This window comes from Phragmites australis, chromosome 7 (assembly GCF_958298935.1).
Source record: "Phragmites australis chromosome 7, lpPhrAust1.1, whole genome shotgun sequence".
Lineage (NCBI taxonomy): Eukaryota > Viridiplantae > Streptophyta > Magnoliopsida > Poales > Poaceae > Phragmites > Phragmites australis.
This window is the reverse complement of record NC_084927.1, coordinates 38,381,738-38,448,593: the sequence shown is the minus strand read 5'-3', so window position 1 is coordinate 38,448,593 and position 66,856 is coordinate 38,381,738. Positions and strand designations below refer to the sequence as shown.

Below are 66,856 nucleotides of genomic sequence, written 5' to 3'. Positions count from 1 at the left end.
CCTTGGATACCTGGTTGACCACCAGTTGGGAGTCCCCTTTGACCAGGAGGCGACGAATCCCGAGCCCCACCGCAGCCCGGAGGCCGGCGATGAGACCTTCATATTCCGCCATGTTGTTGGATGCGCGGAACTGCAACTGCACGACGTACCGGAGCTCTTCACCCGTTGGGGAGGTGAGAACCACTCCGGCCCCTGCGCCTTTCAGCGAGAGGGAGCCGTCAAAGTGCATGACCCAGTACCCGGGCACGTCGTGCCCGGGATAGGTAGAGATTTCTTCTGGGATGATGTTGGGGACGGGTGTCCACTCTGCCACGAAGTCGGAGAGCGCCTGGCTTTTGATCGCCTGGCGCCTGACGAAGTGCAGGTCGAATTCCGCCAGCTCCACTGCCCACTTGACAACGCGCCCAGTGCCTTCCCGGTTTCGGAGAATGGGTCCCAGTGGATACGTGGTAACCACCGAGACCTTTTGCGCCTGGAAGTAGTGGCGCAGCTTCCGGGAAGCGACGAGCACGGCATAGAGCAGCTTCTGAGCCTGGAGATATCTTGTCTTGGCTTCCCGGAGGACTTCACTGACGAAGTACACCGGTCGCTGTACCCGGTGGGCCCGGACGGCGGCTCTACCCGGGGGGCTGCTGCATCCCCCAGGCTCGGCGGCACGGTAGGGGCTGGCCGGGCACTCGGGCTCGACTCCCTGATTGGGAGGAGCGGTGTACTCGGGCTCGACCCCTTGCTCAGGGGGAACCGTGAGGATGGGTGAGTGCTCGGGGGCCTCTGGGAGCTGGGACCCAGCACCTGGTCCCAGACACTCGTCGCGCTCCACCACCAGCACCATGCTCACGACCTGAGGAGTGGCCGAAACGTAAAGCAGCAGGGGCTCACCTTCGGAGGGAGCCACCAGCACGGGTGGCGATGTGAAGTACTTCTTTAGATTGCGGAAGGCCTTCTCGGCCTCCGGCGTCCAGTCGAAATGACCGGACTTCTTCAGAAGCTTGAAGAGGGGGAGCCCTCGCTCCCAGAGCTTGGAGATGAAGCGCCCGATGGCTGCCATGCAGCCGGCGAGACGCTGGACCTCCTTGAGTCGAGCCGGGGGTCGCATCTGCTCGATGGCCCGGATCTTCTCTGGATTGACCTCGATTCCTCGGTCAGAAACCAAGAAACCAAGGAGCTTGCCCGTCGGCACCCTGAAGACACACTTCTCCGGGTTAAGCTTGAGGCAGGTAGTGCGGAGACTGTTGAAAGTCTTGGCAAGGTCCTCGAGCAGGGTGGCGCGGTCTCGGGTTTTGACCACGAGATCGTCGATGTAAGCTTCGACGTTGCGGCCAACCTGCGACTCAAGGGTAATACGAATAGCGCGCTGGAAGGAGGATCCAGCGTTGCGCAGGCCAAAAGGCATTGACATATAGCAATAAGTCCCAACCGGAGTGGTAAAAGCAGTTTTTTCCTCGTACCCTACGGCCATGCGAATCTGGTGATACCCAGAGTTTGCATCTAAAAAGCATAAAAGATCGCATCCCGCAGTTGCATATACAATTTGATCAATGCGAGGTAAGGGGAAGGGATCTTTAGGGCAAGCCTTATTCAGGTCGGTGTAGTCCACGCACATACGGAGCTTGCCGTTGGCCTTCGGGACGATGACTAGGTTTGCCAGCCAGTCGGGGTGGAGGACTTCTCGGATAAATCCGGCGTCGAGGAGCTTGCTGACCTGCTCGTGGATAAACTCCTGGCGCTCAGGCGCCTGCTGTCGGACCTTCTGCTTCACCAGGCGGGCGTCCAGACGTACCGCCAAGTGATGCTCGATTACCTCCCTAGGGATCCCGGGCATATTGGACGGTTGCCAGGCAAACACGTCTGCGTTAGCCCGGAGGAAGGTGACGAGCGCGCTTTCCTATTTGCTGCCCAGGTCACCGCCGATCCGGACGACCTGGGTAGCTCCTTCGCCCACCACGACCTCCTTCGTCGGAACAGAGGCGTCGGCGGCGAGTCGGGGTTTGGATGAAGAGGGTCCCGGGCCCCCTGTAGAGCCATCGACCTCGGCCTGTGCTGAAACCAGAGCCATGTATGACTGTTCAGCGCAGGAGACAGCGCCGCCGGAGTCGGCAATCACGGTGATGGGGCCCGCGGGGCCCCGCATCTTAACCGTGAGATATGCGTAGTGCACGGCCATCATGAACTTGGCGAGCGCCGGACGCCCGAGGATGGCGTTTGTCGGTGTATTAGGAACCAGGGGTCCCTAAGTCCCGAGACCGAGCCGATCATCCGCCACGCATCACGATCCCGCGAGGTCCACCCTGCGAGATAAAAAGAAGCTAAGTTCCGGGAGAAGGTGCGCGGGACCGCCGCCTCTGGTTCCCGAGCACCCCAGTTCCCCGATGATCCGCGAAGTTCAAGTACCAGGAAGGAAGTGCTCAGGCGAGAGTGCTCGGGGCTGCACGTGGCAGCCCCCGAGGACTCGGTTCCCCGAAGATTTCCCCCAGTACTAGGGAGAGAGTGCTCGGGGCTGCACGTGGCAGCCCCTGAGGACTCGGTTCCCCGAAGATTTCCCCCCAGTGCTCGGGAGAGAGTGCTCGGGGCTGCACGTGGCAGCCCCCGAGGACTCGGTTCCCTGAAGGTTTCCCCCAGTGTTCGGGAGAGAGTGCTCGGGGCTGCACGTGGCAGCCCCCGAGGACTCTGTTCCCCGAAGGTCTCACCGGAGTGCTCAGGAGAGGGTGCTCGGGGCTGCACGTGGCAGCCCCCGAGGACTCAGTTCCCCGAAGGTTCGAGCAAGATCGTTCGACGACCCAAAGGGTCCCCTCGCCGGGGTGTCAGCCGGTCAAAGACGCGAATGCCGCATTTAATAGGCACGCGCGGCCTGACATCCTGACATCCTGACATTCTCAGCTGCCCACGCCCCAGTGTTAGACCCTGCCATGCTCTGACCGGGGGGCGTGGGTCCATTTAATGCACGGGTCCCGTCCCGTTCCACCCGGGTGCCTCGGGATAACGTTGCCAGAATCGAAGCGCTCCGCCTGCCACCCTGCCACGGCAGAAGGACAAGACAGGGTGGGCGCACCCTCTTTCCCATTCAGGATAAGTCGAGGTCGGCGCACCTATAAAAGAAAAGGATAAAGAATACGTGAAGGGAGGACAGAGACAGAGACGTTCACAGAAAAAAAGCCCGACAACGCACCCGCTCGAACCAGCTCGAGCCAAGCTAGAACACGAGAGTCTCAAGCTCTCTGTAGACAGCTTACTCCTGTAATCAGATACATCCTTGAAGAATTCCCTTCAAGAAAAGATATAGCACTCACACAAGAGTAGGGTGTTACGCCTTCGTGTGGCCCGAACCTGTCTAAAACCCGGTGCACCCATCTTTCTTGCACTAGGACGATCATCTCCCACCGGCCGCTGCATTTATTTTCCGCTCCCATCTATTTCCCAGACAAGCTCATTCAGGATCATCCCCCCGGTCGAATCTTTAAAAAGGGGTCTCTCGGGATCCCTGCGACAGGAGTTCATCCTCCGACAGCTGGCGCGCCAGGTAGGGGGGAATATCCCTGGATTGTTTGTTTCGCTTTTTCTCCCACAGGAAAAGATGGCTGGTGGGCACCGTTTCCAGCGTTCCGGCTCCACTTCCAGTGACGGAGCGCTGCCCGACACCAGAGGGAGCCCAGTCGCTGCTGCGTACCAGCAGCAGCCGCCATCCACATTCGCGGTTTTTCCCGCTCAAGGGGATCAAGGCGCTGGGCCCATCAGGGCCGCCGCCGCCGCTGCCGGCGCATTTTCCGACCCCCAGCAGGTGGTCGGGACCCCGGCCGCTAGGTCCGCCTCTGGACCACGTCAGGTGCCACCTCGGCGCAGGCTTGCTTTCAGCGAGGCCAGCCCAGGGAGCGCGCTGCTTGCAGCACATGCTCTCCTTAGGCACCCGCCCGTTCAGGCCGCGCCGAATACTCCGGAAGGCCGGTGGATACAAGATGTCGTCACTTTGATTGGCACTGCTCGCTGCCAGGTGCAGGCCGGGAGTCCTCGCACCACTTCTCAGCGTGGTGCCACCAGAGCCGGCTCCTCAACGGGCGACGCCCGCACGGGCCGAGGGGCCTCCAGGCGGAGTGCCGTCCCCCTGGCCGTATCCGAAGCCCGGGACCTCCGCTTGCGCCTTGACGAGCGGAGGGGCCACGAGGACGCCCGAGTTACTCTCGAGCGCCAGCGGGAGACCCGGCAGGAGGTCGGGGCAGAGGACCAGGCTTCCTCTCTCCCGGCCCAAGGCCACCGGGAATCCCCGGCTCGCCGCCACTCACCACCAAAGATCCCTACTCGTGCTGCGGGGTACGGCACCGGCTGCCGTGCCTTCACCACCGAGCTACGCCGGGTCAGGTGGCCTTCCAAGTTCCGCCCCGAGCTGCCGGAGAAGTATGACGGGTCCATCGACCCCGTCGAGTTCCTCCAGATCTACACAACGGCCGTCCAAGAGGCTAGAGGCAGCGAAAAGGTAATGGCGAACTATTTTCATGTTGCCTTGAGGGGCTCCGCCCGCTCTTGGCTTATGAACTTACCCCCAGGGTCTATCGGCTCCTGGGATGACCTGTGCCACCAGTTCGTGGCCAACTTTCAGGGCACGTTTACGCGCCCCGGTTTGGAGTGCGACCTTCACGCCGTCCAACAGCAGGAAGGGGAGATGCTACGGCGCTTTATACAGCACTTCAGCCAGGTTCGCAACACCATTCCGCGAGTGGCCCCCCATGCTGTTATTGTTGCTTTCCGACAGGGCGTCCGCGATGAGCGGATGCTCGAAAAGCTAGGTACGCACGAGATCGAGACCACTGCGGAACTCTTCGCACTGGCCGATAAGTGCGCCAAGGCTACGGAGGCCAGGGCGTGGCATGCTCCTCGCCCCGCCTCCGACCAGCCAAGTTCTTCCCGCTCCGACAAGCGGGAAAAGAAGAAGAGAAGGAAGCGCGAGGCTGCTCCCGTTGAGCCAACCCACGTCCCTGCTCACAAGGTGCCGCAAGAGCCTGACCACCGGCAAGAGCGCCGGCCGGGTGTCGATCGACGCCCCGTCAAGGCCCCTGCTCGGGCTCCTCCTCGGGCCTCCATGCCCACGAGGGCCCTGGCTCCAGCAAAGGCACCGGCTCCAGCAAGAGCCCCGACCCCCGGCCGAGCTCCTGCTCCAGCGAGGGCCCCCGCTCCCGCGGGGCCCGAGCCAGGTAAATAGTGTCCCATACACCAGACCAGATGGCACGACCTCACGGAGTGTCGTACGGTCAAAGGGCTCATGGAGCAGCGCCAGAGGGAGCGCGACGAGTTCCGCGGAGGAGACGATACTGAGGTCGCCCCCAACAACGCCGAGCTCGGCTTCCAGGAGCCCGAGCACGCCGTCGCCTTCATCGACGGGGGCGCTTACACACCCTGCTCACGCCGTGGCATCAAGGTCATGCGACGCGAGGTGTGCTCGGCAACCCCGAGCGAGGAGGCCACAAGGCCCCTGAGGTGGTCGGATGCTTCAATCACGTTCAGCATGGCTGATCACCCCGCCAGTAGTGCAGTCGTGGGACGGCTACCTCTGGTAGTGTCTCCCACTATCTGCAATGTCAAGGTCGGCAGAGTGCTGATCGACGGTGGTGCCGGCCTCAACCTCCTTTCCAAGGAGGCTTTTGAGAAGCTGCAGGTGTCTTCCCGACGCCTAAAGCCGTCGCTCCCCTTCTGTGGAGTGACCCCTGGGCACTCCCTGCCCCTCGGGCAGGTTGAGTTGCCTGTCACGTTCGGGAGCCGGGACAACTTCCGCACGGAGTGCGTCCTCTTCGATGTCGCGGAGCTCCCACTCCCCTACAACGCCATCCTCGGGCGTCCGGCGCTCGCCAAGTTTATGATGGCCGTGCATTATGCATACCTTACGGTTAAGATGCCCGGCCCCGCAGGCTCCATCTCTGTGATCGCCGACTCCGGGGGCGCCGTCTCCTGCGCTGAACAGTCATACATGGCTCTGGTCTCAGCGCAGGCCGAGGTCGATGGCTCTACAGGGGGCCCGGGACCCTCTTCATCCAAACCCCGACTCACCGCCGATACCTCTGTTCCAACGAAGGAGGTCGTGGTGGGCGAAGACGCTACCCAGGTCGTCCGTATCGGCGGTGACCTGGGCAGCAAATAGGAAAGCGCGCTCGTCGCCTTCCTTCGGGCTAACGTAGACGTGTTTGCCTGGCAACCGTCCGACATGCCCGGGATCCCTAGGGAGGTGATCGAGCATCACTTGGCGGTGCGTCCGGACGCCCGCCCGGTGAAGCAGAAGGTCCGGCGGTAGGCGCCAGAGCGCCAGGAGTTTATCCGCGAGCAGGTCAGCAAGCTCCTCGACGCCGGATTTATCCGAGAAGTCCTCCACCCCGACTGGCTAGCAAACCCAGTCATCGTCTCGAAGGCCAACGGCAAGCTCCGCATGTGCGTGGACTACACCGACCTAAATAAGGCTTGCCCTAAAGATCCCTTCCCGTTACCTCGCATTGATCAAATTATAGATTCAACTGCGGGATGCGATCTTTTATGCTTTCTAGATGCAAACTCTGGGTATCACCAGATTCGCATGGCCGTAGAGGACGAGGAAAAAACTGCTTTTACCACTCCGGTGTGGACTTATTGCTACATGTCAATGCCTTTCGGCCTGCGCAACGCTGGATCCTCCTTCCAGCGCGCTATTCGTATTACTCTTGACTCACAGGTTGGCCGCAACGTCGAGGCTTACATCGACGATCTCGTGGTCAAAACCCAAGACCGCGCCACCCTGCTCAAGGACCTTGCCGAGACTTTCAACAGTCTCCGCTCTACCTGCCTCAAGCTCAACACGGAGAAGTGTGTCTTCGGGGTGCCGGCGGGCAAGCTCCTTGGTTTCTTGGTCTCTGGCCGAGGGATCGAGGTCAACCCAGAGAAGATCCGGGCCATCGAGCAGATGCGACCCCCGGTTCGACTCAAGGAGGTCCAGCGTCTCGTCGGCTGCATGGCAGCCCTCGGGCGCTTCATCTCCAAGCTCGGGGAGCGAGGGCTCCCCCTCTTCAAGCTTCTGAAGAAATCCGATCGTTTTGACTGGACGCTGGAGGCCGAGCAGGCCTTCCGCGACTTAAAGAAGTACCTTACTTCGCCACCCGTGTTGGTGATTCCCTCTCAAGGTGAGCCCCTACTACTCTACGTTTCGGCCACTCCTCTGGTCGTGAGCATAGTGCTGGTGGTGGAGCGCGACGAGTGTTCGGGGCCGGGTGCTGGGTCCCAGCTCCCAGAGGCCCCCGACCACTCACTTCTCCTTGGTTTCTTGGTCTCTGACCGAGGGATCGAGGTTAACCCAGAGAAGATCCGGGCCATCGAGCAGATGCGACCCCCGGCTCGACTCAAGAAGGTCCAGCGTCTCGCCGGCTGCATGGCAGCTCTCGGGCGCTTTATCTCCAAGCTCGGGGAGCGAGGACTCCCCCTCTTCAAGCTTCTGAAGAAATCCGGTCGTTTCGACTGGACGCCGGAGGCCGAACAGGCCTTTCGCGATCTAAAGAAGTACCTCACTTTGCCACCCGTGCTGGTGGCTCCCTCTCAAGGTGAGCCCCTACTGCTCTATGTTTCGGCCACACCTCAGGTCGTGAGCGTAGTGCTAGTGGTAGAGCGCGACGAGTGTTCAGGGCCGGATGCTGGGTCCCAGCTCCCAGAGGCCCCCGACCACTCACCTATCCTCGCAACTCCTCCCAACCAGGGAATCGAGCCCGAGTGCCCGGCCAGCCCCGACCGTGCCACCAAGCCTGGGGGCTGCGGCAGCCCCCCGGGTGGAGTCGCCGTCCGGGCTCGCCGGGTACTTCGTCAGCGAAGTCCTCCGGGAAGCCAAGACAAGATATCCCCAGGCGCAGAAGCTACTCTATGCCGTGCTCATTGCCTCCCGGAAGCTGCGCCACTACTTCCAGGCGCACAAGGTCTCGGTGGTTACCACTTATCCACGGGGACCCATTCTCCGGAACCGGGAAGGCACCGGGCGCGTTGTCAAATGGGCGGTAGAGCTGGCGGAGTTCGACCTACACTTCGTCAGTCGCCAGGCAATCAAAAGCCAGGCGCTCTCCGACTTCTTGGTGGAATGGACGCCCGTCCCCTACATTGTCCCGGAAGAGATCTCTGCCTATCCCGGGCACGACGCGCCCGGGCACTGGGTCATGCACTTCGACGGCTCCCTCTCGCTGAAAGGCGCAGGGGCCGGAGTGGTTCTCACCTCCCCAACAGGTGAAGAGCTCCGGTACGTCGTGCAGTTGCAGTTCCGCGCATCCAATAACATGGCGGAGTACGTCCTGCCTGCCGAACAGGATGAAGGGGAAACCTCGAGCTCAATTCAGGGGACCCCGGCGGTGCCCTCGGTGGGAAGCCCCGTCAGGGCGTCGCCGCCCGGTGAGTGTGCTGCGCTCGCCGAATGTTCTCAAGATGCCTCGTGGATGTCTGACATCCGATGGTACTTGAAAGAAAAGTTCCTACCCGAGGATGAGGCGTCTGCCGAAAGAGTTGCTCGGCAGTCCAGACGCTATGCCATTATAGATGAGGATCTCTACCGGCGTAGCGCAGGAGGTGTACTCCTGAAATGCATCTCTCGGGCAGAAGGCAGCGATCTTCTCGCTGAGGTCCACGAGGGCGAGTGCGGTGGCCATTCATCGTTCCGCACGCTGGTCGGGAAGGCCTTCCGGCAAGGCTTCTACTGGCCTACAGCTCTCCAGGATGCCTCCGAGCTGGTTCGGCGCTGCAGGGCGTGCCAGTTCAATGCAAAGCAGATTCACCAGCCAGCTCAGGTTCTTCATACCATCCCCCTGTCATGGCCTTTCGCGGTCTGGGGTTTGGACATTCTGGGTCCATTCCCCCGAGCAATCGGGGGCTATGCATACCTATATGTCGCCATCGACAAGTTTACCAAGTGGCCGGAGGCGGTCCCGGTCATCAAGGTGACCAAAAACACGGCGCTCCAATTTATCCGCGGCATCACCAGCAGCTTTGGCGTCCCGAACCGGATCATCACCGACAACGGTACCCAGTTCACTAGTGCCCTGTTCGGAGACTATTGCGAAGATCTCGGCATCAAGCTCTGCTTCGCTTCCGTCGCTCATCCTCGGAGTAACGGGCAGGTCGAGCGCGCCAACGCGGAGATACTGAAGGGCCTCAAAACCCGGACCTATAACGTGCTCGCTAAGCACGGGAAGGGATGGGTGGACGAGCTGCCAGCCGTGCTGTGGGCTAATCGGACTACACCAAGCCACGCCACCGGGGAGACTCCGTTCTTCCTCGTTTATGGCGCCGAAGCAGTCCTCCCCTCCGAGCTCACTCTGGGCTCCCCTCGAGTGCATGCATACTTTGAGGGTGAGCAGGAACAGCAAAGACGCGACGACGTGGACTACTTGGAAGAGCGCCGGCGGTGTGCCGCTGTCCAGGCGGCTCGGTACCAGCAGAGTCTGCGGCGTTATCATCTGCGCCATGTCCGGGCTCGGTCTCTCGAGGTGGGGGACCTAGTTCTCCGACGCGTCCAGTCGCGCGAAGGAATGAATAAGTTGTCCCCTGTGTGGGAAGGTCCCTTCACCGTGATCGCAGTCCCGCGGGCAGGTTCTTTCAGGTTAGCGACGGAAGAAGGACAGCCACTCCCGAATCCGTGGAATATCGAGCATCTCCGACGCTTCTACCCATAGATGGTCGTGCTCGCAGCTCAGGTCGGCAAGGCCGGGGGCTTCTCCCCGTCCAAGCAGTCCAAGGGCTCCGCCCCTTGTGTAAGTCGCTATCACCCAACCTTGTAAATATTGTACATTCGGTATTTCAATAAGCAATCGCTGCGTCGAGATATTTTTCTTTCTGGATTCCGTATGTTTAATCTGTCTGGTGAGGTGCTCGGTTGTGTGAGATAAAGTTCGCTCTCTCATTTTCCCCGCTGATAAAAGAATCCCAATCGGTATGCATGCGAGCAGTCGCCGCTGACTTACGTCCGGCATGGTAGGCTGTGGTGTTCGGTGTCGTGGCAGGCTCCCGGGCACTACCGAGTTTCGGGGTGCTCTGGGTAATCCCATCGCTCGAGCTGCTCGAGTAGTCCGGAGCTCAGGCTCCCGGAGCGGGCTGTCGGTGCTCGGTCTGGTTTGTCATACCCGGGCGCCACCAGACCATAGGACCTCTGGGTTATGCCTCTGTCCGCTCTTGTCCGCCGGTTCGGGTATTCAAGAGGTCTCGGGTCGAAAACGAGAGCAGTCTATAGCAAGTACCGCACTAACAGAGCGCACCAGATGAAGAAATTCTATATTCTCTCTTAAGTCACAGGCTGGCAATCACGAGCAGTTCGGCCGCGAGGGCTTCACTGCCCCGGTCTCTGGTCGGCCCCAAGGGTCCTCGGGTGATCCTACCACTTAGGCATGGGTGGTCGAGATCACCCGACCCCAGGAGCCTCGTATGCCTCTGGGCGCTCGGGCGCTCCGTTGAAAGAATCAAGTCCCCGGGCACCCGAGCTCGGAAGCACACCCCTCCTGGATCGGGTGGTCGGAAGGCCGACAGCTGTCCGGTGAGTGATTATATTCAGACAAGTCTGCTTTCAGTAAATTTATATTCCCGAGTCATTCTCGGGGGCTCTCGCGCTTTAATCTCCTCGCACGCAAAAACCCTACCGCGTGTCTACTTTTTCCCAGAACGACAGAGCGGTTTGTAGAAAGGAGTACCGCGCGTGCGGTAATGTCTGACCGAAGCCCTTCATGGTGGTCGTGGTGTTCGGTCCGCTTTTAAGGACCCCGAGCACTACCGAGTCCCCGGGTGCCCTGGGTAATCCTATCGCTCGAGCTGCTCGAGTAGTCCGGAGCTCAGGCCTCGGGGGTGGGCTGTCAGTGCTCGGTCCGGCCCGTTTTAAGCCCGGGCACCACCGAACAACGAAGACTCTTGGTCACTTTCTCGCCCGCACGTGTCTCCCATCTACTAACTGAGTGGTCGCAAGGTGAAAAATTATTCACTAGGCACGGCGTGTTCCGAGCGGGATCGATCTATCTCCCGGGCAAGGAAGTCTGTGTCTTTGCTTCTTAACTTAGGCAAATGCGGACTCACGAGAGCTCGAAGGCCGACTACGCCAGCAACAGCGATCAGGACAACTTCATTCTTGGGGACGGGAAGGTCAGGAACGGCCCGACTGAGTACTCCCCGGGACTTCCGGACAAAACACCAGAAGAAACATCAAACACTCACAGAAACTGGAGTTGTGAGCCCAAGGAAAAGCTGCCATTAATAATCACATGATATATACAAGGCATTTTCTAAGGGTTCACTCCTATCAAGACAACAAAAGAAAAAAGGCTACAAAAGATCTAGTCGGCGGCAGAGGCGTCGACTGAATCCTCTGAGTCGTCCCCGGGGGCTGGCGGCGGTGGCACCTCTCGCCTAAAGCCGGCCGCCACCATGGCGGCGGTACTCCGGACCGCTACCCGGGCGGCCTCTCCCTCAGCCTCGACCACTCCCTCCCGCGCTGGTTCCAGCGGGAAGTTTGGGTCCCTGCTTCGGTAGCAGGCCAGGACGTGCTCGGCCACTGCATGTGCCAAGCCACGTCCCTCCCGGGCGGCAAGTTCCTGGACTGCCCAAGGCAGGGCCTCGAGGCGCTCGTAGACCTGCTGCAGCCCCAACACTTGTCGTGCGGGGCCGTCGCCCTTCTTGTCTTCGACGAGCCGTCCGAGACCACCCTTCTCTACGGCCCGCCGCATCCGTCGGAGTATGTCTTCCAGCATATGCTCTAGGTTGACCCGCGAGACAAAGGCGATCTCGAGCTTCTCCTTGGCGGCCCGCAGCTGCGCCTCAAGTCCCTGGTCTCCGACCGGACCGGAAGAACCGCCAACTGCTGCGGGGGCGGCAGCCTGCTTCGTCTTGGCCACCATCTCGGATAAAGCGCGTTCACGGGTGGTCAGTTCCGCCTCGTTCTTTGCGTTCTGCTCCGCCCTGGTCGCCATGGCCGCCGCCGCCGCGTCAGCCTCGCCCTCTCGACGACTCAGTTCGCCTTCTCGGTGACTCAGCTCGCCCTCCGGCCGGGCCAGCACGTCCTCCTGCTGAGTCACTGAATCCTACCGAACACCGAGCTCCGACGCTGATATTTCATTGTCCACCTCCCGCAGGGAAACGTCCTCCACCCAACGGCGGATCTCTTCCCTGATCTTCCGGAGGTCGTCTTCCCTGCGCTGGAGGTCGGCGCGCGTCTTTTCGGCCGCGCCCTCCCGGCGGGTCAGCTCGGCTTGCCGCTCCTCCGCTGCCTGCTCCCGGGCTGCGACTGCTACCTCCCTCTCCTGCGCCTACCCCATCCTGGCAAGGGCCTCGGCAGCTTGCTGCCTCGACGCCTCAGCCAGGCGGGTGGCGTCTTCTCGCTCCCGCGCGGCTTCTGCCCGTGCGGTCTTCAAAACTTCTTGTTCCCGCGCGGCTTCCGCGCGGATATCTTCTGGGAGCTTCTGCTCCCGCGCGGCCGCCGCACGGGCCTCCTCCTGGGCGCCCGCCAGCTGCGCCTTCTCCAACGCCAGGCGGGCGCGCTCGGCTTCAAGCTCCCCCTCCTTGGCGTTCACCGCTGCGCCCAGCCGCCCGACCGCTACTTGGACGCCTTCAATGGCGGCCAGGAAAGGGTCGGCGGGCTGGCCGGGCGCCGGTGGGGCCCAGGCTTCTCCGCAGAGTGCCTCCAGGGGGGCCGAGCTCTCTGCAGGGCCCTGCACTGTCATCCGCCCCGGGCTCTGCCTGCCCGGGGTAGGCTCCGCCGGCGCCGAAGACTCGGACAGCGGCCGCATTCCCGCATCGGCCGCCCTGTCCGCTGGCCCCAGCAAAGCGTCCACCTCCACCGTCATCCGCCCCGGGCTCTCCGCGTCCGGGGTAGGTTCCGCCGGCGCCAAGGATCCGGACGTTTGCTCCGTCCTCCTCTCGGCCGCCATCTCCGCCTCTCTCCCGCGGGCCGCCACGACAGTTGGCGCCTCCGTCGTTCCGGTGCCCGCCTCCGTCGGGGCAGCAGGCGGGCTCGGCTCTGGTCTCGGCGCCCGCGCCTTCTCCGTCGCAGTAGCGCCTGCGGCCGGCCTGCGGGAGACAAATGAAAAACGCCGAAGCTTAGTTCGGGCCAGAAATGCCCATGGAAAAGCAAGAAAGGAGACTCACCGATACTGCCATTTGGCCGCTGGGAGCCTGATGTCCGGGTCCGGCGCCGTCGGTCCGGACTCCTCCCGCCGCCTCTTCCGCTGGGGGCTCGGCTGAACCTCTGCGCGGGCCTCGGGTGCCGCCCCGCGGGTCTCGATTTCCGCCATGCGGGTCGCGGGCGCCGGCGCAGGCCCCATCCGCACCAGGCGTGGCTCCAGCACCGGGAATGCCGCCGCTGCCGTTGGCGACGGCGGAGAGTCTGGCACTAGGATCAGGGCCCGGGGACGCTTTCCCCGATCTCCCGGCGCCACCTCCTCGACGATTTCAGTGGCGCCCTCCCTGACACGGCGGTTGCCGCCTGCGGCGACCCCTTCGTCAGCCCGCGCCGAGCTGCCAGCGACCTCCTCGCCAAGTAGCTCCTCCAGCTCGGGGAGTTCGGAGGCCTCGGGACTCCGGCTTCTTGGCCGGTCCACAGGCCCCTGGGCATCGAACTCCGGCAGCCCCGCCATAATGGCCACCCGGTTGGGGTTGGCGCAGAGCGCCATCTCCGGCCACGGGAGCTCCGTCCAGCCCATATCCTCCGTTCCGGTGATCACCCTTGTCATCCCCCGCAGTTCCGCCTGCCCCAGATCCCAGCTCGCGCCGATCTGGGTCCTGGTGATGTCCTCCGGCCCGGTATAGAACCAGCTCGGCCGGGCCCGTTCTCGCAAGGGCGCCAGCCGACGGCGCAGTAAGTCCACGACCACCATGACGGAGGTCAGCCCGGACTCGCGCAGCTCCAGGATGCGCTCCAACACCGGCTTCAGCCTCGCGTCTTCTGGTGGCGGTGCCTCCCACGTCGATCGCCGAGGTTCCGCCGCCGCCTCCGGCAGCTCGAGGCGCTTGTGGGGATCGACGTCGACGAAGAACCAGTCCCGTCGCCACTCCTCCCACTTGCTGCGCAGCACCTGGGGAATGTAATGATCCCCCAGGCCATCCCGGAGCCGAAGGTTGCAGCACCCCGCGACGTCCGCCGTGGAGTGCCCCCTCTTCTTCCCCACCGGCCGAAGGACGAAGAAATGACGAAGCAGTGTCGCCGACGGCATCACCCCTACGAACATTTCGCAGAGATGCGCGAAAGTCGCCAACACCACCACAGAGTTGGGGCTTAGGTGCACCAGTTGAATACCGTACGTCTCCAGCACTTGCAGGAAGAAGGTGGAGAACGGCGGCACCAACCCCGCCGCCACAAAGGAGGTGAAGAGGACGATCCGCCTAGGGACGGTCGTCGCCGGCGTCAGGCTCGCCGGCCTCACCACCACAGCACCTTCTTGCCCCTCCGGCACCAGCAGTTTTCTGATTTTGTCCGCCGCATCCTCGTTCCTCAGACAAGACTCCGGCAGGATACTGTCCGAAGCCTTGTCCCGGCGTCCTCCTCCAACCCTCGTCATCTCGACAAGGATGGAAGGTGTTTTGGTGGCGGAAAGAGAGAGAGAGAAAGAAGAATGCTCCGGTCGCCTGAGAATTTCCTAAGGGCTCCGGAGCACAAGGAAGGCAAGAGCACAGGTGCGAGAAAGCGTAAAGAGGGGGACGGACCGATCCTTTCCCCCTTTTATATCTCAAAGTTCAAAAACTGCCGCCCAAACGGTTCGCTCGGCGAAGCGTCGCCTCGATCGACGCAACTGCCAGGCGAATCTCCCGCCGATCGCGCGATGTCAGCGGCTGCCAGGCGTATTTTCCTCGATCTGGGCGGCGACCGCGCGTGCCGCCCGTATGGTCATCATACCCTTCGGAAGTTGTGTGGACACGCGTCCACTCATTTTTTCCCTTTGGGGGCGTACTTGAGGTCTGGGTCCGCAAGGGCCACCTCTCGAAAGCTTGCCACATGGCGTCCGCGCCAGCCTCGGCCGCAACGAAGGGCCCATTCACAGTCTCTGTCCTGTCGCCTAACCAATGGACCCGGGGGCTACTGTCGGTGTATTAGGAACCAGGGGTCCCTAAGTCCCGAGACCGAGCCGACCATCCGCCACGCGTCACCATCCCGCGAGGTCCGCCCTGCGAGATAAAAAGAAGCTAAGTTCCGGGAGAAGGTGCTCGGGACCGCCGCCTCTGGTTCCAGAGCACCCTAGTTCCCCGATGATCCGCGAAGTCCAAGTACCGGGAAGGAAGTGCTCAGGAGAGAGTGCTCGGGGCTGCACGTGGCAGCCCCCGAGGACTCGGTTCCCCGAAGATTTCCCCCCAGTGCTCGGGAGAGAGTGCTCAGGGCTGCACGTGGCAGCCCCCGAGGACTCGGTTCCCCGAAGATTTCCCCCCAGTGCTCGGGAGAGAGTGCTCGGGGCTGCATGTGGCAGCCCCCGAGGACTCGGTTCCCCGAAGATTTCCCCCCAGTGCTCGGGAGAGAGTGCTCGGGGCTGCACGTGGCAGCCCCTGAGGACTCGGTTCCCCGAAGATTTCCCCCCAGTGCTCGGGAGAGAGTGCTCGGGGCTGCACGTGGCAGCCCCTGAGGACTCGGTTCCCCGAAGATTTCCCCCCAGTGCTCGAGAGAGAGTGCTCAGGGCTGCACGTGGCAGCCCCCGAGGACTCGGTTCCCCGAAGATTTCACCCCAGTGCTCGGGAGAGAATGCTCGGGGCTGCACGTGGCAGCCCCCGAGGACTCGGTTCCCCGAAGGTCTCACCGGAGTGCTCGGGAGAGGGTGCTCGGGGGCTGCACGTGGCAGCCCCCGAGGAGTCAGTTCCCCGAAGGTTCGCGCAAGATCGTTCGACGACCCAAAGGGTCCCCTCGCCGGGGTGTCAGCCGGTCAAAGACGCGAATGCCGCATTTAATAGGCACACGCGGCCTGACATCCTGACATTCTCAGCTGCCCACGCCCCAATGTCAGACCCTGCCATGCTCTGACCGGGGGGCGTGGGTCCATTTAATGCACGGGTCCCGTCCCGTTTCACCCGGGTGCCTCGGGATAACGTTGCCAGAATCGAAGCGCTCCGCCTGCCACCCTGCCCCGGCAGAAGGACAAGACAGGGTGGGCGCACCGGGCACCTCTGCGGCTGCCCGGTGGGCCCTCTTAATGGCGTTGGGGGACCTCCACAGTGGCGGGTGGTCGGATACACGCCGCCATTTTCCACCGCCCCTGTCACTTCGCCGAAGCGGAATGATGACGCCTTTCTCCGTGGCACGTTGGCACGGGCGCCCCCTCTTTCCCATTCAGGATAAGTCGAGGTCGGCGCACCTATAAAAGGAAAGGATGAAAAATACGTGAATAAGAGACGGAGACATTCACAGAAAAAAAAGCCCGACAACGCACACGCTCGAACCAGCTCGAGCCAAGCTAGAACACGAGAGTCTCAAGCTCTCTGTAAACAGCTTACCCCTGTAACCAGATACATCCTTGAAGAATTCCCTTCAAGAAAAGATATAGCACTCACACAGGAGTAGGGTGTTACGCCTTCGTGCGGCCCGAACCTGTCTAAAACCCGGTGCACCCATCTTTCTTGCACTAGGACGATCATCTCCCACCGGCCGCTGCATTTATTTCCGCTCCCATTTTATCTCCCAGACAAGCTCGTTCAGGATCATCCCCCCGGCCGAATCTCTAAAAAGGGGTCTCTCGGGATCCCTGCGACAGGAGTTCATCCTCCGACAGCCACCGGGCTGGACCAACTAGTGGAGCGTGCAGCTCCGCTAGATTTTTTTTTTTTGATAAATGTTATCAAGAATTTGTTTCTGATAATACATCTAGAAATAATGGGGTTAACTTTATGGATCAAAGATCAAACATGAAACGAGACACATACGATGTATATAGGTTTGGGCCTCCAGTGGGAGTAATGCCATATGTCCTGTATGGATGATTGTGTATATGTATTCACTCAAGTACAGATAATGTGGTTAACCTATTACAAGAAGTAGATCGGATCTAGTCTAACCTATGGCTAAAGTCGTCGAGTTCCTCCCACGTTAAGGTCCTAATGCCTGCCTCCAATAGCTGAGAGAAAGAGAGCCTCCCCCGGAAGGTCTGTGTCCCCTTCTTGTATGGGGGTAATGTGCCACCTCATATCCAACCGTAATCGATAGAGAGTCATTTTCCTTATCGTCTAAGTAGATAGATTTGTCATGGATACTAGTCTTCTTAAGTTGGATAAGCAATCAAGGTCTTACTAGTATATACCTTCCAGATTCCGAACGTATCACGTACTACGAATTCGGTTCCATAATATCTAGAGTTGTTAAGTATACTCATGACATACGCCGTCTGTATATGATGTACTTCTTCTATGTATATACTATATAGTTAGATATTCGACAGTAACTCCCTAACTTTACTCAATAGGGAGTATTTCTACAAGCACCTATTCGAGTACCGTCAAGTCTAAACCTGATCGAGTAAGGTTGATCGAACTCGCAGTCAAAATAATCGAATAAGAAGAGACTATGTTCCGAGTATCCAGTCGAAAGATTTTTGGATCGAGTGCTCTGCTGTTATCCACACTCGAGACTCAGTAAGAAACAGTAATATCGATTTCTCAACATTTATCTTTGAGGAGGGTTGAAAAACTTTTAAAATTTAAGATAATAGATATAGACGTATTAAGTGTAATCAGACGGATGTGCAGAGATTCATACGTACCATCATCCTACTTTATACGCCGATCAAAACACCATAATTTTTATCCGAAGCTGCGGAAACAATTTTCACGCATGGGAATCGCACACGCTTCTACAAGCCGTTCCACGAGCTTCTGTAATAAAATAGCAATTCTGAGGTCTAGAATTTCTGTGAATGTTGACTGGAGTAGTTTCCTAAAAAATCGTACAGGTTAGGTTTCAGTGGATCGATGGAATGCACATGCATGCATGAAAAAATAATTCTGTGGAGAGAAGAGTTAGATTGACGTTTGTCCGTAGGAACCCATGCCCTGGCTTTCTGACTGGATTCATGTTGTAGATCACAATAAATAGCACGTGTCCGGCGAAAATTTAGGGTTCTCTCTTGCAAGTGGCAGACATCGCACCGCATCATCCGAAAAAAAACAGTCGATCTGAATTTTCGGGGGGAAAAGAAAAACAATTCGCCATTGCTCTGTTCTTCTGCCTTTCAAAGCCGCCGGGCCGGACCCTCTTGTCTATCTCCGCCCTGTCTCACAGTAGTAGCTTTCCAACCAGTGGAGCGTGCAGCTCCGTTAGATTTTTTTAATAAATGGAGCTTTAATAATTTTTATTTTACATCAAACTATTACAATCACATAAAAATTTATTTTCGATCTCTGTATAGCTATGATACATACAAACATAATCTAAAATATAAACCCGATACATACAACCCACACAAAACAATAGTCTAATAAGATGAAATTACAACTCCTTCGGTTAAAATTACTCTATTTAGTTTTGGATACTAAATCTAGACTAAAATTCAAACTGAGTAAAAAACTCCTTTACTACCCACTCTAATCGAGTACATACTGCGGTAGCCATCTCGGGATGCACCGCAAGATTAACATATTGCAACTTGCAAGTGCACCAATCGACCTTGTAATTGAGCAGCGTCACGTAGATGTAGCACGGCTTGGACAACAATAGATAGAGAAAAGGAACCGCTCGAGATCGACAATGGTCAGCTTTTTCTTTAACAAACGTACAAGTTGGAGATATTTAGAGCAGGGCCGTGATTAGGTAGGTGCAGTGCATGTGGAAGCTGCAAGGAAATTAAGCCAGCGACGAATTGATCGAAAGGCACCCTTGCCTTGATCCATCCACCTTTACCTTTAGTAGCCTATGCAATTGCAACTTGTGGATGAGATCGACGACTGATAACCGCCTATAAAATAACGAGATGATGATAGCTTTGTTTGCTCGTGCCAGCCACACACGAGCAGGCAGCAGCGATCCTTCGAGCTCTGCTTACTCAGTTGCAAGCAAAATGGCAAACCGCAGCAGAGCAGCGGCCGTCGTCCTGGCCATCTCCTCACTATGCGCCGTCCTTTCGTCGGCCACAGTGACCGTCAACGAGCCCCTCGCCGCCGGCCTCTCCTGGAGCTTCTACGATGCGTCGTGCCCGTCCGTGGAGGGCATCGTGCGGTGGCACGTCACCGAGGCACTCCGCCGCGACGTCGGCATCGCCGCCGGCCTCATCCGCATCTTTTTCCATGATTGCTTCCCGCAGGTACGTACGGTCCCATTCCATTCGGGCGGGCGTGCGTGCGTGCAATTATCCATGCATGCAGTTGCGTAGCGCGTAACTAATTAATTATTAATCTGAGCCAATCCAATCCAATCCAATTATCCATGCTCAGGGCTGCGACGCGTCGCTCCTCCTGTCCGGGTCCAGCAGCGAGCAGTCGGAGCTCCCGAACCAGACGCTACGGCCCGAGGCGCTCAAGCTCATCGACGACATCCGCGCCGCCGTCCACTCCGCCTGCGGCCCCAAGGTCTCCTGCGCCGACATCACCACGCTCGCAACCCGTGACGCCGTCGTCGCCGTAAGTATTCGATCAGCTCCTCAACGCCCTGATATATATATATATATATATAGTACGGTATATGTATGCCGTACGTGCGTGTGTTCAACTGAAACGTGCGTGCCGAATAACTAACGCGTGCATGTGCATGTGCATGCATGATCGATGCAGTCCGGAGGGCCCTTCTTCGAGGTGCCGCTGGGGCGCCGCGACGGGTTCGCGCCGGCATCGCGCGACCTGGTCGGCACCCTGCCGGCCCCCTTCTCCGACGTGCCCACGCTCATCGAGTCGTTCAAGAACCGCAGCCTCGACACGGCTGACCTCGTGGCGCTCTCCGGCGCGCACACCGTCGGCCGCGGCCACTGCGGGTCCTTCAGCGACCGCCTCCCGCCCAACGCCGACGACACCATCGACCCGGTCTTCAGGCAGAAGCTGGCCGCCAAGTGCGCGAACGACCCCAAGGGCACCGTGACGCAGGTGCTGGACGTGCGGACGCCCAACGCCTTCGACAACAAGTACTACTTCGACCTGATCGCGAAGCAGGGGCTGTTCAAGTCGGACCAGGGCCTCATGAACCACCCGGCCACCAAGCGCATGGCCACGCGCTTCTCGCTCAACCAGGCCGCCTTCTTCGACCAGTTCTCCAGGTCCATGGTGAAGATGAGCCAGATGGATGTGCTCACCGGCAACGCGGGGGAAATCCGCCTCAACTGCGCCGCGCGCAACTCCCGGGTCTCAGGCCTCGACGCCGCCGGCGACGAGGGGCTCGCGGCTGATGCGTAATTGCTAGCTAGCTAGCTAGCAAGGTCACCTCAGCTCAGCAGCATGTACGTCAATGTGCAACGCTAGCTACCTAGTAGCGTGTGCATTTTAGTCCTCAGCATGGCTCGTTTTAGCTAGTTTGTTCCATCGTTGTAATAAGGTCGATTTGACCTGCATGCATGGTCAAATGGTTTCCCTTCGTCTACCTCCTTTTCATTCCTCCCTCTGAAATTTTGCGTCGCCCATCTTCATGCCTGATTTTCACTAGCCGACCACCCGGCAGAACGCAGCGAACATAATCTTATTAAACAATAATTGTCATTTTAATAATTAATAATAATATAATTATTGAGACTAATATATTTATTAAGTATATTAGTAAGTCTTATGGATGTAATATATCAAGAAGTCATTATAGTCGGGATAAAGTTTGATTAAGTTGAATAAATCTTAAAGAGAATTAACCTTACTAGATAGTCCGGTGCGGTAGAGTTTATACTCATCAGAGTATTATACACAGAGACTGATAGTCTCATCGGATAGTCTGGTGATTTATGTGTTGAATTCATCGGAGCATTTCTGACAAAGGGGATAAGGCTAAGGATCTTACCGGATAGTCCGGTGATCTACACTAGATAGTAACGAAATATTTCCTGCAGAAAAGAATACAAGTACAAAGACTGAAGATTAACCCACTGAAAGGTCTGGTGCTTGGTTTGTGCACATCAAAATATAGCACTGGAGCATTTCTTGAAGAGGTGACTGCAAGTGCTGAATAATGAAGATCAACTCACCGGATAGTTCAGTGATCACATAGATGAATACACCGGAACATTTTACACAGAGAAGAATTAACGCAGTCTGGTGCAAGATAACTCACAAGAAGGTCCGGTGATGGATTCGAAGGCACATCAGATTGTTCGGTATTTACAATGACTTTGAGTGGAGTTTTAACGGCTAGTTTCTAAGTTTGTACTCATCGGATGATCCAATGTTAGTACTACTGTTCTTACCGGATCATCTGGTGTTAATAATTTTTTTGAGCTATGGGAAAAATGGCTAGTTGGCGGGTTTAAGACTATAAATACCCACCCACTTAGTTATTTGACGTGTGGCATGATGCTGGAGTCTAGAAGGAGCTTATATACACTTGAGAAGATATCCAAGCCATTAATGTGCTTAAAGTGATCATTCAATGTGATTAAGCACAAGATTAGAGAGTGTTTAGTGCTTATAGGTATAGAGTGAGTTGTAGCTAGGTGTTACAGTTTGAAGAAGGGATCAATGAGTGATCCTAGCTTGTACTGAGTGGTACGTCGGTGCCTTAGAGTCTTGGTGACTCACCGGTATCTTGGGTCTTGATGGTTTAAGCTTGTTGACCCTCCAACTTGGTGTGGAGCGATGGAAAAACACGTATACGGGGACGCGGAGGCCCTTGCCTTAGTGGCTTAAGCTCTGAAGTGATCATAGTGGCAAGTGACCAGAAAAGAGTCTAGTAGTGAAACCTTACCTTGGTGGCTCATCCGGGTTGAGACATTGTCTTTGTGACTTGGTGGCTCAATAGCCGTGATCAGGTGTCGACCGGGAGTATATCTTTTATGGAGCTCTAACATGGACTAAAGGTGGCATTCATGCCATCGATACTACAGGATAAAAATCCCTTATGTCGAGTTTATCTTCCTACCTTATTTACGTTTCGTATTTACATACTTGTAATTTATCTTGCTAAGTAGGTTACAATCCTTTTGAGCGGTAGAATAGATATACTAGATAAACCTAGAACATATTTAGATAGAAATTGATATATATTTATCTTCTGAAATTTTTGGAGCTAATTTGTTTTAGATTTCTAAGTGTCCTAATGCCCCTCGTCCTCTTAGGACGTCACCGTTCCTCACAATTGGTATCAGAGTCTCGTGCTCTTGATATGTTTAATATTCTAAAGTTGTGACGTCCAGGGTTAGGATGAATATCTATAGTGTTCCACTTTTCGATGACATAAATTTTTTTTGTTGAAAAATTCTAATATTTTATTATTTGCAGGTTAAATGTTTAGATGTTTAGAGAGTCACCGAAAATAGGATGAGACCTCGTATCACCAAAAAGGAGAGGAAATTAGATACATTGGCGAAGGGTATGATTTTATCATCTTTAAATGTTGATGCATTTAATTATATTTATTTTCTCACCAATACACATGATATTTAGTCTCATTGAAATATATGAAGGCACAAAGAATATGCACAATGAGAAATATCATGTGCTTGTTACTAAGCTCAACAGCATCAAATAATTTACCCATTAAAGTGCTAATAACATGTACTCACGTTTGAATATTCTTGTCAATGAGATAAATGAGCTAGGTTTGAGGCCAATTGACGATGATGAAGTGGTGAGAATAATACTTCAAGCTCTTCTTCCCAAATACAAGTTATCAGTCTTCATCATCTACGACAATAACGACATCAAGAAGATGACTCCAAATTAAGTGCCCAGCAAGATCATCACACATACGATGAAAAAAAATATGGGAGTAGAAGCCTCTTCCTCATCCGATGCCACGAACCTTGCTCTCATAAGCAAACAAGCTTCATGCCCACACATGAGGGCGAAGATGATGAGACGAGAGCAAGAGTCAAGCTCAAACGAAGATGATGGAGTTGAAGAGAACAATAAAGATGATGAGCAAAACACATCAAGTGATGATAAAATAGACCTTGGAGTCGTCAAGCTTATCTCTCAAGTGGAGAAGAACATTAAGAAGATCAATTTCAAGATTGATCATCGAATCTCTATGAAAGACTTAGTCAAAATAATTGATTATATCAAGAAGTAGAATAAGATCAAGAGTAAAAGGGAGATAAGGGAAAGAGCCAAAGTATTTGCAAGCATGAGAAGATGGGTGAGTGAAGATGAAGATTCAAGCTCAAGTGATAAGCTTAAGGTAAAATTTGAGTATACTGAATCTTAATTTGAGACCCCTTTAGAGTAATCTACCTCTATATTTAATTTTAATACTAAGATAAATGCTTACACTTCTTGTGATTATTTAATTGATTTATCTAGCTTGCCTCTTTGTAATGAGATATGTATTGAGAATATTCTTGTAGAACCATCTAATGAACTCATTGCACAAGAAAATGATGAGCTCAAGTAAGAAATGAAAAAGCTCAAGAATAACTTGGCAAGATTAAAGTACAAGAAACATGTCCAATATCATTAAGATAATCATGCTACCATGGTGAAGAAACTTACGGAGGGGTCCACCATAACATGCTTCAAATGTCATAAAAAAGACCACAAGTACTTCCAATACAAGTAAATCAAGAAGGAGACCAAGGAAAAGAAGAAAAACAATGAACCTCTCCAACAAGACATTCAATATCTACACTAAGCCTAACTACAAGAAAAAAATCAAGAGTAATCACTACAAGCTTAAGAAAAAGAAAAATGATAAGGTTGTTGCGCAAATAGTTGAGAGAAAGAATTGGAATGGAACCAACCTATTTGGGTGCAAAGGAAGTCATCACCAATATGAAAGGGTCCTAATCGATTTGGGTTCTAAAGAAGACTTGAAACACAAGTCGGCTATGGGATTTAGAGATTTAGCTCACAAAATAAAGTGAAGATTCAAGCAAATAAGCCAAGTGTATAAGATTGGTTGCTTTGATGAAGATCTTGATCATCATATATCTAAATCCCATCCAAAGGTAATAAGGTAATAGAGCTAGATGCAAAATCTTTCAATTGTTGTAGCTCATTTGCCTTGTTTAGGATTGCATGTGCATATTTTAAATTATTGCAATGATTAGTTTAGGTTTTCATATAGTAGGTTGATTGTGCTTGTCTATAACTTATGAGCAACCTATATAGTCTATTAGTTGTAGGTTTTTTCATAACATTAGTTTCACAATTGGTATTTTTATGTGCCATGAACTAATTTATAAGGTACATTTCCTCATTGTTATTAATAACAAGTGTATATGTCTCCGGAGTGTTCAAAACTTGTATGCACATATTTAGTGGGAATATATCCTATGGATTGTTATTTTGAAAGTAACATGTGTTGATAGATATATCTTTTGTAATCTCATGGAGAATTCAACACGTCTCCATATGTATGTAATGCTTAAATGCTTCAATTGGTATCATTGTCAATTCATTTCTATATTTAAGCTACTTTCATATATGATATGACTTAAACTTCCTACCTCTACTTATTGTCTAGATGTGCATATATTGCTACATTCCTACATGTGGTATTCACAAGTGGATCTTATTATATGGATGCACACACAAAGAGGGAGTTTAGATTATATAATCTGAGTTTCATAACTTATAATCCTTGTTCGTTCTTTTTTTTAATTGATATCAATATCTACTATCCTCACAATTGGTATCATGAACTATATCCTTATAATTGGTATATTTTTTTAATTGGATCATGATTTATAAAGCTCTCTCCTATGTGCTATAACGTTCTTACTCGAGTTCAACATATGTTTGTAGCCATTCTTATAACCAAAGCGAGAAGGAAGATACAAAATGTCTAGAAATGCCTAAGTTGGTAAAGGAGAGAAAAAGAAGATACAAGAAGTAACTTGAGGCACCTAGTTTGACAAAGAGGGAAAAATTATTGCATGAGTTAATCAAGGGAGATAAGTGGCAATGTAGAAAGGAGGAGTCACAATAAAAGGGGACTAAATGGTAAGAACATGCATCCAAACAATATGGTAATGCTTTGTGCTTTTTACGATGGATATTATTTATTATTTACTACTTGCTTTGTTTGTGTTGTCATCAATCACTAAAAAGAGAGAGATTGTAGCGAAAATAGCCCTATTAGGTTATGATTGTGATTTTGGTGATTAATAACAATATAGTCATTAGGACTAACATGTTTATCAAGAATATATGTTAGTAGGTCTCATAGATGCAATACATCAAGAAGCTACTGCAGCTGGGATAAAGTTTGATTGAATTATAGAAGTTACAGGAGAATTGACTTCATCGGATAGTTTGATGTAGTAGAGTTTGCACTCACCGGAGCATTGTGTACAAATGTCGATAGACTTACCGGATAGTCTGGTGCTCTATGTGTTGAACTCATCAGAGCGTTTTTGACAAAGGGGAGAAGGTTGAGGATCTCACCGTATAGTCCGGTGATCTGCACTAGATAACACTAGAGCATTTCTTGCAGAAAAGAATGCAAGTGCAAAGAGTAAATATCAACCCGCCGGAAGGTCCGGTGCTTGATTTGTGCACACCGGAGTAGAGCACCAAAGCATTTCTTGTAGAGATGACTGCAAGTGCTAAAGAATGAAAATCAACTCACCGGATAATCCGGTGATCATAGAAATGAATGCATCGGGAGATTTTACAAAGAGAAGAAGTAGCACGGTCAGGGTCAAGATAACTCGTCAAAAGGTCCGATGATGGATTTGAAGTCACATCAGAATGTCCAGTGTCCACAGAGGCTTTGAGTGGAGTTACAACAACTAGTTTCAGAGTTTGGACTCACCGTATGATCCGGTGTTAATACTACTGTTCTCAATGGATCATTTGGTGTTAACTGCTTTTCTGAGCCGTTGGAAAAACGGCTAATTGGTGAGTTTGAGGCTATAAATATTCCTTTACCTAGTCATTTGATGTGTGGCATGCTGCTGGAGTCTAGAAGAAGCTCATATACACTTGAGAAGATATCAAAGCCAACAAAGTACTTAAAGTGATCATCCAAGATGATTAAGCGCAAGATTAAAGAGTGTTTAGTGATTATAGGTCGAGAGTGAGTTGTAACTAGGTGCTGCAGCTTGAAGAAGGGATCAATGAGTAATCATAACTTGTACCGAGTGGTAACTTGCCGGTATCTTGGACCTTGGTGGCTCAAGCTTGTTGACCATCTGACTTGGTGTAGAACGGCGGCAAGACACGTGTACTGGGACGCAGAGGTTCTTGTCTTGGTGGCTCAAGCTCCGAAGTGATTACGGTGGTAAGTGATCGAAAAAGAGGCTAGTAGTGAAATCTTACCTTGGTAGCTTATGGCTCATCTGGATTGAAATCTTGTCTTTATGACTTGGTGGCTCAATAGCCGTGACGGGGTATCAATCGGGAGCATATACTTTGTGGAGACTCAACGTGGACTAGGGTGACATTCATACCATTGATATCATGAGATAAAAAAATTTTATGCCGAGTTTATCTCTCTGTCTTATTTACGTTTCTGTATGTACATATTTATAATTTATTTTGCTAGAGTAGGTTGTAATCCTATTAAATGGTAGAGTAGACATACTTAGATAAATTTAGAGCACATTTAGATAAAAATTGATATAGTTTTATCTCGTAAAGTTTTGGAGTTAATATATTTTAGATTTCTAAATATTCTAATTCTTCACTCTTATAATGTCACTGTTTCTCGCACAGAAAATTCTCATTTTGATCGATTTCTCCCTCTATAGTCGGAAATTTCCGTCTCCGCCGGCAAACGGGGACCTGGCCGTGGCTCTAGACGTCATAGGATGAGATGATGAGAGGGACTGAGTTTAATCTGATGCGACCATGACTTCCACACAAAGAGAAAACACACACACTAGATGAGATGATTGCTTGATCCTGGGATGTGGTACCGGCTAGGGTGTAACAGAATGATTGTATTGACCAATTCGGTTTCGACATCATGTGGTCTTTTGCTTTCTTGATGAGAGAGAGATGAGAATGGAAATTGAACCATAACAGTCCACAGGTTGACTGATGGAGCAATTGATATATGTGATCCACCAGCAATATCATAGTTCCAAATATACATATTTTCCTCGGAGTTATAAGATCATTTACATTATACCAGTCTGCGTCAGCAACAACCTAATAAACTTGTAACTAGGAACACATCAGTAAAGCGCAGAAATGGTAGTAAGATTGGGCGATCTGAAGCTGGGAGGAGGCTAAACTGATGTTAGATTGGTCGATCGTCGTGACGTGCTTGAAGACAAGCGTCTCAATAGCCTGCTCCTCGTCCTCGAAATAGATCACAGCCTGCTTCTTCCCGTTAACATCCAAATGCATCTGCAGCCGACGCTGCGGAGAGAAGGTTGGAGTCGAGAGGCGATTATGATCGGGGAGAAGGACCAAACAAAGAGAAGGTAGATGCGTTTGGGCCTCTTAAAGCACTGGAACCCAAGCACAAAATGGGCTGAACCGGCCCTAGAAAAGTTGGGCCAGCAACCTTCAGTTTGTTTCACACAACTCCTCTTTCGATTTTTTTTTAATATTTATAAAAATACACGACTATTTTAAAATACTGTATATCTAATCTATCATTGCTCGTTGGATGAGCGATACTTTATTATTACTCTGACCAACAAGCAACACCTTTGCTGTCACCTGTTAGAAGGGTGACACATTTACTAATCCACTGAAAAAGATATTGCTCGTTCAATGGACAACACTTTTTCATATTGAAAATAGACTTTTGTTGTTGCGTGTATATTGAAAAACTACTGAAAAAGCTTTTGGACTTTTGCATATTTGCATGCATGCACTGTACTGGCGACACCTTTTGCTTTTGAACTTTTTTATATAAAAAAGCTAGCAGTAAAAAGGTATCGTCCTTTCAACAAACGACAATAAAAATGTCATTTGTTGGTTATGACACATTAGTCTGAACTTCACATCAGGCATTTTTAACATTTGTGTTATGGATCCTATAAGGTGTCTATTGGATAAGCGACAACACCCAGTGTCGTGTATCCAACGAATGATGGTACTTATATGTGCAATATTTTAAAAGTCATATTTTTGCAAATAATAAAAATAAAATATATAAATAAAAAATTCCTCCTCTCTCTCTAAAAAAGAGAGTTAAGTAACAGGAGCTAAATGAATTTAGTTTGCCGCTGCTCAAAACCGCTGCTACGTAACGTATCATATCCTCGCAAGATACAACTGCTCCAAAACGAGATATGTGGGCAAGCAAACATAACCACTAAAGATGACCTTGCAAATAAGAGCAACTCTAATTAAATCCTTATCTGGTTTGTTATTCTATTTTTTACGAACATGTATTAAAAATAGCCTCTAACCGGTTCGCTACTAAGGTCGCTATTTTTGCGGCCTCTTCATCCCTACAGCTTTGGTCACCACATCTGGTAAAGGACGTATCCTCGCTATTGAGCAACTGTCACCACGGAATTCTCCTTTGCGCAACTGTTCGGCAGGTTCATTTCCATCTCATCCTCTTTCTTATTCCCGATTTGTGGTAGTCGTTTTGAGGTAGGCTCGCCAGATTCGCCCAGACTTGCTAGATCTAAGGGGAAGAGTCGTACCGAAGGGGGAGTTCGTCAGCCGCTGCGCTCGCGCCACACTTGGCCCCGCGCTAGCCCACCGTCGCTCATGTGCTCGCGCCGCAGTCCTCCCCACGCTTGACCGCCATCGCCGCTAGACCACCCGCACTCCCCCGGCTGCTAGTTTTCTCCGTCTGGCTAGCTTTCTCCTTCCGGTTTGGTCCGAACGCGTGCACCAACTAGCTTCCTCCGATTGGCTCGGTCCAAAAGCAAGCACACGAACCTAATGGCTACTAAGTTATAGAAGTAGGATTTTTTTGAAGAATTTTAACTAAATATTAGCTCAAGATTTTTTGATCAAACCAATTAAAATAGATTGCTAGTAAGCACTAGTTTGCTTATAAAAATATTTATAATTTTTGGACCACTCTTATACTAAAAAAATTGAGAATTAAATGAAAAACATAAACTTAGTACACAACACATTGCTAGCTAGCTTTCCGCTCCAATCGGTGTGATTTTACAGACCGATCCGAACATTCACGTAGCAGATGATGAGTCGAACAGATCAGCTATTTTTGCCGAGTGAGCGAGTCAAACAGACTAGAATTGTGCATATCTAGAATTAAACATTGTTGTTTGTGCTGTAAAATTTCAGTCACCTAGGATGAAGCTTATTTTTGCTTTGTTCTCTGGTTCACAACAATGAGCATGTACTTAGCTTTAAATAGACCCTGATGTTCTCTGATTTTGTACTTAGAAATTGTGCTTATGCTGTTACCTGTACATATGTTGAGTGTTGATAAGTGCTACTTTGGTTAATAATGCAGATAGCTATATGCAATTGTTGAGTGATCAAAATATTGGTAGCAGTCAATTTTAGGATGACAACTAATTTGCAAGTCCATATAAGGAAAAAACAATTGAGGAAGTGGAAGTTGTGGAAGGTACATCAGATGTGAAACCAAGTAAGAAGAGAATCAAATATTTTATTGAAAAAGAGGACATTCTTTTGTGTTCGGTATGGCTAGAAATCAACACGGATCCTGTATAAGACGTTGATCAAACTCGCACTACGTATTGACAGAGAATTTACGAGTACTTCTATAAGCATAATGACTTCGAATCTGACCGTTATGTCAACTCTCTCACGCACCGTTGGTCTACTATACTAGAGAGTGTTAACAGATTTTGTGGATGGTATGATCAGATTCAAAATAGGAGGCAAAATAGAGTAAGATCAGGTATATGTTATATGCATATGATTCTTCTCTAATTTGTTATAACATATATGTTACTTGCATGTTTAACAACACATGTTCACTTGTGTAGGTACTTCAAGCATGTGCACTATACAAGGTCAAAGACAAGTACAACAAATCATTTAGCTTGTTGTATTGTTAGAATATCTTGCAGCACGAGCAAAAATGGAATAATAGATGCTCTTAGAAGAAACAGAAGATAACCGATAATGCAAGTATGGGGTCCTCTACTCCTGGAACCAATAAAAGTCATCATAATGAAGAAGGGGAGGGTATTACTTCAGAGGTTACGGATGCAAGGCCGGATGGTAAGAAGGAGAAAGAACGACAATGTCTAGGTAAAGTTTTTGTTTCTCCATGTGTATGAACTAGCTTGTTCTTTTATGTACCAGTGTATGAACTATCATGTTCAATTAACTATATTTTATTAATATAATACTGAGTACATGATTACATAATTAATACATGTCTTCATGACGTTGCCAAAAGTGCTCGATTAGATCTTTTTGAAGTTAAGAGTGAGTTTCCTTATTCCTAATATTACGATGAACTTGAATGAACTCATATAATTCACGCGTATGAACTTTCGAAGGTCTCACAACTCCTCCAACACCATCGTAATGAAAGTTTTTATCTTCATCTCGCTCATCTTTAATGATCATGTTGTGCATGATGACACAAACTGTCTTGCTTTCTTTGAGTGTGTTTTTATCAAAAAAATGGGGTGGTCCATAAACAATGGCAAAACAAGACTATAAAACTATAAATGCTCATTCCACATCTTTTCTAACTGCTTCCTGTGCCTCAGCAAAATATTTCCTCTTATTACCTCACGGAATTGATATAGACTTCAGAAATATGGCCCATCCTAGATAGATATCATCGGCAATGTAATATCCTACTGTATAATTATGATCGTTGATGGTATAATTAACTCCGGAACTTCCCCTTTGTCTAGCTTTGCAAAAAGAAACGAACGGTGAAGAACATTGATGTCATTGTGAGACCCTGTTAAACCAAATAATGCATGCCAAATTCAAACCTCTTCGCCCTCCAATAGCAAATAATCTAGCGGTGTCATACTCATTTGGAGACCTCACGGACTCATCTTCGAAGGCTTCAATAATAGCTCTGACAAACTTTCTAATACTCTCTATAACAATACTATCACCAATACAAATATATTGATCCATAAAATCTGCTGATACTCCATAACTCATCATCATATATACTGCGGTAATCTTCTGCAAACAAGATAACTAATGTGTCCATTTGCATCTTTTTTTTTATAAAATAATCATCATGTTGCTCTACAACTATCACTATGCAAAGAAACAAAAAATGAGCCATTCTAAACTTGAGCGAAAAAAAATTGAGAAAATATGTGATGGACTAGTTGCAAACTTGCGTCGAAAGAAAGATAGCCCGTAGATCTGTACAACCTTCAATGCCCGTCTTCGTTCAAGCATAGAACCACCCGATCGTGGAGAATTCATAGCCTGATATTAAATGTGCGATTGATGTAATGTGGCAAGGATGAGTTCATCGTCGTCATCATTCGCCGATGAAGACGAATCTTCAAGAGAGCAATGACTCATTTCAGGCAGAGAACGAACAACAAGGCCAATGACTTGGTGTAGGAATTAGGTGAATGGACATACATGTATAGAGGTAAAAAATATAGCCATTAAAAATGTAGTCGTTAGAAATATATCTGTTAAAAATATAGCCATTAAAAATATAGTCATTGGAAATATAGCCGTAAAAAATAACAATATTTAAATATAAAACGGTTATTTGTTAATTATAAGATATTAATAAAATAAAGATGAGTGAATTATAGAGAAACAAATTTAGAGAATCGGTTAGAGCACATTGGAGAGTAAGAAAGAAAATCTAAATAGGAAATTCGAATAGGGAACCATAAATAGGGAATAAGTTGGAGTTAGAAAAAAAAATAAAAATAGCACCACCCTGTCACAACTGGAGCAGACAAGCACATTATATATAATGTCAGGGCCGACCAAAAGAAAAATATTCCAAATCAAAGATTCAACTAATCTCCAGGCCTGTGCTCAAGTTCAATTCATAACGCATACAATGTTACCTCGGTTATGTCCTCTTGAGCACAAGCCTAACTCAGCAACAAGGACTGCTCCTATCTCCAGGGCAAAACCTAATCAGTATCAAAAAAAGACTCAAGTCCGAACTCTTCCTTACGACCAAATACTACACTTTATCTGATTGTTCTGTAAAATTAATAGTACGTACGTGTTCTTAACCACCAAATCTGGTTACAATTACCATTTTACACCACAATTTACCAGCCTTTCTGGAGCTAAAATACAGAGATGCAGCAATACACGGACACAAGGGAAGGGAGCAGCAGAATTTCAGCACCAGTGAGATAAGATTCTTAATTCAAATTAGCAGCGCATGGAGTCTGCAAGAGCCACAAGGGACAAAACCTTGCTAGTGAAAAAGAGAACATGGAGATCTTTCATGCATATTGCCACAGTAGCCTACAAAAAAGAAAGGGCCCCATACAAAAAAACATGCACATTGACCAGCTCACATGGCTGAACGTCTCAGAATAATTCTAGAACCCTTGAATACTTAAACTCACATCGAACCCATTAAAATCATTGGAATTCAACAGCATATCATTTTGAGTTGACTCAGGCAAAGGGTAATCAAATATCATGTAATAATATAAAGTAGCCTGGCAACAATATAAACTCAGAGGACAGAACTCCATCTAAACAACCCGTGTTACCAACTTACCACTGAAGTTCTATCAAAATCATTTATTGATATCTTATTCTAATGCAAACAACATTCTTAGAAGAACAGTTTTATAGCATATAGTATAGCTCAAATGAACTTCCAAGTGAAAACCACTAAGTATGATAAACACTTAACCAAGCTCACTGAAATACAACACCATTTCAAAAAACCTTCTGTATATTTCTTGTAGCTATAATTTGTGTATGAGAGTAGGATACGTATCCATGATACAATCAAATCTGAATTCATGACCAAGTAAGGCTAGGTTGACCGAAACAGCACACTCCCGTCATCCTGATCTATGGTAAAAGAAATAGATGCAGCATAAGTGTTTTACTCGAAACCAAGAATGTCAGTTATCCATTCATTTCCACATTTTTCCCCATTATTATTGACTACCATATTGTCAACAGCACATGCATTTGGTGTGCCCATTTGAAATATAAAGTCAAACACACACAAACAGGGATGGAAGAAAAAGAAGCAGCATACATGCTTTAGTATAAACAAAGAATGTATTCACCACTTAACCATATCATAGACAGAACACGCATTTGATGTGTCCATTTTGAAATCTAAAGTCTAAACACACAGAAACAAGGATGGAAAAAAAAAACACAAAGGCATTGCTATGGGCATACAAAGTAAATGTGCAGTGATCAATGAAACTTTGTCCCCTTTGTTACCAGATTATATATATTTATTGGGCACAAAAAAGGTTGTAATATCAGTAGCATCACTTCACAATCTCTCTACAGGCCCATTTGGGTGATATAAATTGCTCACGCAAAGCATCACACCATAAGCCTATTCCAGAGTTCCACAGGCTAAAGATGAACATAAATCAATCACTGAAGCCATTGACATTACCAAACCAACTCAGATGAGAAGAATGAAACAAATAGTATTATACCATTAGTACGAAGCACTGCCCAAGTAAGGATTCACAAGCTACAATGAAAAAATCAAACAAAAAAATAAAGGAACCAATTTATCAGAAGGCACCGCCTCTATGCAGACACATGTATATGTAGTTGCTAACTCATGCAGAGAAAAGCTACCTCATTTCAATCAGTGAAGCCGCTGCATTTCACACGATGTTCAAGTAAGCGGCGTCACAACAAACAATTGCCCCTTTCCTCTCGCCTATCTCGTCACTCAGTGCCATGCGGCCTACTCAGGCAATCAAGGATTTCTGTCCGGGTACGCACAATCCGGTGGAACATCTCCCTGACCTGCCGCTCAAGCGGGTCGAGCCCATCCTTGAGGGATTCACACACCTGCACTAGCTCCTGTGCGGCCTCCCGCACCTCAGCATCCTTCTCCTCGGGCAAGGGGAACTCTGCAGCGTCAGTGATCTCAATGAGGTGCCTGGAGCAGAGCTCAATCTGGTGGATCTCCTTGAGCAGGCCGCACGAGTTCTTGCGCTCCTTCTTCTTGGACTCCTCGAGAATGCGCTCGTAGAGCGTTGTGACGGGGCCAGACCATGGGAAGTTCCTGGGCACTGAGAAGTGCGCCTGGAGGCCGCGGTCCTGGCACGGGATGGCAGCCACAAGCGCCCAGGCCACGACAAACAGCACAGCACTCATGGTATATACTGCAGAAGCGAGGCCTCCAGTGGCGGCGATGTCATGAGGTCGGGGCACCGGTAGGCCTCCCCCGATTGCCTGCAGCTGCCGTGCCGCGGACCACGCCCGGGACACGCTCCACGACAAGGACCTGAGATGGTTGCTGGACCCGGCGCCTGAGCTCCCGCCGCTGCTGCTCCGGCGGTGGTGGCCCTGGCCGTGGGCACGGGCGTCTCTGTTCCCGCGGCCGAAGGAGCGGTTACGCTGGCCCACGACCCCGCCGCCGCCGTCCCTGTCGTCGAGCATGAGGATGGTGAGGTCGGTGAGCGCCTTGCGGGCGCGGCGGATCTGGGCCTCCCCGAGCGGCGCGGCGGGGTCGGGCGAGGAGGCGAGGACGGAGGCGGCGATGGCGAGGTGCTTGCGCCACTGGCGAACGAGGTCGAGTCCGTCGCGGACGGCGTTGCAGAGGTCGAGCGCCTTGACGGCGCGTTCGAAGAAGTCGGCGACGAGGCGGTCGAGCGGCGGGCGCGCGGCGGCGGCGGCCCCGGAGGCGAAGAGGAGCGCACGGAACTCCTCTAGGCAGAGGAGGAAGGAGTCGAGGAGTCGGCGCGTCCAGGCGAGGGAGAGGAGGTCGGGGGAGGAGGGGTCGGCGGCGAGAAGGTCGCTGAGGAGGTCGGCGGCGCGGCGCTGGAAGGCGTCGGGCTCGAGGTCGGAGGAGGCGTGGTGGGTGGGGTCGGCGGTTGAGGGGGGCGGGAAGGAAGGGATCTGGTCGCGGCGGAGGGAACGGATAGAGCGGCCGATGGAGGTGAGCGGAGCGGCCGCCGACGAGGAATCGGTGGCCGGCATTGTGGCTCGAATGCTCCTACTGGTCTGCCTCTGCCTGCCTGCCTGCTAGGGTTGGCCGGAGGGGAATCGGAGGGTTGGGTTGGGTTCCTCTTCCTCTTCCTCTTCCTCTCTCTCTCTCTCTCCTTGGGGTGCGGATGGGGGACGCCAAGCGAAATGGAAACAATGTCTGGTATAGAGCCAGGAGAGGCCGCAAATTGCAGGGTCCACCCTGGCCTGTCACGTTTTAAATTCACTTTGCATTTCGGTCCCTGTAATTTGGCAAATGGCCCCTTTCCACTTGCAATACATGATGCTCTATCCAAAGGCCAAAATATATTACGTTAATTAGTGCTCTTACTATTCAATGTTGATTGCATGCATTCTTAGAATATCATCTACTTAAATTAGAGTTAGTAGAACAAATAGCTATTAGATTCCACATAAGCACCTCCATACTGTTGACACCGGTTATCGACCTAAATTAATGTCAAAATTCTCTCGATATATTACTCTGATATATATATATAATCCCTCAGCTTATGGATTGTAGCAGTAAAAGACAGCTCGATTCTCATAATCGATTTGAATAAGCATACTGTTAGTTTCCGCTTAAGCTTTTGGAGGGAGAATCCATAATCAAATAAAGAACATAGTTCAATTGCGCAATAGCCGAGAGAAATTCTTGTGTCCCAAACAAAACAAGAGGGAAATGTGACTCATAATAGCGTGTTTTGGTTTAGGTGGTCTCCTGTAATGTAATCGAGCGACAACACGGATACGGTGGCAGAGGAAGAAGAAGAGCACGAGTATTAGAGATAGAATGTACAGTTATATATCTTCTAATTTGCCTCTTCTAATTGAGGATCTTATAACCTCCTAATCTCGACCTAATCCGGTTGTATAAGGAATGTCACTCCGGCCTCGAGGTTGTGTGATGCCTGCCTCATTCGCTATGTCTGTGCATGGTATCGAGCGATCTTTTAATCTTTTCTTTTCACTGCCCATCACCCACACATCAATCGAAACCGTAGCACTGCCTCTCTTCTCCTTGGCATCGCCGTGCTCTCCCTAGCGCCACCGCGCGTCCCCTAACGTCCTCGTGCGTTCCACTCTCCCTACTCTCTCCGATAGCTGCTACCGATCTCCACGGCGTCCTCTGCCCTGGCCGAGCTGCTCAGGTATCAGAAAGGGCACTCTCAGCCCAAGCCCAACCAGACAAAAGGTTCTTATAAAGAAAACGGATAAAAGGTCAGAGTCACGTGGCATTTGAACTTCATTGGTTCCTCGTCATCTAGCGTTGTGCCACTGATAGGTGCGCCTGAGAGAGAGAGCGATGGAAACACCACAAGCTAATCATTTGATTTGGTCGCTAATTTCTTTTCTTAATGTGAATGCGAATCTGATGACAGCAGGAGAGGAGGAGGACGACAGCTCGAGCTCGACCCCCAATTAAGCCATCCATCAGGGCAATGCAAGCAGTAGATTAAGCCGCCGATGAATGTGATCGATGACGGACACACTGCTGATACTTACTTAGGATTCATTCATTAAGATGCGGTGTACAAGTTATTATCAGTAAACCATCCAATCCGGCAGTAGTTGCAGCTGCCAGATGGCGACCGGTTCGCTTCTGAAAGATGCTAGCTACCTAGCTGCAGATATCTGGGCGGATTACGATTACGATAGGAGGGTGTTAGCCTGTTACGTGAGCGACTAACTCAAAGCCTGCTTGCTGACCGCGTCTCCTGATTTTCAGACTTTAAAATAACTGAAAACACTCGTCTCTGCAACGGCTACTACTGACTAACATTGTCATTTCATCACATGACAAGCGTTTTTGTGCAAATTCTCATGTTATCTCAACATCTGCTCGACATCGCACAGGACAGCATTCAGCAAAAATAAGTTGAAGCATACCTACAGAATTGAAGCCTTCTCATATTGCTTCCCCGAAGAAACATTTGCACTAAAAATCCATTCTTGTGAGTTGAATCATAAGCACACAGGATAGGATGAAACAAGAGTTGAATCAACAGCAACTGCACAGGTACAGGCAGATAAATACTCTACTCAATCACATATTCACATACACATTCTCAGGCTCGACTTGCTAACCCACTGATCTGATCTATTCACAGGCAAGCTTGGTGTCAAAGCTGGTTAAGCGCATGGCGAAAGCCTGGAAAGCCGACAGTGGGTACCGATAATCCATGGTGAATGCATCCTTTGCGACTTTGCCAAATTGCAAGATCACCGTGTCGTGCCTGGAGGACGACGACGAACTGCAGGGCTGCATCTGCGCAGGCGGCGCTGGATGTGATGTCGCTGCGGAAGCTGGCTGTGGCGCAGATGCTATGAGCTGAAAGTTTTAACCGAAGCCACCCTGACAGGGCCACGGAAGTTGAGGCACCAGCATTGTAGCTGCTCGTGCCACCTCGGTGCCTTGTTGCGGAGAACCAGAGGCCTCTCCTTGTCTGCATCATCTCCATCTTGCAGAGTCCCTCCGCCAAACTCTAAGAACCGACAGCTGCTCAAGTCCATGGAACTATCTGCCATGGAATACTTGGAGAAACAAGTTGCTGTGCTGCGGAACGACTCCTCAAATAACCTCGGGAGGAGCTCTTTTGGTTGGCCAGGCACAACACCGTCAGGCTCTTCTGCTGATGATGGGATGGAATGCATGGTGCATTGCATCCGCCTTGGCCCCCTGGTGCCAGGCACATTCAGCTCATACTTCACCTGCGCAATGCGGTAGCTACCGCTTGGAACTTTTGGTGAAACTTTTCTGGAAGAGAATCGATGGCTCGCTCGTTCCTGTGAGCAAAGTCTCCCAGCATTCTATGGAGGCTGCGTGTCGTAAATGATAAATTTAGTTCCGAGGAAATTTGACCTGCAACGACATATTTTATGTGCACAGTTCCGTGACCAAACTCATCCAGTGACAAAGGAGATTAAAGAAGGATGTTGGCAAGTAAACTTTTACCTCAGCTTCCCAATATAGCCACTACTCGATCGAGATAAATTTTTGAGAACTTTTACAGTACATCATGATACTAGATGATGAAGAGTATCATTGTTGTGATCCAACCGTCTATTTTAGTAGGTATTATTGTAATTATCTTGATATCCTTAGGGGTAATTACGTCATTGACTGACCGAATTTTGGACTTTCGCCACCCATCATCGACCGATCGACAGAGGGTGGAAACCCTAATAAATGAAATGAACAGAATAAGTGAAAGCTTATCCGAAGAATAAACTAACATTTTGATCTTTCCTAATTAAATATATAATTTACAAATTTATCATAGTTTTTTTTCCAATCCTACCCTTATGATACCCATAATACTCTTTAATGATACCTATGATACTGATGGGCGATAGAGTATCATTGGGCCAATCTAAGTCACCGGATGAAGAAAATGGACGGTATACACTCATTTAGGTGTACTGTAAAAGTCCTCAAATTTTTAGCCACTACAAAATCCAATTCCAAGGATTAATAACGAGATTCAACATGACGGCAGTCTGGCAAGCGAAAATTATGCCCAAATGCAAAACATTTGCATGGCTAATGCTAAAAAAAAGATCTTAGCGGCTAACAGGCTTGAAAAGAGAGGGTGGCCTCACGAGTAATCGTGCAACTTATGTGACCATGAAATGGAAATATCAATTCATTTATGCAAGGATTGCGTCTATACTCACAAGGTTTGGTGCCATATTACCGTCTGGTTGCAACTAAAAAATGTGCCAAGCCTTTCACTCTTTCGCACTCCTCATGGTTGGTGGCGCACGGCAAGGAAGAATTTTGATAAGCAATCCCGAAGAATTTTAATGGTCTGGTGCTTCTTTTTTAGTGGAACCTATGGACCGAGAGGAACCCAAGAATCTTCAGAAGTGCCAGCCAATCGGCCTGGCAGCTAGCACACAAGATCAAGGACGATTTCGGTGAAATGCTCATGGCTTTATCCTGGGAACCGACAATAAGTGATCTTTTCATCTCTCTTGTATAGTTGTTCTTTGATCAAACTAAGTAGATACTCCTTCTCTCCCTCCCCTTTTCTTCTAGACCCCTTTTTTCATGGACCTTTTTTACTCCTAGTCTAATATAATTGACAATCCTCGTTTCCGTCCTTTCTTAAAAAAAAATTAGAATCCATTGAAAGGACATAGTCAGTGTGTGAGCTGTCCTCCGGCTCCTTTTGGCTGCTAGTAGGAACTTTCCGCTCTCATCGAGCACAGCTACAAGATCCAGTAAAAATAAGTACCATGCTGTGTATGTAGCATCTGGTGATGCAAATCTATTTTGCTCTTGATATAGTTTTATAAGATTACTTGAAATCTCTGCACTGGATATGTTTACAGTATTGACAAATGCAATGAGTTATCCCCATTATGTTATTAAGACCGAAGGCTTTCATACAAAGGGATACAAGCAACCTCAAGTAAAATTTAGAAATCAGTTTGAATCTAATTGACTGGAGTAGCAGGCACAATCAATTTTATAGTAACACTGTAGCACTGAATAGATATGCATGAACAATGAGAAGTTTGGACAAGCTGAAACATCACCATTCGAGAGGTGATACATTCCAAGTTGGTAATCCAAGTCACCAGAAAGGCAAAAGTACTGGTAAGGCATAATCTCCTTAGATTGTATCTGAGCTGGACCTTAGGCCTAGGCTTGAACTTCTTGCTCGTGGGTGCCGTGATCACCTTCCTGGTGATCACGGCAGAGCTTGGACAGAGGTGGGGGAAGTAGAACAGCAGAGGATAGACAGGGGAAGTAGCAGCAGAGGATAGGCAGGGGAAGTAGAACAGCAGGACAAGGAAGGAAATAGTAATAGAGGTAACTTGCTTGAATTGATCTGGGCGCATAGCCCCATATATATAGCCGGTCAGGGACATCCCAGCCGGCCTACAAGTCCTGATTCAAACCCAACAATATCTCCAGACTCTTATCTCTAAATCTTCTAGACTGCTTTATCTCTACCGAACTGCACTAGATTCTGTCCTAAACCAACTCGAATTTATCTCCTAAACCGACTAGAATATATCTTACATCTCCTAAACTGATTCTAACACCTTCTTGCTGCGCTGTCTGTACTATATGCCGGTCATAACAAGTACATTCGCACGAAACACATCAATTTTGAACATATAATGGAGCTCTGGAAGATTGGAAGACTGGTCAGAGGGCAATAGAACAGACATGACTTATGTAGCATGTGACAGAAGTCTAGTTCTATTAAACAATTTATTTATTTATTTTGGACAACTTTTGAACAATTAATTTAGATGCTTCACTCAGTACTTGAACATGAATTTTTTTGCACCTCACAGCTTTGCCCCTTTACGTCAGGTTGTAATAGAAAATCTACAAAGTATTATATGCACCTCTTGAATTTATCAGTTTAGAACAGACAAAATCTACAAAAAGAGATGCACAAGCTGCAATTCACAAGTAGAAGCCACAGCACTCGACGCCTACAAAAAGAGATGCACAAGCTGCAATTCGCAAGTAGCAAGGTTATCAGAATCTTCTGAAATAAGCACTGCAATGAACACCACACATACACAACATAAAAGAACATTACTTATATTCTTTCACATCGATCGTGCACGTACCCTTTTTCCACATCGATCGTGCAAGGAAAAAGGCATGGCAAGAATATCTCAAAAGAGATATTTTTCTCGAGTCCCAGGCTCCCAGCTAGTACGTACTGTCGTCGGTCGTTCGGTATGATAGATGCGAGTTCATGTTTATCGATCGGGTAAATGCTATGGTTAATCAGATTACTTGTCAAGAAGGGCATGATATGATCGAACACTCCCTTTCATGGAGCTCACTTTTCTCGAATGAAAGCGAAGAAAAGATCCGATGAAACTTTTTCGATCAGTTCTGCTCCTCGTAGACGTATTATAGTTTACCCCTACACAACACTTCAATTACAACTCAAACAACTGAAAGTTACAATCCACTAGATAGATCAGTTACAATCACGCATCTAGAAGTATATAATTGTAGTACCAGAAGCTAACAAATTACGTTTTAGATTATACTACGATTACAATCGTATTTCTTTAAGTTATATATCATTTGACAAGAAATTTATTAAGAGTTATGTTCATTCATAACGTAATTGTAACACACATTTTTTTTATATCTGGTTACAACTCTCTGTCTCACAGATTATAACTCTATTATTTTTTATTATAATTAGGTGGCGTAACTCTAATTATTGTTACGTCACTCCAGTTATTATTATATAATCTAAAACGTGGTCTAATTGTTTAATTTGTTTTGTTGTACTACTACTTTGCTAATCAGATTCAATCAGATCGATGCATGGTGTTTAAGGAAAAAGTGACTAGCTAGGTTTGATCCATCGACCAGCTGCATCGTAACAAAGATCGGTCACATGCATGCATGCCCTATCTTAGGTTGGCCAGGCACAGCAAAGTGACTGTACGTAGTAAAAAAAAGAAAAAGAAAGCATCGATGACAACCGCTGACAGTTACATGAAACAAATGGTCCAAACACTACTCTAAAACACCTCATCAGTACCGGTTTTAAAATCTCAACAATACCGATTTTGTAACCGGCACTCTATAAGTGGCATTAACCGGTATTGATGAGGTTTTCTCGAAACCAAAAAAAGGCCCGACAAACGAGCCAGCTCGATGCATTGAGCCGAGCTTGCTACCGACTCCATCCGGTCCCTACCCTACGTCACCATCAGTTTCTTCACCGCCACCAGCTCTCCGCCGGGGAGGCTGCCCCGGTACACCTTCGCAAACCCTCCCCTACCCACCACGTTCTCTGCACGCACGTGGGAATCCATGGATGAGTTCTTGGAGGCGAAGCTCGCGAGCTGGTGTGTTAACGGAGGTCATGGAGAGTGGCGACCTTTGCTGAAGTTGCGTGTAGCCTTCTTGAGCTTGATGAGGGAGAAGGTGTGGAGGGATGGCTTGAAGACGTAGAACTCTTGCACCTCATCATGGTCCGACCTGCGGATGTTGAAGCGCTGGAGCGTCGATGACATCGTCGGCCCCAGTGATAGGATACCAGTGGAGAGCCGACGCTTGGCCTTGCACCTCCACGCCTTAGCCACAGCCGTCCATGATAGCCCATCGTGCCGCGTTGCCGGTGTCGTTGGTGCCGCCGGATTAGCTAGCGGCCATCGTCGGCTCACGCGGGCCCCGTCAGATCTACGTCGCCTCTCTGCGCGTGGATCCATGGCCGCCCCACCGAGCACCGGCCGCTCCTAGATCCGTGTTGCCCCACCCCCGGTCGCCTCTCCGCACCTCGCCTCTGCGCCATCGAGTCGCGCCCTTCCATCCTCCTCTACTCCTCGTCACCACTCAGCCCTGCTCCACCCATGAATCTCAGCCTCCATCCCCCATGGGTCTTGGCAACCGCTCTCTGTTTTCCCGTGGAGCATGCTGTGAAGCGTGTGGAGAGAGCGTGAGAGATAGAGGGGGAGAGATAATTGTGAGAGAGACGGAGAGATTGTGAGAGAGAGTGAGTGTGTGAGAGAGTGTGTGTGTGAGATTGACAGATATAGAGCCAGATGAGAGACGGATACGGCTTAAACGAATTTAATAAAAATTTCAGATCGAGCTCCACCCGTCAGTGCCGATTGATAACAAAACTCGGCACGGTTACTATTAGTGCTGGTTTTTATATCAATCGGCACTGATAATACTTATCAGTGCCGATTTTTACCCGAATAGACAGGTTTTTGTCTGATTGTGTTGCAAACCTATCAGTGCCGATTTTAGCCTAGTCGGTATTAATGAGACGCTACTTTTGTTCAGTTATGTAAGTAGTGAAACAAACAATTGTGGTTGTTGTACGTTGTTATTGCTGCAGGTAGCTTCCTGCCCTCCCTGTCATATCTCATGTTCATTTCGGAAATTACAAAAAATACATATTACAATATTGTTTTACCAGTTAGCTAATCACTGATCAGTCTTTGAACACTTTTTATGCAAAATATAATATTGCCAGCAATAGATAGCTTGCACCAGTGCAGTGCGCCTACTGCAAGCTAGTCTGCAAGAGTCAATGTTGCCAATCAGCAAGCAAAATTATATCACTCAGTCAGATAAAGGACAGATATAAGAATCACACCAAGAGGATAATACTATACTTGGTAATTGTTCTTGGATCTTCTTTCATGAGTGCTACTACTACTAGTACTGCTGCATGCACGAGTGAGTGATTCAGAGTGAAGATGACCCTACGTATAACATTAACAACGTCGCGATCTGCCATGCATTCTTATCACCATTCAAAGATATATCGATTGTGCAACACAAGCAGCCATATTAACTCTCTCTCTCTCTCTCTCTCTCTCTCTCTCTCTCTCTCTCTCTCTCTCTCTCTCTCTCTCTCTCTCTCTCTCTCTCTCTCTCTCTCTCTCTCTCTCTCTCTCTCTCTCTAATCTAATTAAGATCGAGTCAAGAATATGTGATTTGTTCGGGTTAGCTAGCTAGGTTCATCACTTCACGCATAGAGCTAGCTAGAAAATATGCATAGCTCACATATGTAATCTAATTAAAAACCACAGGAAAGTAAAATAACATATTCGTTCATTCTTGTGTTTCATATCAGATACTAAGCTATGTTTGAGAACATTGTTAAGTTGTTAATGAGTCCGGCCGGGGAACAAGCACCGTTCGCGCGCGCCTTTACTTAAATAGTATTTCAGTAGGATCATATGCCGCTTGGACTAGATTACTTTGGAGGGAGGGAGAGATTACGACATAATTATCCTTATCATGTTTCAGAAATGTATGCTGCCCTCGAGGGCTATCAGCTTTACTTTTAATATTTTCATTTAATAGCACACAATCTATCTCACTCACTCATTCACTCTCAACTTCAACTTAATTCTAATGACTTTTAATAGGGGTTCTTTAGAAAAACATCATATAAAAAAATCTAAAATGACATCTATTTAAGAATAAAACTACCTTCCTAAGACAACATCTGTTTCAGAATAGAGATAGTATGCAAACAGAGCTATCACAGAACCCAACAATCTGGTGTCGTCCGTCGGCCATGGACCGTTTTGTTCTTCACCGTACCCTGTCTGATCACGTACTAGTCCTGGCTGATTCTCCTCCGGTATGATCCATCTTCTGTGCTTGTGTAGTCAACAACCAAAATTCAAGGGGGCACAAACTAAAGCACGCCCACTTGTTAATTGATTCTATCTCGCAACTACGCCGCTTCTATCTACATATATATCGTCGATCTTGAGACAGATCGATGGAATTCCATGCATGATGCGCCAATCCAAGGCAATGCAATTCTACGGCGGATCAGTTGAGTTCATCTCGTCGTCGACCGCTGCTGCTGCTCCTGCAGCCTCCACTTATCGTCCCCAGGCTGAGACTGCATGCGCCATCTCCGCGCCGTCGCGGGGCTGCTGATCGGATTGACATTGCTGCGCGCAGTTGCTGAGGCGCTGCACGACCACGTCGATTCGCCCGCCGTCGTCATCAGGCAGCTCGCCGACCTTGGCCGCCTCGGTCGCCGTCTCGCGGCCCTTCCCCCACAGCACAGCGTAGAGCCCCATCACGATGAGCACCGCGCCCAGCGCGCTCCCGAGGTGCAGCTTCTCGCCCAGCAGCAGGGAGCTCAGCACGGCCACCACCAGCAGCATCAGCGGGTTGAACACCGACGCGAACAGAGGACCCCGCCGCTTCACGCACCATGACAGCACCACCAGCATCACCCCTGACGCAAGAACGCCCTGCAACAGACAGATTACGATCAGATTGTGTCTGAGTCGATCGGTTCATCTAGCTAGTAGTCAAGTCATGGGAAATTAATTATTGTTAAGCAACAACTGAAAGTAATGTACGTACCGAGTAGACGACGGATAGGAGCCTGATGTCGAATCCGAGTCGCCACTGCGCGACGTCCCTGTTGTAGCAGAGCGCGAAGGCGATGGACTGCAGCGTGCTCATGAGGCACATCAGGGCGGTGCTGGAGTAGTGGAACGGGTACTCCCTGCTGAGCTTGGCCTGGAGGATGAGCCAGAGCGCGTAGAAGAAGCAGCTGCCGATGACGAGCAGCGAGCCCATGACCCGGTTGGTGGCCTCCACGGTGGGGTGCAGCCCGGCCGCCGCTTCCGCGTGCGCGGTGACCGCGGTGACGAGGTCGATGTGGCTGGCCCAGGGCGTGATGTCGGCGCCCTTGTAGAAGGTGAGCAGCATGGCGCCGCCGACGCCGAGGAGGGTGCCGGCGACCTTGGCCTGGCCCGAGAAGGTGCGGACGGCGATACTCTCGTAGCGGAAGAGGAGGGCGAGGACGAAGGTGATGGCCGGGATGAGGTTAGTCATGGCGGAGGCGAAGGTGGCGGAGGTGAGCTTCATGCCGGAGATGTACAGGTTCTGCGCCAGCGAACCCCTGCAATCAATCATTCATCCACGTCAGCCGTGCATGCCTGATCGTGTACAGGTGGCATAATCTGCATGCATGCAGTGTAGTTGCAGTTGTGCGCGGTGACACCACGACGACGGCGACGAGGTGGTCCAGCGCCATGCCGGCGGCCACGTATACATACCATGTGCGGCTCCACCCCCACGTATACATTAACAGATACTGTACGCGTCTCGAGATGTGCAACGATGGAGCTGACTAGACTAGCTAGCTAGTCATCAATTAATCTGCACATAGTAACTATGGTGCTACGTCTGCGTGCATGCATGGGCACAGCAGAACAAGTCAGGTGTATCTCACCGGTCATTATACATTTGCACACGTTGTTTTGTCTCATGTACGGTGCATAAATCGCAGTGCAAATACGGGTAAGCTATCTTGACAGCGCATTTTTCAGCGAAACATACATGCCTGCAGTATGGATGAACCTCGAAATGAATTAACAGGCGGCGCATAAATTCAACTACGGATCGGGAGGAGCTGACCAAAGGAAAGAAGAAGCTGAATTACTCCTACTACGGATCGGGAGGAGCAGGAATTCCCGTGAGTGGAAAAGGACGCTGTCGTTGCCAGAGAAAGAAGAAGAGGAGCTCTGCTCATCGACGACGACGACATACAGTTAAGTAGGCACGTACCGTCTGCCTCTGCAAAGTGGTTGCGTTGCATCCGTGTCTGCTCATGCATCAGGCCAAAGTGCTTTTCCCCGAGAAAGCCATGGATGCTAAAGTGGGTTCCTCCGGCAAGCAGCTCGTGAGTGACCGACCAGAGAGATACCGATCCAGCAGAAATAGCTAGCGGTATGTATCAAAACAAGTATGCTAAATTGCATCGTGAGTGACCAGAGAGAGACAGATCGAGCAGAGATAGCATGCTACTACTGCACTAGCAACTAGCTAGTGGTATGTATACACGTATGCTAAATTGCATCGATGACATGACATGCATGACGATCGATCCATCACGATGAGCTCCTAATTCCGGCAGAAAAAGCGATGAGTTCTAATGATAAGTCATGATGAGAAGGAAAAAAAGCAATTGTATGTTGAGATATTTAATTGTGCTACTGGTAACTGGTCTATTAAATACCTATGGGCCCTTGTAGCTAGTAGCAGGCTTATGATGGCACACCGGCTACCTTGGATGAAAAACTTGTGAAGAGGTTAGACGGCTGGCAGGGCATTTCTCTGTCTCTTGATGGCAGAACTATTTTTTGTCAACTCCAGTCTTAACAGTGTTCCTATCTACTATATGTGCATGTATCTTCTCCCTAAAATCACTCATGATAAAATAGATAAAACTAGGAAGAAGTTCTTCTGGCAGGGGGATTTAAAAAAAGATACCACTTGATCAAGTGGGCAAAGTGTGCAGCCCCAAAAGCAAAGGGGGTCTGGGGATACAGAATCTCAGGAAGCTTAACATCAGTCTGTTGCGCAAATGGTGGTGAAAACTAGAAGATGAAAAGGAAATGTGACAACAGATTGTGGAAAAAAAAACACATCCAAGGCAAATGCGTATCCCAGTTAAAACCAAACTCTAAAAATTCCCCTGTATGGAATGACTTACTAAAGATCAAGAATTTCTTCTTAGCCGGTAGAAAAATGAGGATTGGAAATGGAGAAAAAACTAACTTTTGAGGATACTTGGTGTGGGGAGGTGGCTCTCAGTGACAAGTTTAGGGGTCTTTTTGAGATCTGTAATGAACAAATTTTAACTATAGCCACTGCTGCTTCCAAACACTGGAACTTCTCTTATAGAAGATGGCTAAATGAAGAGCTTCAGTGCCAATTGAGAAAATTGGAAGATATGCTTTTGACTTGTGCTCTGTCTTTGGAGAGAGACAAACCAATTTGGAATTGGTGGAATGCTGGGAAGTTTTATGTGAACTCTATGTACAATTATCTATGTAGATCCCAGACTGGTCTGAATCATAAAATAATCTGGAAAGCTAAAATTCCCTTGAAAATCAAAATTTTCATGTGGTTGATACATCAAAATGCCATCCTTACTAAAGATAACATTATTAGAAGAAAGTGGAAAGGGGACCCCAGTGTATGTTCTGTTGTGAACCCGAGAGCATTGACCACCTGTTTTTTTACATGTACCATGGCTAAATATGTCTAGAGTTTGGTGGGCTTAGTCATTGGGGCTAACTGTCGGCCACAAAATATTGATCAGTACTTTTGCTGGGTAAACCACTTTCTCCCTGAAGGGGAACCTTTTATATGATTGGTTTAGTGGCAATTATTTGAGCTATTTGGAGAATGAGGAATAGAATGATATTCGATAAAAAACCAATTAAAACTCCTACTGAGATTGTGTGTTGTGCGTGTTCTTTCCTTCAATACTGGGCAGGTCTCCTTGATGGTCAACACAAAGACACGCTAGTGGTTGGAGCGCAGGGGCTGCAGGAGATGGTGCTACTCTTTCACCCCAAGAAGCAAAATGATGATACTTCAACCGGTGCAATCGTCAAGATCGTCTAGCGGGTGTTTAGATGTATGCCGGTCTTTTGTAACTACGGTCAGGTGTGCTGTCACCTGTGGTGTATTAAAGTATATCGATAGCAGTAGGTGCGGTGATAGACGTCTGGTTGGTTGTTCTGATGTGTCTGTTAGTTGGACTCGGTGACAGTATTTGCTAGGGTGCAGTCCTCAGTACTGTTTTTGGTGTTCAAATTTGACCGTTAGTGAGTTTCGCTGTAAATATTTTGAGCCGGTACGCAAAATTGATTGTAATTTTGTTACCTTTGAGTAATAAAATTCAGAGATAACCCGTTGTGAAAAAAGAAAAAGCGAGGAGGCTATACAGAAGCTGCGCTTCTTGTTTCAACGAAAGAAGAAAGAAAGAAAGAAGTATTAGTATATATAATAATAGTACCCACCCGGTGAGGCCGCAGATGAAAGACAGCACCACCACCCTCCACGTCAGCTTTGTTCGGTTCCTCCTGAAGATTAAATTAGATTAGATTAAATTAAAAGCATGCATGCATCAGGCCAATGCACTACTCACTGTGCTATGTACTTTCAGAGATACTATATTCTTCCTTTCTTTTTGTACAAATAAATCAGTGCTAGCTAGGTACCTTGCTCTACGAATTACCGAAACTGGAAACTAATCGTGCATGATGCTTGACCGCCCATATCAACAGATATAATATATAAATATATATATGGTTTTCCTTTCTCCACATACACTCAAGTGCACAAAAGCTATATAGAGTGTGATGAAGAGTGAGGGGGCAAAAACACTGCTCCCTATTTCTTTTTATACAGGTAGATATATATATACACAGACCAGTTTGCCGGATACATTGCATGTCTAGTGCGGAAAGAAACAAAGATTTCCGGAACAAACAGCGAGACCCCAAAACGAGCAGAGGCAGAAAACAAGGCGTGGACATCAACAAAATTGACCAAATGGACAGAGGTAGCTAGTGTAGCGTTCTAATGCAAATTAACCAAGAAACAACAAGAATATATAAACGGATGGATTCATCAGAAAAGAAAGAAAGAAACGAGTATTGATATGTAATGCACGGATTGCGATTAACTAGGTAGTAATTAGCAAGCTATTGAGGGAGCGAGAAGACAGACGGGGCGGGGCCCGTACCTCTCGATGAAGTAGGCGAGCGGCGCGAGGACGGCGGAGGCGAAGAGGTATCGGTAGGCGATGAGGACCCTCATGTCCATGCCGTCGCACAAGGCGAGCTTGTAGAAGATGTTGACGCCGGCGAAGATGACCTGCACCACAACCATCGCCGCCACAGGCTTGGCCACCCCGTCAGCCCCGCCCATTGCGATCTTTCTTCTCTAATTCCCCTAGGATGGATCGATAAGTAGATGGAGATGGATTGGAGGAATGCAGGCAGGGGAGAGGAGGGGACGGGAGGTCGGCGACCGTGCAGCGACGAGTATATATAGGGAGGCAGTGAGGGCCAAAGGGAAGAAGGCAAATGGGAAGAAGGAGCGAGTCGTGACCGAATGGAATGGGAATGAGAAAAAGATGAAACTTGCTCCAGAAAAGAAAAAGAAACGCCGGCAAATTGCAATGCACGAGCACGGCTGGTGGTGGTGGTGGTGGTGGTGGTGGGGTTGGCGGGCGTGAACGATGGAGCACGAGGACTGGACTAGGCGGGTAATCCTTCTCTCCTCTCCTCTCCTCTCCCCCTGCGTCAAGAAGCTTCTTTCTTGTGTTATGATGCGCCGCGCCAACCTGCAGCCGGAAAGCCAAGGGCTCTCTCTCTCTCTCGCCGAGCGCTCCCGGAAGGAAGGCCACGCTACGTGGTGGGTCTGTGTTAGACGCAACAAAAGGGGTACACACGCAACAAAAGGGGTAGGCCCGCCGTCTCCCGCTTCGGTGCAGTTGGTCTCTGCTGCTACTACTCTCTACCCTTTTTTCGCATGCAAATCAAATGGTATGCTGCTGCTCCTATCTTTTTTTTCTGGATAAAGGGTTCGCTTAAATTAATATACATTCTCAATTAAAAATAGACCCATGAAAATCATTCAAATTACATTGAGGCCCACAATAGACTATATCCTCCTTGGCGCTGCCTTCTTGTTTCCGATCGATTGGACTGCTCGTCGATCGCCGTATCGAAGCTTGAGGAAGAACGTCCTAGACGGAGATGAGAACTCCTTCCCAATCCAACAAAGAGACATCAACCCATAGAAAGCCACAAGAGTTAACACCGTCGGAGGCAGGGCGGATCCAGCAAGGGAGCAAGAGGGGCGATCCCAGTGCACACCTCGGGTAGTCGGGTACTGTAAGACCTTTTTTTTTTCAAGAATATCCTAGGTCTTCTGTATGACTTCCTGAATGAAATTATTGGTATGTATAGTATAATAATTATGACATCACAGCTATATATATATAAAAGTATTAATGTTATAATAATACAAAAGATCTTAAACCTAGAGTATATTACAAGCCTGGCCAATAAGTCGGCAAAAACATAGCAGAATAACAACCCAAAGCTATATGCAGCTAAGATGCAAATGTGAGCGCTAATCTACTTCTCATCCAGCCTTCGTCTCCTGCGAAGTTGGCATCCATCTCCTCATCTAAATGATAGTAAGAATGAGTATGAATGAAATGAGGCATGGAACGGAGCCACTACGAAGAAATTCCGGGAGTTACGAAAGAAGCTTCGGGTATTCATCAAGTCATATACTATTACAAGAGTTTGATAGATGCATAAAAGATGGCTCAAGGATAATATCTTATGGTTTAATTTTAAGCGTAAAATAGTTTTTATGTAGATATTCAGTTATATTATTTAATGATACAATTTAAATAAGGTAACAAGGTTTATCTGGGGGAGTTTCAGTCCTGAGAGGGGCTACACCTCACTCTGTAATTCCTATAATTGTGTTCGGTGTACCTCTAGCACCACTCAGTTCCTAGAGTAGATTGAGTTACAAACCTCGTCATATGGACATTTAGTCCACATACTCACTCGTCACAGATACACACACCCCGAGTCTAATCAAGTGACGTCATTGATTTGCATGTCCGTTTATGTGGACACAGCTATTCGAATAGATTTACACTTTACAGATGTTGTACACTATACTAACGCGATATGCTCAGCCTCCAACCGTTACAAGCGGAGGAGCGAATCATACCAAGATGCTACAATCACTTTCCCTTGCTGGACTATACTACGAGACACCATAAGTGCTTTAGGTCTACGTAAGGGATGGCATGGTACCACCAGGACATTCGTAAAGAGTCTGGTTCCATGAACATCCTGTGAAGCACCTGACAAACATTTGGGTTCTCGCTGCTCCCTTAACCTCTTAGCAAAATGTCCAACTTGGTCAGGAGACGGAAGGTCAAGTTCTGTCCATAATAGGACGCATGGTTGTATTAGGGTGTCTTAGTGTGACAACGCAATGATTTGGTACTTATATGGTCATGACATGCATCTTCAGCTCGTAATGAATACCACACAAGTAACTCAAGCCCCAAAGATCATCCTCATCGGAGGACTACTCTACTTGCCCCTGCCAAATAAGTTTTCACCCTTTTTACACACCACCCGCCATATCCCACACTATATTAAGGATTCCACGATCACCAAATATTCATAGCATATGAGTTGAATTGATATTCAATGAAGCGACATCTCTAAAGAGATGTATTTCATGAGCAGCATCTCTGAAGAGACGTATTCAATCCTAAGAATGCTAGATATCAAAGTGTTGTCCGATGTTAATATAGATAACGACAGCTAATCCTAGGATGATATAGATTAAGAATAATGATATTTAAGCCATGCCAATTGTTTGATAGGATTTAACTACTGCAAGCAATTGAAATAGCACAATATATAACACATGCGATAATAAGTCAAGTTTTAAGTTGATCAATTAGATTATTAAAAACTTGGGTTCAAAAATATCAAGGAGATAGAACTTGCATTCTTTGAAGTATTCTTCTAGTCCTTGGTCAAAATTGGGGTTCTCTGGTTCCTCCGCGAATTCCTCCGATTCTACAAAACGCGATTATGATTAAAGGTGGACAACTGAGCCGGGCCTAATTGGCCAGCCCAAGGCACAACAAAAATGGCCCAGTCCAGGCACGACACGACACTAGAGTAAACGAGCTAGGTTGACACAGCACGGCTAGGTGGGTCGTGCCTGGGCTAGAACCGTGGTATGCCAAGCCGCACGGCACAACCCGTTTAAGTTTTTCTATTTTTATAAGGTTTTATATAATTTGTTTATCTCTAATACACAAGGAGATGTCTACCATAGTGGTAGAGTGTTTGTCTCCCATGTACGAGACCGTGGGTTCGATTCCCACATCTGTCGGTTTTTTATGTTTCTTCCGATTTTCATGTGTTACTAGGCTGACGGGCCAAAAAAACAACATTGGGTTTACCGTGCCGCGGGCTGGCATAGTACGATCCGATCCTGGGTCGTGCCTAAGCTGGCGCCATAGCACATGGGCTGGCACGACATGACTCGTTTAGCTAACGGGCCTAGCCGGGCTGTGCCTAAATGGACCTATGCTGTGCTGGGCCGGACCACCCATTTGATCACCTTTGATTACGATTTGCGATGACATATACTAGGAAAGAATCAAATAACACTAAATAGAATACCATAGCTAACGGGCCTAGCTGGGTTGTGCCTAAATGGACCTGTGTTGTGCTGGGTCGGGCCACCCATTTGGCCACCTTTGATTACGATTAACGATGACATATACTAGAGAAGAATCAAATAACACCAAATAGAATACCATATGAGCCATAATGGATATCACACTGATATAGAAAGATAGATATCAAATTTTGATGAATTTGGGCGAAAGAATCATTAGAACTAGAGTCAACAGAGAAGCTATAATTCATGGAAGATTTAATCTAAAATTAAGTTGAGAAATTACAAAATAGTACTATTTATGGGGCCCCACAGGCAGGATCCACTGAATAGTATTATGGCCCACTGAACAGTATGCAAGGTGGGACCCACTAAATATTGACCTAGGCTAGGCTGGATTGGGCCTGAGTCTGGGTTTGAGCTTAGGCTCGGGCTTGGGCCAAGTTTAACAGTGGCTTCCCACTGGGGTTAGACCGCTTGGCTTCGCGGGCTAACGGTAGTTGGGTCGGCCCATGGGGATATAGCCCTTGGCCACTAGGCTAGGGCAACGCCCATGAGGCCAGGGCCTAGCCATGTGCACGCACATAGGCTCACTAGCGGAGTAGAACAATGGTGGAGGGGGCGGGGCAACAGCGAGAAATCATGGTGGGGTGTCACCGGAGGGCTCGTCGGTGTTGGGTTCCCGCCGGGGTTTCACAACGAGAAACCTAGGCTAGGCATCTACATGCGGCGGGGAGTTCATTTTGGGGCTTATCAACGGCAAGCGGCGGTCGGAGCGACGTCAAACAGCGATCGGAGTGGGTCAAGGCGGTAGCAGCAAAACTAGGCAGCGCCTTCCCATGATTGGCGCACTCCACGTACCTGCAAGCTACCCTAGGCGCTCCTCCAACTACACGGCACGACGGGCGGCACACAAAGAGGGCAAGGGCTAGTGGCAGCGACCACATGACGTCGGCAGGGGGGATCCCGCGGCTGAACCTCACCACACGAAGGAGGGGAAAACCGACCGATGACATGCTATCTATGGGGAGTAGGTGGGGATGGAAAATCTCAACAGTGTCTCCGAGGAAGGAAATGGTAGCTGGCGGCGATGAATTAGGTAGCAACAACTTGGCTTTGCATCTACGTGCTTGCTCCCAGTGTATGGATGAATACGGGCGAGCCACGAACGGACAACGAGCTGCTCTTGCTCCTCGACTGCTCACGAGGAAGCGGCGGCAGTGGAGCAGATGGGGAAGAAGGGGGAAAAGGTGGTCGACGTACCCAATTTATAGTGGGGAGGAAGCAAGAGGTGGTAGCTCATGCTCCAGGTGAACAGAGAGGTGGACGGGGTGTCACCCACTAGAATTCCCGTGGTGCGTGGTAGTAGCCATCACATACGATGGACGCAAAAGTCACGGTGTTAGGCGTTTTGGTGCTCGCGCCGAGAGCACAGAGAGAGCTAGAGAGGGAGAGTGTAGAAGTCGTCGATAGCCTTTGAATACGTTAGCAACGGTGGTGACTAGCAACAACGCAGCGGCGTGCGCTGGAGGAGGGAGAAGAGCACAGGCGGAGGGGTCCACACGACAGTGGGAGAGAGTGAGCGGTCGAGCTGCGAACACGCGCGCGCGAGTCAGGCTGGCGTGTGCGTTATCGCCCGCGTGCGGTGGAGTGGAGAGGGGGTGTGGCATTGGGCCAGTTGGGCTATGGAGGTGGGTTGTGCAGAGAGAAAGGAAGAAAGGCAGCCCGAAAAGAGAAAAAGGAAAAGGAAAATATTTGGGATTAAATTCAAATATGAGTATTTGAATTTGGATTTGGCATCAAGTCAAATAAGAGTATTGAATTAGGAAAAAGATATGAACTTGAAGCCTTGGAATTTGGGCGAGGTTTGAATTCAAAAGTTTTGAATTTAATTGGATTTCAACTTAATTGAATCTAAGAAATATATTTGAATTTTGGAGACATTCAAATTCAAATCTCCACTCAAAGAACCATAAAATAAATAAACCAAAATGCATATGATCAATTTATTGCAATGATTAATTTAGAAATTAATTTGGTGCTCTTTGGAATACTTAGCCAAAATAATATATTAGAATATACACATACAACTATATATATATATATACATACATATATATATATATATATTCAAATATATATTTCCTTGATTTTTTGTTTGATTAAATTATTAGATTTTTAAAAAAGTAGTGAATTTTACTAAAATCTAAATGCTAAAACTCAGGATATTACAGTTACCCCTAGTCCCCCAGCCTCTATTGGTGCATGGTTGAAAGTATTTTGGTCTGAGGTAGAGAAAGAAGTGACAATTGGTAGCCCGTTCACAAATGAGTGTGTGGTCGCGACTGGCTTCAGTTTGTTACTTGTTTAGCCCATTAAAACACACTTCCATTAAAATGAGTGATGTGGATAAGCTTGTCTGACTTGTGAGATTTATGCCGATGATTTCACTAACTCTGATCTTAAGTTGTTAAAAAATCAATTAAAAGCATTTCTCAACAACATTAGGAGAAGTGTAGAATTTCATGAATGTGATGATATTGGAAAGCTAGCTCAAAAGACGGGTGTGATAGGAAAAGATTAGGACTTTCTCATTGGTCTATCATCTTATTGAGTTGACATTGATCTTTCCTATGGTGACAACATCGGTTGAAAGAGTATTTTCAACTATAAATATTATTAAGATAGATTTGCGCAATAGCATTTCAGCGGAATGGTTGAATCATTTGATGTTGTGTTATAATGAGAAAGAGATTTTTAGAAGCATTGATAATGATATAATCAAAACATGCTTCTAGGAGATAAAAACCAACGAAAAATATTTCCTCTATAGTGGTACGTTGCATTTTCTCTCCTGTTATATTTTAGTATTCATGATTTTGCATGAAAAAATAGTTATAGTTATATTTAGTCTATTTACCTTATGTTAGCACTTATAAATGAGCCCCCTGATTTGATTCTTGGCTCAGCCACTAGTTGGAGCTCATCGTTGCCACCGTTTGTTGGAGGAGGGTGGATCCCATTCCTCCAGCTCAATCTACTTCTACTCTTTTGCACATCGACAAGACAAAGACAAATGAGCACTGAACGGTAAGTACATGCAACATGCCCTCTCATCTGCAAACTTTAAGTGGCTTCGACGATTTAGTTTATGCGTGGTTCTTCCCACTCGCACTTTGGCCTCTTTTGGAGGCTAGCTGTACGATGTGTATCCTACCGTCAACAATGTTTGCACATTTTCCAGCCGACTGAGAGATAAATTTTATGCATGTAGACTATATCTTTCGAAAGGAATTTCATGTAGACTATAGTGCCGTCCAATCGAACGTGCCAGGGCATCTCTCAACAACTGCGCGCGCGACCTAAAAATTTGGCACTACTATTCGTACATACCAACACATAAAAATATATGATAGGAACAAAAAAAACTCAAATATAAAAAAGACGGAAAAGGCATAATCATAGGATCAAGTGTACCAAATTCTTCAGAAGTGTTAGGGAAAGGCTCAGACCAAAGCAATTTAAGGGCCTTTATATAATATTTGTATTTCACTAAGGGTTGGAGATGAAGTTTCATATCTCTCCCTCGCCTATATAAAGGATCTAAGAGGGCAAGAGGGAGAGATCACTTCTACCTCCACTCTCTTTCTTTGCCTGGAATGAACCATTTTGGTACCGTTCACGAAAATAGTTCTAACAGTTGGTGCCATCCGTGAGGACAGGTTCTAAGGAGTGAGGAGGCCTTTGGATCAGACGGGTTTTGTAAGAAGATCTTTGTACAAGAAAACCTTTCATATAGAGGAGGCTTTCATACAAAAGGCACCCTTTGTACAAGAGACACCCTTCATACAGAGGAGACCTTGGTACAAGAGGCACCATTCGTCAAGAGCGGACCTCCATACAAGAAGTACCCTTCGGATCAGACACGGGCTTCCTACAGGCATGGCCTTCATATAGGCAGGGTCTTCGCACCAGCAGGACCTTTGTACTAGCTGGGCTATTGTCAGGGAGGAACCCTTCGTCAGGCTTTCATCAAAAAATAATCCTTCATTAGGCCTTTATCGAAAAATAAGCAAGCATTCATACCAGCAGGCCTTCGAACCAGTAGGGTCTTTGTACAAGAATACCCTTCGTACAAGAGTCACCCGTTGTACATGGGGCACCCTTCATGAGGGAGACACCCTTCTTCCAAGAGGCAATTTGCAGCAGATAAGTCCACGCTACAGTTTCTCCTTTCCGTATAAATTCTACCTCGCTTACTATTCTCACTGAATTTTTTCCCATAACAGGAAGGTTTGATGGCTTTGTCAAAGAGAAGACTCTTTGTTCTGGAAGGCCCTTTGTACAGGATGCAGCTTTCGTCGAACTCCTTCGTACAGGAAGAAGTTTGCAGCAGATGCAGATAGCGGGCTTTGTCCCTGCGTGTGAGCCTTCATCGCAGCAACCACACACCATTGTGGGCCTGACATGTATGCCTTCTGACATTAGGCCTTCGTCGGCCTTTGCGCACACGCCTTCGCCTCGCGCAGGACCGCAAGCACCTTTGCAAGCAAGATCGTGGGCACCTCATGCTGGACCTTCGTGTTGGTCACTCACGGGCAGGAATGCACCTTCGCCTCGTGCTGGGCCTTCGTGCGCAAGGCAGCGACCTCGCATTTGACGTTTGGCCCCTATCAATCGTTGTGGCCTTTGACGTTCGCTCCAAAGACCCACTTTGCTAGCCTTCGATGTTCAGCTTGAAGCCGCAACTCTTCATGGGCTGTGGTGAATCACGACCAAAGACCCCTTCATGGGCCCTCCTGGCTTCGCTAGTCATGGACTCCATCGAGATGCCACCTCGCAAGCCTAGGGAGAAAAAATTTCGCAGATACCCACGTTCACTTTCCCATGGACAACACTTGAGCACACTTAGTGCCATCCTTCTCACATGCTCCGGAGGAAGATACTTTAATTATTTGTATGACTCGTTTCATGCCTATCTGCGAAGCATACAGTCTGCAGGTTGTTTTAGCTAACATTTGTAGCTGAGCACCTTTGCGCGCATGCTGGAGGAGCATCGCAGCAAGCCAGCCATGACATGCCAAGACATGCATGCTTTTGAATGGCGAAGGCTTGACCGGGCATGTAGATATCCAATTCTGGCGAAGCCAGTGGACTTCAGGAGGGAGAAGAGTTCTGGTACGGTTTCGGCGGGCCTTCGCTCAGTGGGCCTTCGCTGCATCCTCCCCGCTCGAGTCGGGCCTTAGCTTCGGCCTCTTGGCGTAGCCCGGGATCTTGCTCGTCTGTTTTGATGGGCCTTCGCTACAGCCTCTTCGCGAGCCTTCGATGCGGCCCCTCAGCGCGAGTTAGGCCTTCGCTTGGTGCGGGCCTCTCCCAAAAGGTAACAAGGCCCTTTGAGCTCTATAAAGCCGAAATATCATGAATGTCATACCAGAAATGCTTTTGTACTCAAAACAAATTTTAATGCACTCTCAAGTCATTTAGGCTTCATAACATTTACTCTGTATGCCAATTGTCTTCACGACGAATGATTCACATACAAACACCATATATGCCACCGAAGCACTTCTTCACGTACGCATGCATATCATTCACGCATCGAAGCGTTAAATTTTTGGTAGGCATGCATTTTCCAAGCATTGCATTCGCATAATGAAGTGTATTTTCGCTCGCTTACTGTTTGTGTTGGAAACTAATTTTTTTATTCGGGTGTTTTCATATCATGCGTGAATTTAATTCTTTGACGAAGTGTTTGTTCTTCACGTGTCTGCATTACATATGCATCAATCTATTTACCCTTCGCTTGCATGTCGAAGCGTTTATTTATCGAGCCCACGCTGCATATGCATGAAAGCACGTAATATTTGCATGAATAACAAAGTATTCACCTTCTGAGCGTTTGCATAGTATAAATGAGCCGAAGTATTAATTCTTACCCTTCGCAAGTATATACAAGTTTTTATTTTCCGCTTGAGGGGCTATTTCTTTATCCAATGCAGATTTTTACCCTTGTGCATGACATATCTCATTTTTACATGCCAAAGTGTTTTACTCTTCACATACACACATCACATGTGCTTGTTTTGCATGAGTGTCGAAGCATTAACTCTTCTGAATACGTGTCCTAGCCCTTCGCTCAAGGGACTTTATTTGTCGTTTGTAGGTTTTAGCCCTTCGTATAGGGTTCTTACCCTTCGCTTGAGAGTTTCATTCTTCGGTGTGATGAAGCATCCATCCTTCATATATGTTTTATTTTTCATATGGCAAAAAATGTGCTTCATACATCGCGTTTACTAGCCGATGTGTTCATTTTTTGTGCATTTGCATGAATGCATACTTCACGCAAATATACGCTTCGCATGCGTGTATATCTTCATTCATTTGCGATGAAGCGCATACTTTTCATACATGTGTATAGCATCATCACTTGGGAATGCATACGCTTCGCACGTTTTGCATTGCATAAGTGCATCGAGATATTTACTCTTCGCGTATTTTTTGAACGCTCGTGTATGTATCGTAATGCTTATCCTTTGCACAATTGCCGAAATACTCATTTTCTTTACGCTTGCATTACTCTTGTGCATCGAATCAACTATTCTTACCCTCTGCGTGTGCGAAGCAAGGGTTCTTCATGCGCTGGCATTACATATGCATCGAGGTATTTACCCTTTGCTCATGTGTTGAAGCTTTTATTTTTTGCACCCTCTCATTACATTTGCACCGAAGAGCGTACCTTTGTGCATGAACGCCGGAGTATTTATCTTCTATGCATTTTTATGGTATAAATGTATCAAAGCGTTCTTACCCTTCGCTCGATGGAATAGTTATTCCTCATATGCAGGTTTTAACCTTCGCTTGTAAAGCATAACATGAATCACTTGCGGGAATCTATATCCTTCGCATGATGAAGCTGACAACCATTTGTTGATAATCATTCGATTCTATCTACATTGTTATGTTGAAACATTGATTGCACGTTGCACAGGATGAGGGATAACACTCGCCTTCGCAGAAATGTAAGACGAAGTGATGATTGACCTCAATAAGAGGCAACGAGCCTTCACGACATTGAAAATTGTAAGACGAAGTGATGATTGACCTCAAAAGGTGGCAACACGCCTTTGCGGCAATGAAAAGACGAAGCATCGATCGACCTCAAAACCGAGGTGTCGCCTCCGCAGAAATGTAAGACGAAGTGACGGGTGACCTCAATAAGAGGCAACACGCCTTCGTGGCAACAAAAAGATGAAGTGTTGATGGACCTCAAAACCGAGGCATCGTCTTCGCAAAAATTGTAAGACGAAGTGACGGTTGACCTCAATAAGAGGCAACATGCCTTCATGGTAATGAAAAGATGAAGCGTTGATGGACCTCAAAACCGAGGCATCGCCTTCACAAAAATTATAAGACGAAGTGATGGTTGACCTCAATAAGAGGCAAGACGCCTTCACGGTAGTGTAGGTTCTTACCCTTCGCTTGAGAAAATATTTATTCCTCATACACATGTTTTAATCTTCGCATGAGAAAGCTTTTATTGCCTTTATACAAGAATTTTTAATCTTTGTAGGATGGGACTAATCCCTCATATATCGAAGGTTTTATCCTTCAATGCTACATTTATCATTATGATAAAGGATGTACTCTTTGATTGTACTTTTTCAATGCACAAAAGAGAGGGGCTAAGAGTGCATGCCCCTACACTGAAGACAAACCATGTCTTCGGATTACATCAATGCATTAAATTATTTATTCTTCATGTGCACACACCTAATCGGTTATAAAAAATTTGCGAAGCACCTATAGTACTATAGGATAGGAAGTCAAAGTGGCACTGATCCTTAGGTAAAGGTAGCGCACCAATCGACTTGAAAGGCGGGCGAAGGCCTACCTAGGAGGATCGAGATACCGCTCAGCTTTAGGTAAAAGCAATGCTCCACACTACCTCAGACAGTAAGTCTTGAAGACACAACCCTTTGCGCTTCGTGGAGCCGAAGGACCATTGATACACGGGGCATTGCCGACCACCTTCGTCGACAGTGGCTACTATTTCGGCTATGTTGACCCCTTCGACATCGACTCGTCATTACCTTCGGCATCGGCATCAACTCAGACAGAGTTGCCCTCACCTTCGGCTTTGATAGCGTCGATGAGACTCCGGATGGAGTCCTGGACGGCTTCGCCCCCGTCTACTTCGACTAGAGTTGCCTTCTACCACGATGACTTCGCCTCCGTTGACTCCGACTACGTCGACCAGGGGGGCTTCGGTCGATGACTTCAGCCATGATGACTACACCTCCGTCGACTCCAACTACGTCGATCAGGGGGGCTTCGGATGACGACCTCGGCCATGAAAACTACGCCTTCGCTGACTCCAACTACGCTGATCAGGGGGGCTTTGGCCGACGACTTCGGCCACGACGACTACGCCTCCGTCGACTTCGACTACATCTACCAAAGGGGCTTCAACTATGACGCCTTCACATGCGTCGACCACGACCACGAGCGTGTCGCCAGAGGGGCTTCAGACATGTCGACGTCGCCTCCGTCGACTACAACTCCATCGATTGTGACGCCTTCACATGCGTCGACCACGACTACGACCATGACCGTGTCGCCAAAGGGGCTTCGGGCACATCGACTTCGCCTCCATCAACTATGACTTTGTTGACCATAGGGGCTTTGGCCATGATGACTTCACACACGCCGACTCCGACTTAGTCAACCGTGCAGCATCCTTCACCGCTCACGAACACCGGTCAAGAGGGGCTTTGGGGGGGCACCCGAATTAAAATCCTATCCTGGGTTCTAAGAGTTTGGCCAACACATGCGAGCGGAGATGCAAGGACATCATTGCCTTCACAGGGCCGCGACAATAGCTTTCAAACTCGGCTATGTCGACTATGTTGAAGTTGCGCCCGCCGAAGGCTCAGCAACAGCCTTCACCAAGCACGTCATCAAAAATGTACCTTCGACTTCGACTACAGAGGAAGAAGCACCTTCGGTAGCCACCGGAGTCCTCAGCCTTCACCCAAGACCCCTTCGCCGGGCAAGATGAAGAGTAGTTATAAGAATGTATCTAGCTCTACCAGTCATGTAAAGAAAAATCAGTAACATGTACGTGTTCTTTTCTCCATACCCTTTTTCCCCACTAGATTTTTGGATGAAGTTTTTAGCAAGATATACTGACTATAAGTAGATCTTTTTTTAGTTGTAGTTGTTTGCCCTACTGCCCCATTAGAGTTTACAACTGAGAGGCTACTGTTGGGAGAAAGCCTAGACCCACAAAGGAGCTTATGCAACAAAGCAGCACAAGGGCCTTTATATAATATTTGTACCCTACCAAAAGTTAGAGATGAAGTTTCATCTCTCCTTCTCACCTATATAAAGGATCCAAGAGGTCAAGAGGAGGAGATCCTTTCATCCTCCGCTCTCTCTTTAACTGAAATGAATCCTTTCAATACTATTTAAAAAATAGTTCTAACAAGAAATTTTCAGAAACCATTTCGGGGGTTCTATTCTCCCTCCGGCATTGCCCTGTAAAAAGCCTCCGGTGAAAGTTAGGTAAGAGGGGCCCGGTTCTAAAAAACCACTTGAATTGTTGCGCTGTTTGTACTCTCCTAATTGCTCATTCCTACATTGACCATGGACATACTTTGTACGTTACGGTAGTATATGATTTCTTTCCGCTCCCATAGATAGCCCCAGGTATTTGAATCATCTACAACGAACAAGCGAAAAATTGAGACATGATCAGTCAACGACAGTGATGCCTCATGTCTGCCTCGACCAAATTGAAGCCTTTTTCTACTTATTTTCATGTTCCAAACTGTAGTCATGGACTGACTGACTCACGTAACATCGTTGCATCACTACATGAAGGCGGTCGTCCAGCCACTTTCCGATCGCGCTTTATATATAGGGTGTGTTTGGTGTTAAAAGGGAGTTTCGCAGAGTGGAGTTATAAGCAGGTTGTATGTATAAGTTTTGTAGAGCTGTATCGTATAAATAGTTTAAGAAGTAGGTTGAGTAGAGTTATATGTGTTGAAAAAAAGAGTGTTCGATTGATTATATCTGTTTAAGTAGGCTGAGCTGATTTTCTGTTTAATTGACTGAATATGAGTTCGTATGAGCAGATGCAATAATTAAGATTATGATTGATTACTCGTATGAAGATGATTTTGTGACACTGATAAATGTGTCCGTCTACATAAGTGGAGCAAAACATGTATTCGCTCAGTCAGAATAAGACCATATATTTGTATTCGCTTATGCAAACGGAAACAATGAATGCAAATAATAAACACACATCTTTTAAGATTATATGTATCTATTGGTCAGATTAAGAAAAAAAATCAGATAATCAAACATATCCATAATATATAACGTGAGTCATGATGCAAGCTTTGAAAGGTCATAGAATTGATACAGGCACATGTCTGTCAACTTAAAGAATATTGAACAATCATTTTGTAGTGGAAACATTTTCTTATAAAAATCACAAAGGTGAGCATAGTAAGAAGATATATATACCATGTTTGGAACATTGAAACTTTATATATAGTACTCCACTATGTATAATTTTGTGTGTGGGAAAGAAGCAGATGCCACATGCCGATAGAACAAAATTCCTGAAAAGATAGCCCTTTAATTCCATACAGGCCTAATCGTGTTCTAAAGCACAGTACTGTCTGATTCGAATTGAAGCATTTTCTTTCTAGCCCTTTTAGCATAATTTGACCACATGTTCCATCAGTGCATTAGCAGTTGCTTTCCAAGATTTATCATTAAATTAAGGCACAAATTCAAAATTAGATAACATACTTGATTGTATTTACTGAAATAGATAACATATCGTCGTATTTACAATTTTAGCATCCATATTCGACACATCATTTATCAAAAACTGACTTTCGGTACATCGTAAAAAAAAACTCGGGCCTAACCATATTCCATATTCAACACCTCATGTGCCGAAAATCAGTTGTATTCAGCATATGAGATGCCGAATATGGCCTGGTCCGGTTGTCACATCTACTTTTGTCGCGTCGTCGTCGCTTTGATGTTTGCTTTCTACGTAAATGGCCGGCATGCGTGCATGTTGCTTTCTTTTTTGCGCGTCAGTGCATCATTTTATTGATGTCAGTTCTTTCGGTGCGTCGCGTTGTCTACAACACGCTACAAAATGAGGAGTGAGGAGGAGTAGCAAAGGCGAGAAGCGGAGCGCGAGGTGAGGTGCAGTAGCGCAGCGCGAGACGAGGAGGAGTAGCAGTGCAGCGCGAGGTGAGGAGCAGCATCTCAAGGAGAGGAGGAGTAGCAACGCGAGGAGAGGAGGAGCAACATCGCTAGGAGAGGAGGAGGAGCAGCAGCGCAAGATTAGTTATAGTAAATACTTAGATTATGTAGGTAATTAATATAGATTAGTAATAATAATAAGAGTAAGTAGATTGTTTAAGCCGATCAACTAGATTTGATAAATTATATTAAGTTGATAAATTAGAATACTTAGATTATATATGTAATTAATACTTAAATTAGTAGTAGTACTTAGAGTGAGTAGACTGATTAATCTGTTAAATTATATTAAGTGATAAATTAGAGTATTTAGATTATTTGAATAGTTTGATTATATGAATTTAATTAATTAGTGTAATTATATTATTAACTTAGTTTAATTACTAGTGTAATTAGATTATTTTCTTAATATAATTATATGTATGTCAATAATCAGTATAATTAGAGTATTTACATAATTTAATCAGAGTTATTAGAGTTATATAATTAATCGGAGTAATTAGTTTAACATAACTAATTTGATTAATTAGCTCAATCACTTTGGTTAGTGTATTTATTATTTATCGAGATGCGTAATTAGTTGTGTATCATATATACATTTAAGTAGTTATTTTATTAGATGTACGTTTGTTTAGCAGATACGCTATGACTATCCATATTTATTATGGAGAACCTCTCACTGTTTTGCACAGGAGACTCGTATCAATTCAGAACTACCACCACATAAAGAGTACGGTTGAGGTATCTATTGATCTAGTTGGCCTAAAATCACATGTTATGAACTTTTAAGTGTGAACCAACAGTCCTATAATATTGTTCTTGAGGGTGTGCAACCACGACTTATTCCAAACAGCTTGGTCGTTGTCCACCTGTGCACACAAATGGTGTAGAGGGGTTAAACTATCGTTAGCCGTTCACGTGCTACATTTAGCTAGTGGATAACGGGAAAATCGACGGAGCGTTGGGTCCTAATCTATGACACTCGCGATGCCAGATTAGCACATAACATTTTTATGATCATATTCTATCATTTATTATACAAATATCCCTTTTAAAATTATGACCTCCCATGTTAAATACACCATCATGACAATGAGCAAAAACCGCCGAGCTTAAAAAAAAGTCTCAAGTGTCGCGAAACCTGTCAGCTATATACATAGTTCAGGTAACTGTTATGTCCACGATGATGAGTGGCGTTATTCAACATGCATGTCCACATGGATGTTGCATCGATCGTCCGACGCGAGCTGTGCTATCGTCGATGCTTTTGCTTTCTTTCAGGTTTAGGCAAGCCTCCTCTCAATCGCTGTCTGCCGAATTGAGCTGGACGCATCAACTGAGCAAGGTGCTCAACCAAAGCAGCTTTCAGCCTTTGCGAAATCCAGGTAGCCAGGTGCCTCGCTGCACTCTGAACAGCATCACCGATCGATCGCATGCTTGCAGGTACCTGAGCTGAGGTGAGCTAGTGACCTGACCGAATCGGATGGGAAGTTTTACCAATCAAATCCAAAGAGAACTGAAGAGGACACAAGCTAAGAGCTCGCGGAAGCATACGATCGAATCGGATGGGAAGTTTTACCAATCAAATCGAATGAGAACTGAAGAGGACACAAGCCTAAGAGCTCGCGGAAGCATACGATCGAATGCGATCCACACATCAGGTTCGATAAAAAAAAGACGAAAGCGAACATAATGCAACTAGCTAGTGATCAGTTATCGCGTCCATCATCGATGGAGGTGCCCGTTTCGAGTCGCGTTAATTCATGGCTGGGAGCAGTTTCACACAGCGATGGAAACGGAAGCACCTCCCAAGGCAAACAGAAAATGTTTGCGAATAGGATAGGACCAAAGAGGAAGAAGAAGAAACTCAACACCAATATATCTCACATACATCCATGGTCTTTTGCACCTCGCATATTATGCACGACGTGTCCTCCTAGCCGTACCCGTCTCTTTACGAACTCGAGATGATATGATATGATTTCTTTCTTCTATCTTAATGGGAAGAAAAGAGTGATGATATGATTTAGCTAGCGCTGGTGTGATCCCTTTTGTCATCGCATCCACATCTTCTTTTCTCCCGGCCGCCAAATTTCCGAAAACACACGCTGCACTCTGGAGACGAGAAAAAAGGGGCCATTGTACATGCGTTGGATGCTCAGAGACTCTTCTATTGCACGTGTCAGCCAGTCTGAAAAAAGGGACCATTTCGAGGTTGGAAACAAAATGTTTGGCGGATGAACGCATTGCATTGTTGTTAGGCACCTTTTGATTCCTTCTCAAAAGTGGCGGACAACGTCGCAATGGAAAGAAATGGACCCTTCATGCATAAGGAAACAAAAATGAATAAGGCGACCTCTCCCTCAGTTGTACTATCAATCTAGAATAAAGAGGCCCCCGACAGTGTAGGCTCAGCGTGTGTTTGGTAATAAGAAATATTTCTTTTGGCAAGTGATTCCAATTTAAAACAAGAGAAATATTTCTCTATTTTACACTGTGAGGGAGAAATAAGTAAAATATAGATTGTCACGGTTCTGAATCACTTCCTTCTTAATTACAAATATCATTATCTCTCGATAATCAGCATCTATTTGACTAGCTAAATAATTACATAAAATGATTCTAACTCATCAGAGAAACATTTTCAATAAAAATTAGAACTAAAATGTCTAGAAAAGAATCTAAAACCCTATCAAACACACACTTACACGGGATAAGAATAAGGTTTACAGACGGGCCTTCCCAACCCTTGCACGTGGACCATATTCGCCTAGAACATGGGCCTAACCCGTCTCAAAAAAGGGAAAAAAAAACATGGGCCTAACCTAATCCAACCAACCTACCCATTCGGTTCGGTCCGGTCCGGTTGGATCGATTCCCCTCCCCTCCCCTCCCCGTTCCCGTGCGCCATCCAATCCAAACAAGGCTGGGAGAGGAGGTACGGATCGACCAAAGACCGGCGGCCGGCGAGAGGGAGGACAAAGCGGAGAAGGCGAGCGA

At 48.0% G+C, this 66,856-nt stretch overlaps 4 protein-coding genes and 1 pseudogene across 4 annotated transcripts in view; 2 read left to right on the top strand and 3 right to left on the bottom strand.

The window, feature by feature from the left end:
• The first annotated feature begins 18,869 nt into the window (after nt 1–18,869).
• Nucleotides 18,870–20,476, top strand: LOC133925319 (cationic peroxidase SPC4-like). The gene is made up of 3 exons (XM_062371248.1): nt 18,870–19,214; nt 19,345–19,530; nt 19,681–20,476. The coding sequence occupies exons 1-3, from the start codon at nt 18,885–18,887 to the stop codon at nt 20,290–20,292; spliced, it is 1,128 nt and encodes a 375-aa protein (XP_062227232.1). The 5' UTR covers nt 18,870–18,884; the 3' UTR covers nt 20,293–20,476.
• Nucleotides 20,477–33,483: 13,007 nt separating this feature from the next.
• Nucleotides 33,484–35,173, bottom strand: LOC133925318 (protein BYPASS1-LIKE-like). The gene has a single exon (XM_062371247.1). The coding sequence runs from the start codon at nt 35,011–35,013 to the stop codon at nt 33,754–33,756; it is 1,260 nt and encodes a 419-aa protein (XP_062227231.1). The 5' UTR covers nt 35,014–35,173; the 3' UTR covers nt 33,484–33,753.
• Nucleotides 35,174–36,914: 1,741 nt separating this feature from the next.
• Nucleotides 36,915–38,013, bottom strand: LOC133923721 (tubby-like F-box protein 7; annotated as a pseudogene).
• A 5,909-nt stretch (nt 38,014–43,922) lies between these two features.
• On the bottom strand, nt 43,923–49,692 carry LOC133923720 (WAT1-related protein At1g68170-like). The gene is made up of 4 exons (XM_062369000.1): nt 49,062–49,692; nt 48,334–48,396; nt 44,876–45,419; nt 43,923–44,760 (listed from the first exon to the last, which is right to left on the bottom strand). Exons 1-4 carry the CDS (start codon nt 49,244–49,246, stop codon nt 44,380–44,382), a joined length of 1,173 nt encoding a protein of 390 aa, XP_062224984.1. The 5' UTR covers nt 49,247–49,692; the 3' UTR covers nt 43,923–44,379.
• A 17,052-nt stretch (nt 49,693–66,744) lies between these two features.
• The window catches only part of LOC133925316 (uncharacterized), a 3,733-nt gene continuing 3,621 nt past the window's right edge, over nt 66,745–66,856 (top strand). Inside the window, exon 1 of the mRNA XM_062371245.1 lies at nt 66,745–66,856. This exon is cut by the window's right edge and continues 313 nt beyond it. The gene's annotated coding sequence lies outside the window, so the exon portion shown is untranslated.

Excerpts from the sequence above, each read along its gene's own strand:
- LOC133925319 (XM_062371248.1), top strand. The coding sequence starts at position 18,885 with ATGATGATAGCTTTGTTTGCTCGTGCCAGCCACACACGAGCAGGCAGC. Across the intron at positions 19,215-19,344 it reads TCCATGATTGCTTCCCGCAG|GGCTGCGACGCGTCGCTCCT; the intron begins GTACGTACGGTC and ends ATCCATGCTCAG. Across the intron at positions 19,531-19,680 it reads CCCGTGACGCCGTCGTCGCC|TCCGGAGGGCCCTTCTTCGA; the intron begins GTAAGTATTCGA and ends TGATCGATGCAG.
- LOC133925318 (XM_062371247.1), bottom strand. The coding sequence starts at position 35,013 with ATGCCGGCCACCGATTCCTCGTCGGCGGCCGCTCCGCTCACCTCCATC.
- LOC133923720 (XM_062369000.1), bottom strand. The coding sequence starts at position 49,246 with ATGGGCGGGGCTGACGGGGTGGCCAAGCCTGTGGCGGCGATGGTTGTG. Across the intron at positions 48,397-49,061 it reads CTCGCCTACTTCATCGAGAG|GAGGAACCGAACAAAGCTGA; the intron begins GTACGGGCCCCG and ends TTTAATCTTCAG. Across the intron at positions 45,420-48,333 it reads TTCATCTGCGGCCTCACCGG|GGGTTCGCTGGCGCAGAACC; the intron begins GTGGGTACTATT and ends GATTGATTGCAG.